This window comes from Oreochromis niloticus, linkage group LG16, assembly GCF_001858045.2.
Source record: "Oreochromis niloticus isolate F11D_XX linkage group LG16, O_niloticus_UMD_NMBU, whole genome shotgun sequence".
NCBI lineage: Eukaryota > Metazoa > Chordata > Actinopteri > Cichliformes > Cichlidae > Oreochromis > Oreochromis niloticus.
In genome coordinates, this window is record NC_031987.2 from 28,522,275 (window position 1) to 28,594,363 (window position 72,089).

The 72,089-nt window shown below is 40.8% G+C and overlaps 5 protein-coding genes across 5 annotated transcripts; 1 reads left to right on the top strand and 4 right to left on the bottom strand.

The window, feature by feature from the left end:
- Positions 1–5,948: 5,948 nt before the first annotated feature.
- On the bottom strand, positions 5,949–6,857 carry LOC100707735 (olfactory receptor 11A1-like). The gene has a single exon (XM_003449493.2). The coding sequence runs from the start codon at positions 6,855–6,857 to the stop codon at positions 5,949–5,951; it is 909 nt and encodes a 302-aa protein (XP_003449541.2).
- A 12,698-nt stretch (positions 6,858–19,555) lies between these two features.
- LOC100692273 (olfactory receptor 6N2-like) lies at positions 19,556–20,655 on the bottom strand. Its single transcript, XM_003449520.3, has one exon. It carries the CDS (start codon positions 20,492–20,494, stop codon positions 19,556–19,558), a length of 939 nt encoding a protein of 312 aa, XP_003449568.2. The 5' UTR covers positions 20,495–20,655.
- A 6,428-nt stretch (positions 20,656–27,083) lies between these two features.
- LOC112844162 (putative olfactory receptor 13C6) lies at positions 27,084–28,034 on the bottom strand. Its single transcript, XM_025903927.1, is given in 2 exon segments — positions 27,084–27,135; positions 27,475–28,034. Coding segments are annotated over 2 exon segments (612 nt in total).
- A 14,442-nt stretch (positions 28,035–42,476) lies between these two features.
- LOC100692813 (olfactory receptor 6N2-like) lies at positions 42,477–43,394 on the bottom strand. Its single transcript, XM_003449522.4, has one exon. It carries the CDS (start codon positions 43,392–43,394, stop codon positions 42,477–42,479), a length of 918 nt encoding a protein of 305 aa, XP_003449570.3.
- An 11,156-nt stretch (positions 43,395–54,550) lies between these two features.
- On the top strand, positions 54,551–57,739 carry LOC100693888 (olfactory receptor 13C5-like). Its single transcript, XM_003449526.2, has 2 exons — positions 54,551–55,457; positions 57,450–57,739. The coding sequence occupies exons 1-2, from the start codon at positions 54,551–54,553 to the stop codon at positions 57,737–57,739; spliced, it is 1,197 nt and encodes a 398-aa protein (XP_003449574.2).
- Positions 57,740–72,089: the final 14,350 nt, after the last annotated feature.

Below are 72,089 nucleotides of genomic sequence, written 5' to 3' on the forward strand. Positions count from 1 at the left end.
CAGAAATCTGTGTGTGGATTTCTGTTGTATAGATCCAGGAAGAATATTACTTTACATTTACGTTTTTTTTCATTGTGTCGTGTTTGGACTGTTGCCTGACACTTAAAATGGAAATGTTATACATGGCAACAGCTTTATTGTGAAATCAGCATCACCGCACTGCTGTTGATATTAGCACAAACAACAGAAAGAGAGCCACGTACCTGCTTACACCAAATGTATATATAAGTAATTTAACCATTCAACAATGATTCAGGGGAATTTATCTATTTAGGAATTTATGTGTGATGATTTCAATAGCAGCAAATATGAAATATAAATTATAAATAGAATAAGGTAGAAATATAAATCTACTTCTGAAAGGCGCCTACTCATCTGAGCTATCTTGGATGTGGCTGAAGGACTGGCACATACAGAGTTTCAATGTAACATATCCAGTGATTTGTTCAAGAACATGGTTTCAAAATTTACTTTGAAAGTAAAGTTTTATTTATTAGTACTCCTGCAAAATTAACCCCCCCCCCATAAATAATTAGACTAGATAGTTTTGGTGTGTATGTTAAGATTTTTTCTATTGATTCAATTTACTCTAACAGTATAAATACAAGATCAACTTAGAATGTTTATGTTTTCATCAACATGATAAACACACTATTAATATTAATAACCATAAACTAAATAACACAATTTCCATCTCTTAAAAAACACAACAGTGATATGTTTATGTATGTAACTTTACATATTCTTGGTTGTTTTGTTTATACAGATAAAACGTAAAAACATTATAGTTGGGATGATTTCATGTTTTCATATGAAAAAGTGTTTGATATAAGTGCAGCAAACACATTACAGAAGAATTTAATGTACTATGCATTTACTTTGAATACAAGGATCGAGTGTGGCCTGAGAAAGCACCTTTTTAGGTGTTTTGAAATTTCTTTCATTTTGAGCCCTAGAGTATAAAACATAAAAAACTGAAAGAGACAGGCTGAATATGTTGTGACTTGTTTTTCAGATAAAAAGTCAATCAGAAGTTTTGGGTAAACAGTTGTGCTGTAAAGAACAGAGTTAAGTAGCAAAGCTGCAATGAAAATGTACATAGGCTCATGGAGGTTTTTATGAATCCAGATTATGTACACAATAGTAGAATTAGTGGAGATTATTAGACGATATAATGCAAACATAATAAAAAAGTAAACATATCTGTACTTGTTGATGTCTACATACCAGTCCAGAGTTAGAAAGGTAAAATTTAACTCCCCATCCATTATTCAACATCCACAATGACGGCGAAACAACTAGTAGATCAGTGTTCCAACATTCGAGAAAGAAGGAACATGAGAAGCTGGAGAAATACCAAGGGCTCAGAGAAGAGCTCGAGAGGATGTGGAGGGTGAAGGTAACGGTGGTCCCCGTGGTAATCGGAGCACTAGGTGCGGTGACTCCCAAGATAGGCGAGTGGCTCCAGCAGATCCCGGGAACAACATCGGAGATCTCTGTCCAGACGAGCACAGTCCTGGGAACAGCTAAGATACTGCGCAGGACCCTCAAGCTCCCAGGCCTCTGGTAGAGGGGTGTGCTGGGTGTTTAAATATATATATATATATGTATATATATATATATATACATATGTATTTATATATATATATATATGTATATATATAAATACATATGTGTATATATATATATATACATATGTATTTATATATATATTCATATATATATATATAGCTTTTTTCTTTTCTACTTTTGCACCTTTGAAACTACACAGTGACAATGAAAACTTCTAAGTTCATTAGAGCCTCTTATTTTGTCTTTTGTTTTGGTTTCCAGGAATGCGTGGAATTACCAAAATTGGAGAGGGGATAGCCTAAAATGTGAAACAGGAAAAGACTGCCATGTAATCTATTTATTTCAAGAAAGTAACTGTCTCCTAATTATCACCTATTTAAATGGTAAGTGTAACGGAAAACAGTTACTCATATTTTGTATTTTAAATACATAACGCCGGTACACGTATTCTGTTACTCCCCAAAACTGTTTATGTTTATGTCATTTTTCATGTTGGCAACAGGTTTATTGTAAATTCAACATCACCGAACTGCTGTTGATATTAGCACATAAAACAACAGAGAGCCTGTATCTGCTTACACCAAATGCATATTGGTTTTTCCATTGTTTTAGAAATAGTAATTCACCGATTCAACAACTATTTAGGGGAATTTATCTATTTATAATTGTATGTGTGATGATTTCAATAGCAGCTAATATGAAACATAAATGTACTTCTGAAGGGCACCTACTCATCTGAGCTACCTTGGATCTGACTGAAGAACTGGTACATACACAGTTTCCATGTTAGAACGCAGTTTCAAAATTTGCTTCCAAAGTAAAGTATTATTTATTAGTCCTAAATATACTAATGAAAAACCTCATAAATAATTAGAATAAATAGTTTTGGTGTGTATGTTATGAATTTTTCGATTAATTCAATTGACTCTAACAATAAAAATACAAGATGCTATCAACACATATCACTATTAATATATATATCCAGAAACTTAATAAATGCCAGTGCCATCTCTTCAAAAACACAACAGTGATATGTTTTAAATGTTACATTTTCTTGCATTTCTTTTTCATACATAAAATATATAAAATATATAAACATGATAGTTTGGATGATTTCATGTGGTCATATGAAAAGTGTTTTAAGTAACTGCAGCCAAAAAATGACAGCAATGTTGTACTAGGCATTTACTTTTAATACAAGGATTGATTGTGGCCAGTGAAAGCACCTCTTCAGGTGTTTTGAAATTTTTTCATTTTGAGTCCATAGATGAATGGATTAAAAATAGGGTGATACAGAACTACTTGTAATGTCATTCATCCTTCATCCATTATTGTGTTCAAAAACTAAACTTTTAATAAAAAATAACAAATTGCATAACAAGACTACATGAAAAAAAAAACTAAACAAAACAAAATTACACCAACATAAAGCCTGTGTTGTGTGTCCTGTTCATAAAGATATCTGAACTTTAATTATATGTTTATCATTCATGAACCACATATACATAATGAATCATGTGAGTCTGTGGAAGGTTTTTATCAGATTGCTTCATTCTCCAGGGTGGAGCAGATCTAAAAAAGCATTGCTCAGCCTCTTCTGGTTGACTGTACAAGGAGTGTCCAATTGATGTGTCCAGCCAGTGAGTTCACTGTGGGCATTTATGATGATCTGCTATACCTTGTGTTTTATTTCAGTGCTGTACTGACCACACATACCTTGGAAATGCATCAGCTACTTTTATGTTTTTTGTCACAGCGAAGAGTTCCAAACTCAACACTTTTGCTTGTACTGGCTGCATCTGACTCTGGTCCATAAATGTCCAATGTGTGTTGCTTTCACACAGGTAAACCCATATTTTGTCAAGTTAATGGTCATTCAGTCTACAAAGAGATGTTCAATAAAAGAATGATTGTGCAAGTACATTGTCCACATAAACGACAAGCCTGGGCGATCGTGGCTCAAGAGTTGGGAGTTCGCCTTGTAATCGGAAGGTTACCGGTTCAAGCCCCGGCTCGGACAGTCTCGGTCGTTGTGTCCTTGGGCAAGACACTTCACCCGTTACCTACTGGTGGTGGTCAGAGGGCCCGGTGGCGCCAGTGTCCGGCAGCCTCGCCTCTGTCAGTGCGCCCCAGGGTGGCTGTGGCTACAACGTAGCTTGCCGTCACCAGTGTATGAATGTGTGTGTGAATGGGTGAATGACTGGATATGTAAAGCGCTTTGGGGTCCTTAGGGACCATAAAGGCGCTATATAAATACAGGCCATTTACCATTTAAACAGCAAGACATTCCAGATCACTAACTACAATCTTCAAAATCTTTTACAAAGTTTCAAATTCACCGTGGAGGACTATTCTCATGCCTGCCTAAGGTACTGATCAATGCAATTAGTCCACTATTAGTCTTGTACATTGCCAAGCATTCCAGTATCCAGTATGTTTGGGAAATTGAGCCATAGGCTTTCTTGTAGTCTGTCTCTGGTTTTCTGGAGTTTCTCTTCACCCTAGCAGAATGAGCTGTGAACCATTATTTTAGTGGTTTCAAGAGCCTCAGTTATGAACATCTTGTTGTATCTCTTTTTGATCCCGGACCTGTCTCTCATGACATGCTTTCTGCACCTGAGTTAAATGGTGAACATCCCTATAGGATTCCCTGATTTTGGCTTAGAGCCTTCTTCTCCATGGGGGACTTACTCTACTTGCATGCTTGACCTAAGTGCTTCTAGGATTACTGTGGAAGTGATGAATATGAGCTCATTGGTTTCAGTGATGCTGGCAATAGAGACGATGCATAGAGCACTGTTCACATTTGCAAATGTGGGAAAATAGCATCTTGGTTGATCGGTATCTTGAGTCTAGGCCAGGAGTCTGCAACCTTTTACACCCAAAGAGCCATTTGGACCCGGTTTCGACGCAAAAGAAAACAGTGGAAGCCGCAAATACTTTTTGACATCTAAAATGAAGATAACACTGTATATATTGTTTTTTATCTTTATGCTTTGTGTGAACAACTAAGGTGTGCTGCTTATGAAATCCATGAAGTGCTACAGAGAAAATTGGAGCCACACTCCTGCAGCATCTGCAGTAGCTCACACACAGTGTGTCCAAAACCAACCTCAGCTTGGCTAAAACCCAACAATGACAGACCCTCATCCCACTCTGCATTAGACTCGACACTATATTTTTAAAGCACAGATTTCAAAGTCTGGTGGAATCTCTTCACCACATCCTGACCTTCTGGGTGATAAGCACTGGACACTCTTTGCTTAATACCCAGCTCTGTAAGTGTAACTGTGTGAAGCGGCACATGCAAAATACTCTATTTTATTCCCCACACCAACAAATCTGAGCCACAGGAAATCTGGTCAGAAAAGGCACAGTGACAGGAACTTGGTCCACCACAGTGCCAGTCGGTGAGATAATACCTTCAGAAAATGAAAGGCTTGAATACCTAAAAAAAAAAAAAGCACTCTTATGAGTCAGGACAGCAGCTTTTGCGAGAGACTCAACCTCAAACCATAACACACTCAAGTTGTTTCTGCTGGCCTTTCTGTAAAAGTCATCACATGCCACTGCTATACACTATCACGGCCACTTGGTAGTGTATCTCAGTCAGTAGTCGTGCACTTTCTCAATGTTGAGAAAGAAATCAAGTTAAAAGGAAATGAGGCCGTACTGCTTGATAAATGGTTATTCAAATGTACTGTCTCTGGCCTGCAGATATCATTTTTGAAGCATTTAGATGAGGATATATATATATATCTCTTGAGCTATTTAGTCTTCATCTTGTATTTAGTCTTCATTCACAACACACATGCAAAAACAAACGTACGTGTAAACACTGTCATTGTTTCAAACATGCTTTGGCTTCTGTTGACTGTCAGTCAAAAATAATACATGTTCATCTAAAATAACTGTTGATCCTAACTGACTGAAGTTTCGGGTGGGAGTTTTTAATGCCAAACTTTTAACTTGTATAACTTGTAGAATGAAAATATGTTCCTCATTTTCTAAAAATAAATCTGGAAAGCCTTTTTTTTCACAAGAAAGGACAGCTGAAAACTCCAAATGTTTTACTAATTTACTTTGAATTACACATAACAATTGACACTATATACGTTAACTGATCAAGAAAATTTTCTTGAATATTTAACATAGTACCTGCCAGCATGAATATAATTTATGTTATTGGAATTAGTATTTTTTTTATTCTGGAGTTTATGTAAGTATATAAAAAAATAAGAACAATAATTGTAAACCAGACTAAATTCACTATTTAAACTATGGCATATTTATATTACAATGAACATGCACCCAGAAAAATGTTATCAGCTATTCACAGGTTTACATTCTACAAATTAAATTTATGACACTGGTGGTCAAAACAACCTTTTTAGATGTTTAGAAATTTCCTTCATTTTAAGCCCATATATGAATGGATTAAATAAAGGTTGATACAAAGTTATTTGTAATGTCATTATTAACCGTGCAATTTTTGGAAAATCTGTTTCCATTCGAGCCATGATTACATCATAGACACCTAAACAGGAAAAAGTAATTAAAACTAACATGTGGGGTAAACAGGTCTCTGCAGCTTTTTTCTTAATTTCTTTACAACTGCGATAAGTGACTATGAATATTTTTGTGTATGTGAAAACTATAAAAAGTATAGGAAATACTACGAGATCTAAATAACTAACTATACCAAATACAGTAACTAACCTTGATCTTACACACTGAAGAGTGTAAATTGTATTGTTACAAAATATTGATTTTAAATGAAAGGAACACAGTTTACTTTTAGCCATTCCTATTGCTTGGACTGCAATATTAGAAGCAGGTACAAGCCAAGCTATGACCAGGAAAATACTCACAGTGCTTTTTCTCATGATGGTTGGATATTGTAGAGGTTTACATATAGCCACATATCTGTCATAGGCCATGGCTGCCAAGAGAAAGAACTCAGAACAACCCAGAGAATAAATTATGTAAAACTGAAAGAGACATGCTGAATATGATATGATTTGTTTTTCAGATAAAAAGTCAATCAGGAGTTTTGGGTAAATAGTTGTGCTGTAAATAACAACGTTCAGTAGCAATGCTGCAATAAAAATGTACATAGGTTCATGGAGATTTTTATGAGTCAAAATGAGGTATATAATAATAAAGTTACTGGAAATTATTAGAATATATACTGTGAACATAATAAAAAAATAAACATATCTGTATTTGTTCATTTCTACATGTCCATCAAAAGTTACATAGGTAACATTTAACTCCTCATCCATCGATGTTTTAAAAAAACTACAAAATGTTTCATTAAACAAATTGCACAAGGTGAACAGATGGAAAATATTGGAAAATGCACCATCATGCAAATCATACACAGTAAGCAGTTACAGTCTGTGGAAGGTTTTTATCAGGTGGATTAAGCCTCCAAGGAGCTGAATACTGGAGGTTCATCTTACCTTTTTCACTCTCTTTTGCTTAGCACTGCAGGATTTCAACATAAAATCTTTTCTGAGGTAATAAATCTTACACAATGGGCTGGATGAACTGGATTAACTTGAGAAATGTGGAATGTAGGGTGGATGCAAAGAGGTGCAGGTAACTTAAGTGCTGAAGAGTTAATCACAGAGTTGATTTCATAAGATCTGATGTAGGAGCAAGCTTGCGAGAGAAGGACTTTACAGGAATTTCTTTATCCATACCTTCTGATCCGGGGTGTCGACTGGAACGAGAGAGCAATAAAGGTCTGCATATTTCTTATTCTGTTCAGTGGCCTTGAGCAAGGCCTCATCGCCAATCAAGATTGATGGGTGATATCCTACAGAAACCTGAGCTTATCTCAGGCTTATCCCTGTTCTGACTTCTCCAGTCTGCATGTCAAATATCCTTGGGCAAGATACTAAACCCGAGTTGTTGTCTGATGCATACATTGGAGTATGAATATTTGTGAATGTTAGCTAGTAAGCACTTGCGTAGCAAAACAATTTCTACAAGAATCAAAAGTTCTTGTATAGATGGGTGTGAATGAGCCAAGTTGTATAAAGCGCTTTCGGTGAGTAGAAAAGTGCTATATAAGAATCAGTCCATTTACACACCCTGAAGTCAGAAGCATATACCTCGATGATGGACTGCAGTTTAGTGTCAGGTGCTCCTTAAACTTGGTAAAGGCTGCCAAGGGTGCTTCTGCAGACCAGACAAAGGGGACTCCACTGGAAGTGAGTGGTGTAAAGGGTGCAGTTACCTGGCTATAGTTGTGAATGAACCTATGGTAGAAATTAAGGAGGCCAAGGATGTACGGCAACAACTGTCGAGTAGACTGGAAGTAGGTAGGCCACTGGGTCATAGCCCGCATCTTCGCTGGATCAGTCTTCACCTGCTACTTTTGATTTTACCTCTACATTTCACCTTTAAAAACTATTTACCTTGCCTTGTTTGGTATCATTCTTTTCAGTAGTGATGTGCGATACTACTGATTTCCTTTCCGATCAGATACCAAGTAAAATTCAAGGTGGTATCGACGATACTCATCTGATACCGATACTCTGTACAGAAACTTAATGTTTCATTGTATTTCATAATACAATATATAATTATCAATTATTATTATTATTATTAACAATTATTATTATGTAATTGTAATAATATAACTTCATAATGATTACAGGACATCAGACTACTTGTTCTTATTGCTTAATAATGCAGAATTATCATATAGAAATAAAAAACCGAAGTTGTGCACTATTTGAGCATGTTGCCTGCCTGCAACACTAAAGGTCTCCGTGAGAGACATCTCTCTCCCCCTAGCAGCACCTGTCCCTTTCCTCCTCTTCAGTTCGCCTCAACATAAGCTCATCATATTCTGTGATATGATTTACTCTGAGGTGTTTGACAAGGTTAGTGGAGCTGCCACAAAACCTCACTGTCTTGCCACATGTATCGCAAACTGCGTCTTGGCTGTTTGTGGAGGTAAAATACATCCACACATGACTCCATTTACACTCAGCCATTGTTGTGAGTGCGCACGCCAGGGGCTGCGACACATTTATACAGCCGTATTTCGCATATGACTATGAAAGGCGTAAGACGAAGTAGTTTCTTCCAAATGATATAGTTTCTTTCCACTGTGTTCCTGTTAATGAAAAACTACAAATTTACCCCAAAGTACTAAAATATCGATATTTTAATATGAGAATTGATTCTAGAACATAAATTACTGGTATCGGAAGAATCGATATTTCAATATCGATCCGCACACCACTACTTTTCAGCACAACCTCACATGTTTGAATTTACTTATATTCTTTCATTTTGACATACTGTATTAACACAACATCAAAAGTCAGACAAATCATTTCATTAATCATTTTCATAACTTGAAATGCAAATATAAATTGTAAATGTTAAAAACCTATGCACAAGTTGTGCAGCTATTTACCTAAAAATACAGCCAAGGCGTTTTTTTTTTTTTTTTTAAATAACGTCTTGATGCATTCTCAATCATCCGGGAAAGTAAATCTCCAAAAGTTGAATCTGTTCATCTGGACGTAGCGTTTTGTGGGAGAAACGTTTCGTCACTCATCCAAGTGACTTCTTCAGTCTCAGCTGACTGCAGGTTTCCCCAAACCTTATAAACAGTACATTTGCATAATGACTGAAACCAGCCCACTGAGGGAACAATGGGCTGTGAGGTCAGTTCCTTAATCATAATTATGCAAATTCTCATGACCATTGATCAACAATCACTGACCAAAACCCACTGATCAAAGAACACTGATCAATGGCCATGAGTACCATTCACAGAGATTTGGGGAATGGCTGCAATCACAGCATTGCAAGATGGCGAAAGATGTACCCTTAGGCCCCCTCCTCAATTCAGAGATGGTCTTTCCCTTTTCACTTAAATGGCCTCCTTGACTCCGCGCTCAAACCAGCGTTCTTCCCTGTCCAGGATATGTACATCCTCATCATTGGAAGAGTGTCCACTGGCCTGTAGCTGTAAATAGACTGCAGAGTCCTGGCCTGATGAGGTAGCTCTTCTGTGTTGTGCCATCCGCTTCGCTAGAGGTTGTTTGGTTTCCCCGATGTATAAATCCTGGCAATCCTCCTGGCACTTAACAGCGTACACTATGTTACTCTGTTTGTGTCGGGGGACCCGATCCTTGGGGTGGACCAGTTTTTGGCGCAGCGTATTTTTGGGGTTTGAAAGATACGGATCCGACGGAGGAGCGGATCCGACGGAGACTGACTATGCTTTTAGATGAGAATACTCTTAAAAAGGTGTTTGACTTCACTGAGAAGGCTCGTCTAGCACAGCACAAGAAGTCTAAGACCAGGCAACAAAGGAAGTTTGACTTACTTTTTGTACGTCGGAAACCACCACAAAATACGGAGAGTGTCCTCAGTGGCCAGAAGAGACAAGGATGCGACATGGAGGATGTGGACAAGTGGGTGAAGAATTTGTCTGACAGACAGCTCACCCAAACAGAGAAAAACATCCTTGGTAAAGGGTTGAATTTTGCCGTCACACCGAGACAAATCCCTCTAGTGGAGCTGATCACAGCCACAGAAACAGCAATTCGTAACAACAATATTTCAGAAGTGGAAGCAGAGCAACTACGGACAAAAGTTTCGGCCTGTCTCAGCAATGCAAAGCCCCCAGCATCCAACATCACCATGGAGGAGAGGAAGGCACTCACATCACTTAGTGATGACAACAACATTATCATCCTTCCGGCAGACAAGGGTAGGTGCACAGTATTGCTTAACCAGAAAGACTATCATGAGAAGATTTTGTCACTACTCAGTGATGAAAATACTTATGAGCCCCTGAAACGAGACCCAGGAAGTGGCTACAGGAAGAGGGTGATAGACTGTCTGAAGCAGTTAGAACAAGACAAGGCTATCGACCGGACCTCATACCACAGGCTGTACCCAGGGGAGTCTACACCAAGTCTGTATGGTTTACCGAAAATACATAAGCAGGGTGCACCTTTAAGACCAATTGTCTGCATGATCAACTCGGTCACCTATAACATCTCCAAGTTTCTGGCTTCGATCCTCAACCCGCTGGTGGGCAGCTCTGAACACCACATCCAGAACACCCTGGATTTTGTTGAGAAGGTGAGAGATGTCATTATGGAGGCAGATGAAACCATGGTCTTGTACGACGTTACGTCTCTTCACTTGCATCCCAGTCACGGAAGCGTTGGAGGTAGTCCGTAAGAGATTACAGGATGACACCAACCTCAGCAACAGGACCACTCTCAGCATCGACCAAGTGTGTTTGCTTTTGGAACTGTGTCTTCATTCCACCTACTTCACATACAAGGGTCAGTTCTACAGGCAGAAACATGGGTGTGCCATGGGCTCCCCAGTTTCATCCATCGTGGCCAATTTGTACATGGAAGAAGTGGAAAAGAGGGTGTTGCTATCCTACCCTGGAACACCACCAAGCCATTGGTTCAGATATGTGGATGACACCTGGGTGAAAATCAAATCTCAGGACGTACTACATTTCACGGATCACATTAACTCGGTGGACCAACACATCAAATTCACCAGGGAGGATATGAAAAGTGGCAGGTTAGCCTTCTTAGACTGTGAGATTTCCATCAGTAATGGGGGACATCTAAAAGCTGACGTGTACCGTAAACCTACGCATACGGATCAGTATCTAAGGTTTGACTCTCATCATCCACTGGAGCACAAACTGGGTGTCATCAGGACGCTACAACACAGAGCGAACACCATCCCCACTGACACAGCGGCCAGGGAGGCAGAAGAACAGCACATCAAGAAGGCCCTGAGTAAATGTGGTTATCCCAGCTGGACTTTTGTCAAAGCTGGGAAGGCACCTAAAGAAAGCTCCAGCCGATCCAGGAGAGAAGGACAACCGCCGCCCAGGCGAAAACCTGTAGTGATCCCATATGTGTCAGGAGTATCGGAACAGTTGAGACGCATTTTTTCTAAACACCGGGTCTCTGTGGCTTTTAAACCCCAAAATACGCTGCGCCAAAAACTGGTCCACCCCAAGGATCGGGTCCCCCGACACAAACAGAGTAACATAGTGTAGGCTGTTAAGTGCCAGGAGGATTGCCAGGATTTATACATCGGGGAAACCAAACAACCTCTAGCGAAGCGGATGGCACAACACAGAAGAGCAACCTCATCAGGCCAGGACTCTGCAGTCTATTTACACCTACAGGCCAGTGGACACTCTTTCAATGATGAGGATGTACACATCCTGGACAGGGAGGAACGCTGGTTTGAGCGCGGAGTCAAGGAGGCCATTTACGTGAAAAGGGAAAGACCATCTCTGAATCGAGGAGGGGGCCTAAGGGTACATCTTTCGCCATCTTACAATGCTGTGATTGCAGCCATTCCCCAACTCTCTGTGAATGGTACTCATGGCCATTGATCAGTGTTCTTTGATCAGTGGGTTTTGGTCAGTGATTGTTGATCAATGGTCATGGGAATTTGCATAATTATGATTAAGGAACTGACCTCACAGCCCATTGTTCCCTCAGTGGGCTGGTTTCAGTCATTATGCAAATGTACTGTTTATAAGGTTTGGGGAAACCTGCAGTCAGCTGAGACTGAAGAAGTCACTTGGATGAGTGACGAAACGTTTCTCCCACAAAACGCTACGTCCAGATGAACAGATTCAACTTTTGGAGGTTTTTTAAATAACCATTTCAAACTATTTACAGAACAATCAGTCGTTCTGATGTTCTTCCCCTCTTCCCCTCTTCCTAAACAACCAAATGCCACATGTTGTCATATCATTTTTTGTTTGGTTGACATGGTAAATTTTTCCACCAATGGGAAAGGGAGGTGTTTTTCTTTTTTTGCTTGCAAGCGGAGAGTGTTTTAAGGTGCTTTCAGTTTTTAACATTTCTCCCTGCATTAAACATAGCGATAGTATTAAGGAAAAAAACATTGCGTATATTTTTTATCACAACTCTGGTTTTATGTGGCCTAACAACACAATTTAAAAACTGCTATATTGTTGACATAGCATTGTGTTGCTATGTCATCTTAAATTGGTTATGTGACTGGTTTACCATGGCTACTTTATTTTTCCTCAGCCAACCGGGGAATGGGGGAGGGGGGCACTGGGCAGGAGGTTTAGAGTGTAATAAGTGTGAATGGAACCAGAGCCCTCAGAGCTGAGGGGTAGTGCTGATTGTACACAGTTGGCTAAACAAAACAGACTCCAGCTATTTATTTTATTGCCAGACCATATGGAGGTTATGTTTTTCCAGGCAGGGATAACCTAAGATGAGGGGTTTGTCAGGAGAGAAGAAGGTGAAGAAGGAGATGGATTCCCAGTGGTTACCAGAGGAGACCACACAAATGGGCTCAGCGTACCCTGTAACAGAAACCCTCAACATCGTCCTGACTTACAGGAGAATGTTTTGAAAGCGGGAAAAACAGCGTCACATAATACTGTGCCGGAAACCATGAAGTTTGTATCGGGAAATAACTGGGTGGTGGCTTTAGATGAGTCAGAGTGGGATTGGGCCATAGCTGGTGGATCCTATGCAGAGGCAAACACTGAAACCTTTATTGAATACAGTGACCTCAGGGATAGGGGTAGGGCTGTGAAAGGGAGTCTTGCAGGTGCAGTGATCACTGTAAGAGAGGGAGAGGAGAGTTATACAATACAATTACAATACAATTTTATTTATATAGCACATTTAAAAAACCACAGGTATGCCAAAGTGCTTCACAGAATGAGTTAAGAGCAATAATAAATACAAATATAAAGCACAAAATACAAATAAAATATACTAACAGGCGAGTGACATAACTAACCAATAATACACCAGGCATAGTAGGCACAACCCTAAAGGCTGAAGGTTAAAACATTATAAACATTAACAAAGTGATAAAGATAAGTTCCAGTACACTAAAAATGTGGGCTCTAGGAGGTGGGGAAAGCAAGGCTAAACAAATAAGTTTTTAATCGAGATTTAAAAGAGTGAATTGAATCAGACGCCCGAATAGCTAGGGGGAGGTTATTCCAGAGGTAGGGTGCGACAGCGGCGAATGCGCGGTCACCTCTGGTCTTGAGCCGAGATCTAGGTTGCACCAGGAGCATTTGGCCTGCTGATCTAAGCGCTCTCCCAGGGATATAAAAGCTGAGGAGATCCGTAAGATAGCTGGGCGCGGTGTTATTTATGATTTTAAAAGTGAGCAATAAGATTTTAAAATCAATACGAAATTTAATAGGGAGCCAGTGGAGGTCGGAAAGAACTGGAGTAATAGACTCAAACCTGCCAGTTCCAGTTAAGAGACGCGCAGCCGCATTTTGAACGAGCTGCAGTTTGTGAACAAGGGCAGAATGGAGACCAGTATAAAGGGAATTACAATAATCTAACCTTGGTGTAACAACGGCATGGATAAGTTTCTCCAGGTCCTTACGTGGTATGTAGGGCTTGGCCTTAGAGATTAGGCGTAGTTGATTGAAACTCGATTTAACTACGGAGGACACATGTTTGTCCAACTTGAAGGAACTGTCAAAGACAACACCCAGAAAGGGAAAGGGAGTCAGAAAGGGAGTCAGCAAAGGGCCCAAAAATACCAGTTAGTTCAGCCCGAGAGAAGGGAGTATCAAAGATTACAATTTCAGTCTTCTTATCATTTAGAATGAGAGAATTGCTCAGTAGCCAGTTTTTAACTTCATTCATACAATCAAAGAAGTGTTGCAACGACGACGTGACATCCTCAGCTAGTTCAAAATAGATTTGAATGTCATCCGCATAAAAGTGAAAAGAAAAATTGTATTCATCAAAGATTCGGCCCAAGGGTAACAAGTATAAAGAGAACAGCATGGGACCCAGCACAGACCCCTGGGGGACACCAGAGGTAACAGGGGCAATGGAGGAGGCATAGGTACCCATGTTGACAGAAAAGGACCTATCTGAGAGATAGGATTTAAACCAGCTAAGGGCACTGCCTGTGATGCCCACCAGATGCTCAAGCCTCATTAAAAGGACATTATGGTCCACCAAATCAAAAGCAGAGGACAAATCAAGCAAAATTAACACCACAGGGCGCCCTGAATCAGTAATGCAGGTTCCGTGCTATGGTGTGGCTTAAACCCCGACTATCTGCATCCAAATAAGTTTGAAGTTGGGAATGAACAATCTTCTCTAGGATTTTAGACAGAAACGGGAGTTTGGAAATAGGTCTAAAGTTAGCGAGGTCATTCTGATCAAGGGAGCTCTTTTTGAGTATAGGTTGCACTACAGCGTGTTTAAAAGCAGCCGGAACACAACCCGATAACAATGACAGGTTAATTAATGATAAAATACAGGGCCCGATAATGTTAAACCCATCTTTAATAATGCGAGATGGAAGGATGTCATGAGCAGCGTTTGAGTTTTTTAGGTGATCAATTATACCCTTAAGAGTAGGGAGCGAAACTGGATCAAACTGATTGAGGTTAGTAGAGCATCTTAATGCTGGGGCCTGACTCATCACAGGGGGGTGTGAGACTCTTAGAGATAAGATTCTGCCTGTAAAATGAGTTAAAAAAATTTCACAAAGGGCTAAGGAAGCCAATCTAGGCGTTTCAGGACAAGGATTGATCAATGAGTTAAAAGTCTTAAATAAAATTTTTTCCACCGCCTTTCAGCCTGGCGGCAAATGCGTTGTAAAGCGCGTAAAGAGTCATTTAGCCACGGCTGAGAGCAGCTTCTAGGCCTTTTTACTTTCATAGGAGCCACAACGTCCAGTAAAGAGGAGCAGGTAGAGAGAAAGGAGTTAGCAAAATCATCAACTGAAGAGGGTGTAGAACGATCAATGTCAGGGAGAACAGATTTAGAGAAAGCAGCTGAAAATTCAGCCACAGTCCCAGGATTGATAATGCGCACAAGACATTGAGGACCCTCAAAGCTCTGGTCCAATTTGCATAGCTCAGCATCAAAGATGACTGGGAAATGATCGGAGATTCCAATGTTGCTGATGTCCCTTTTTTTTTTTTTTTTTTTTTTTTTTTTAAACCTGTCCCGTTTGGTTCTTTTGCCATCAGAATTATTGTCTAAAGGCGAAGAAAGATGCCCAACGGATTTACTTTACCAAATGGACCATCCCAGCCTTGCCGTAATGGTCCATTTGATTCACCTTTTATTGTTTATTTTATTTTGACTTGCTGAATACGGGACAGACTTGACTGGTGGAAAGAAAGGGGAGAAAGAAAGAGGGAAAGAAAAACAGCTGAGAAGAGGGACGGGGGAGAAGGGCAAAAACCAAAAACCAACAGAATAAGCAGACAAAAAATACATATATCGATCACCTGGATCACCTGTTGAGAAAGAAAAAAAGAAAGCAAGCAGAAGAAAACGAGAGTAATAAACAACATCACAATGATATATGGGAATATGACAGTAAATACTAAATATTAAACATTATTGTGCAGCACGTAGGATCGACAGCGCACAGTGTGCTTTGAGGTAGGAGCCAAAAAGGGTGTAGTTTGTGTGTGTGATCACCCGTGTGTGCACCTGTGAGCATGAACGCGCTTGTTTTTAAAAGGTTCCTTCATGTAATGATCTGCTAGAGGGTGTGGGGGGCCACTGCCCCGTCCTCCAGGGCATGAAGCAGGTATGGAGGAGTTGCTGATGTCCCTGATACAAATGTCCAGTCCATAAGAAAAAATCAAATCAAGGGTATGACCTTTAAGGTGGGTAGGTGCATTAACCCACTGGATAAGATTAAAAGAGTCAACTAAGGCTAGAAAATCCTTGGCAAACACATCATCTTTGCAACAAATGTGAATGTTAAAATCGCCAGTGATAAGAACACGATCATAATTTAGGTAAAGAGATGCTAAAAAGTCACCAAAGTCGTTAATGAAAGTCTTATTATATTTCAGGGGACGGTAAATCACAACACAGAGAGTCAAGGGGGTACCAGCAAGTTCCAGCAGCTGGGCTTCAAAGCTAGGGAATATAGGTGAGGGCAGGTGCCGTACTCGGAATTTATTCCTAAAGACCACTGCCAGTCCTGTTTAGTTTTCAGTCTTCATTTATGTTGGAAGTGATAGCAGAGCTGTATGTTTTAATTTTTTTCAGAAATATCTCAGAACATGGTATATCATGTTTAGGTGGAAACTAGCGTGCTAACTTTCTGCCAGCTTCTAACTCCGTTAAATTGACTAAATTGTTAAACTGTTTTCATAAACTGTTTTAATGAATGCATGGATGTTAAACTTAATCATTACACCTGGTAAAGCAGCAACACTGATCATTTTATTAAAGATGAAAGAATTTAGACAGTTTTTACCTCTCAGTGATGCCGCAGTGTTTGTTTGACTTTGAGACCTGAAACAGACGGAGTTTCGGACCCAGATTGCACCTTGAGGCTGCTGACTATGGTAGCCGTAATGCTCTGACAATCCATCAAGCGGTGCGGCTTCGTAGCTTACCAAAATCATACTGAAAAGTTTTTTTGGCAGATGTTTGAGCTCCGGGAATATGGGGTGTGTGGCCCATTGCTATGGGCCATTCAGTCCTTATACAACCATTGCAAGAGTTTCGGCCGCATAGCCAGCAATAAGTCGGACTCGCTCTTGGTGGGTGATGGGCTCCGCCAGGGCTGCCCTTTGTCACTGATTCTGTTCATAATTTTTATGGACAGAATTTCTATGCTCAGCCAAGTGGCGGAAGGCTTTCACTTGGGTGGTCCCAGGATCTCATCTCTGCTTTTTGCAGATGATGTGTTTCTGTTGGCTTCATCGAGTGATGGCCTCCAGCTCGCCTTGGAACGGTTTGCAGCCGAGCGTGAAGCGGTGGGAATGAGAATCAGCACCTCCAAATCTGAGGCCATGGTCATCAGCCGGAAAAGAGTGGAATGCCCACTCTGGGTCAGGGACGAGTTCCTGCCCGAAGTGGAGGAGTTTAAGTATCCCAGGGTCTTGTTCACGAGTGATGGAAGAAGGGAGCGGGAGATCGACAGACGGATTGCTGCAGCGGCCGCAGTGATGTGGCCACTGTGGTGAAGCGAGAGCTGAGTGTAAAAGCGAAGCTCTCAATTTACCGGTCGATCTATGTCCCTACCCTCACCTATGGTCACGAGCTGTGGGTAGTGACCGAAAGAACGAGATCGCGGATACAAGCGGCAGAAATGGAATTCCTCCAAAGGGTGGCTGGCCTCTCCCTTAGAGATCGGGTAAGAAGTTCGGCCGTTCAGGAGGGGCTCAGAGTAGAGCCGCTGCTCCTCCACATTGAAAGGAGCCAGTTCAGGTGGTTCGGGCATTGGACAAGGATGTCTCCTGGGCACCTCCTAGGTGAGGTTTTCCAGGCATGTCCCACCAGGAGGAGGCCACGGGGCAGACCCAGGACATGCTGGAGAGATTATATCTCTTGGCTGGCCTGGGAACGCCTTGGTGTTCCCCTGGACCTGCTGGAGGAGGTGGCTGGGGAGAGGGAGGTCTGGGCTTCTCTGCTTGGGCTGCTGCCCCCACAACCGGCCCCGGATAAGCGGAAGAAAATGGATAGATGGATGAAAAAAAGTTAGGAAAAATGAGGAGGGGAGAAATTTGTCAGCAGAAAGTTTAATTGCTGTCATGTTATACTCTGATTAAAAAGTGTTCCTTTATTTATTTTATTTTGTCTAACAGTGTAGTCCAGATTATAGTGTAATACACATACACTTTCACAGGTAAACATCATTACCTAAAGTTTGCTTTAATGGTTGAGTATCATGAAATTAGATGAAAGCAGGTGTGTGTTTCTCACAGTTCAGACCATATTGCTTCATAAAACAGTAATTCAAATGTTATCTCTCTAGTTTGTAAGATATTCAGATGAGAATTTATACAATAAGGTTTATCTAACAGACCTCAAGAACAGTTACATATTCATCGATTTAGTATTCACCTCTCGTACACATATTTGAAAAAAAGAAAAAGGGATATTTATATGAAATGCAATCAAGTTACTCTCTTCTTTTTACACTCCACTGCATTACTAGTCTACTACTGGTGTAATGTTATCACTGTCACAGCATCAAGGTTCTAGTTTCAAACAGGCCTCAGGCAGGTTTGTTTGATTTCTTCAAAACAATAAAACAGTTTATTTTGTTATTTGTAAATTGTGTCATAACCCACTGAACATTTGTCCCTACTCATTATACAATTTCTAAAAATAAAAGCTCAACGAGGAAAGATTTAATTTTGTTTTCACAAAAGTACAGCTTGAAACTTTATACATTTTGCATGTTTATTTTGAAAGAAAAGTAAGAATTACCACTGTATAAAATTAACGGATGAAGAAAACTCTCTTGGAGATTGAACATAGTACACAGCAAAAACTCCAGTGTTAAATATAACACTGTTGAGTGTTAAATGAACACTTTTGACAGTGTTATATTTTTAAAAGTAACCTCGTCAGTTTTGAAGATTTACAACGACTAACACAGAGCAGTGCTGATTTTCTAACACTGGAATATTTCTAACATTTTGAGTTATTTTCCAGTGTTAGAAAATCAGCACTGCTCTGTGTTAGTCGTTGTAAATCTTCAAAACTGACGAGGTTACTTTTAAAAATATAACACTGTCAAAAGTGTTCATTTAACACTCAACAGTGTTATATTTAACACTCAGAGGTGTGGACTCATATAAACACTCTCCAGTGTTAATTTAACACTGGAGTTTTTGCTGTGTACCTGTCAGCATTAGTTTAATTCATGTTGCTGGAATTGGTACATTTTTTACTATTGAGTTGTTGTGCTGTGCAGCAGTCTAAAAACCAGTATTTTAACTGTAACTATCGCATTTAAACTATAACATTTATGTTACAATAATCTTACAATATTTATGTTACAATAGACATGCACCCTGAGCAATCATAAACAGTAAAAACATTTTAAATTCACTGATTAAGTTACTCAAAAAAGGTGTAAAATATGTGGACCAAATCAATTTCATGACTTTATAATATTTAATAAAGATATTTTCAGAAATGAGCAATTAATTGATGCAGCAAATAATTTTTGTTGGACAAAACAACCTTTTTAGATGTTTAGAAATTTCCTTCATTTTAAGCCCATATATTAATGGATTAAATAAAGGTTGATACAAAATCAGCTGTAATGACACTATGAAGCGTGCAGTTTTAGGGAAATCTGATTCCACTCGAGCTATGGTTACATCATAGACACCGAAACAGGAAAAGCTCACTAAAACCAGTATGTGGGGTAAACAGGTCTCTGCAGCTTTTTTCTTAATTTCTTTACAACTGTGATAAGAGACTATAAATATTTTTGTGTATGTGAAAACTATAAAAAGAAGAGGAAGTATCACAAAATCAAAAAAACAAACTATACCAAATACAGTAACTAACTTTGATCTTACACACTGAAGAGTGTAAATTGTATTGTTACAAAATATTGATTTTAAATGAAAGGAACACAGTTTACTTTTAGCCATTCCTATTGCTTGCACTGAAATACTAGTGGCAGGTACAAGCCAAGCTATGACCAGAAAAATACTCACAGTGCTTTTTCTCATGATGGTTGGATATTGTAGAGGTTTACATATAGCCACATATCTGTCATAGGCCATGGCTGCCAAGAGAAAGAACTCTGAAGAACCCAGAGAATAAATTGTGAAAAACTGAAAGAGACATGCTGAATATGATATGATTTGTTTTTCAGATAAAAAGTCAATCAGGAATTTTGGGTAAATTGTTGTAGTGTAAAGAACACAGTTCAGTAGCAAAGCTGCAGTAAAAATGTACATAGGTTCGTGGAGATTTTTATGAATACAAATGAGGTATAAAATTATACAGTTACTGCAAATTATTACAATATATACTGTGAAAATAATAAAAAAATAAACATATCTGTATTTGTTAATTTCCACATATCCATCAAAAGCTATATAGGTAACATTTAACTCATCATCCATTGATGTCTTGAAAAAGCAGACATGGTCTGACTAATCACATAACCAGAATAAATAAAAAGACTCCAAATGCAATATAATGTAACCTGGCATGCATGCTGTTGTAACTGAGAGTCAGTTTAATGTGTAACACACTCTATGAATATGTGGATCAGCAAAACCTACACAGTGACCAGTCACTGTCTGTGGAAGGTTTTTATCAGGTAGCTTAAGCCTCCAAGGAGCTGAATCTCTTTTGCATGACACTGCAGCCCATTATATAGTCTAATATTAGTTGCCACATTTCACAACAACTAACCTCAACACTCTCTGAACAGTGATTAAATATTTGTGCAGGCATCACTTATGTTCATAAAGCAACCCAGCTGGGCCAGATATACATTATTCTTATCCTGGAATTGTTTGTTATTTACTAAATTATATTAATTACATTAATATATTATATTAATAGTATATGATATATTATATTAATATACCCTCCCTCCTCTATTCATGATTGGCTAAAAGGTGAACACCAATATCACAATTGCTAATGCACTGGTCACAAAAAATTAATAAAAAAAAAAATCAAGGAACATTTTAAAAGATCATCAGCTCTCAACGTGAAAAGAAAAAAATCATGCTGGATATCTATACTGATATGGACTGGATATTTTAGGAATGAAAATATGAATGTGCCAGGCTAAACAATTTTGCTTAATTTTCACAGCGACTCAAAATGGTACTCGATAGTTTGTATGCCCCCATGTCCTTATAAGCAGCTTGAAAAAATCAGGGCATACTCCTAATGAGACATTGCCAGATCTGGTTCAGGACATAACTAAACTCCTGGATACTTTGAAGTGCAAACTGGCAGAGTCTGATGAACTCAAACACAATGTCTCAGACAGTTTAAAATGAAGAATTTTTTGGCTTATCTCAGTGGGTGACCAGATGCCATATGACCGGCGAGCGCCCAACCAGGGTTTGAGTCTGACCCGTGGCCTTTCCCTTCTCTCTCCCTCCCTTCTCTCCTGTCTATCTTTACTGTATCTGTCCAATAAAGGCTAAAGGCAAAAAATAACCATTAAAAAAATAGCATTTCTTCCGCTCAAGAAATGCTAAACAAGAAATGTACATGAGATATAGCATCTTTCACAATATTACCTGCCCCTTTAAAATGATGCATGTTTAGGTTAATATCTTGCATTACTAAGGATCAGCACATGAGACACTGATTATTTGGGACAGGAACACCAGAGAAGTGTGATCAGTATCTTAACTGCGGTGCGGGTGGAAACAACATATTCACTAGCTGGGCCCACGTCCTCATTTTTGGTTTGACAGTGTTTTAGTAGGTAAAGGTGAATGCTTGGACATGAACTGAGCGGCTTGGGGAAGTCCTCGACGAGGACTGGCGACGGCTTCCGGGCCTGGCAGATCCCCGTGTACTAAATAGGAGTGAAGAAGTTAAAGAATTGAGAACAAGGAGGGAGGCAGGTTGGGGCACATAAACAAGAATGAACAGCTTGCAGAACTGGGGGAACCTATATAAATGACAACCGGCGACGGCTCCCAGGCCTGGCAGATCCCCAAAGAAGGCATCCCCTAGAAGCAGTAATAACTGTGCGATACAAAAGTCGAAGACATAAGCGGAATAATTTGATTTTCTATTCGACTTATTTATACAGCACCGAGCTACAGTGACAGATGCCTCGAGACCCTACAATGATGTCTAGAGGAAAACCCAACAATCGTATGACCCCCTATGACAGGGGTGGGCAATTCCAGGCCCCGAGGGCCGGTGTCCCTGCAGGTTTTAGATCTCACCTTGGGTCAACACACCTGAATCACATGATTAGTTCGTTACCAGGCCTCTGGAGAACATCAGGACGTGTTGAGGAGATAATTTAGCCATTTAAATCAGCTGTGTTGGTTCAAGGACACATGGAAAACCTGCAGGGACACCAGCCCTCAGTGCCCACCCCTGCCCTATGAGCAAGCACTTTGGTGACAGTGGGAAGGGAAAACTCCCTTTTAACAGGAAGAAACCTCCGGCAGAACCAGGCTCAGGGAGGGGCAGTGTCAGGAAATCAATATCCTTAGTATTCTTATTTTCCTATTATATTGTTTTATGTACTTTAATAATGAAGGCTTGCAGAGCAAGGCCACCTTTGACTCACAAATAAGTGCTCAGCCACACTGAAAAACAGGAAGTTTTAGTGCACAGAAAGACACAGAAAAGAGGAATTTTCCATATAAGCAGTGTTTGAAACTGTGTGACGTGTAAAGTACCAAAATAACACCTATATGAGACACAGCTTATGATTCTAATGTTAGAGCTCTTGCAACTGGCGTTTGAGCTGTGCAGGGGTCTCTCTCTTCTGGAAGATGATTGAATAAAAAGAAATATCAATGTTTTAACACACTATGAGTCGGTTTTCTCTGTTCTGTCATGGGGAAAAAAGGATCGGGGTTCAGTAGCAGCCATCTGCCGTAACCGGTTGGGGAGAGAGAAGGAGAACGGGACAAAGACGAGCGCAGGGAGAGCGAACGTCGCTCCGTGGTGTGAGGTGGATAAGCTCGGACAGTTAGGAAGGAATGGCGGGAGAAGAGATCAAAAGAAATTGCGAACAATGGAAATCTTAATAGATGAGTGAGGGGAACCCTCGATCGGGTAGTGACGTGGCTTGACTTTGAGCTGAAGCTCTGACAGAGAAGAATGCTGGATTATAGATTTGAGGTAGGGCTTGGCGGTTCGAAAGCTTGTGAGCTTGTCTTTGAGTAGAAGATTGAGAGGGTGTGTTTAGCTGGTTACTTACTTCAGATAGGTAGTGATAATGACTGAGCTGATTTCTGAATGAACTAGTGATGTGTCGGTCGCGAACGAAATGGCTCTTAGAGCCGGATCTTTGAAGTGAACGACGTGAGCCGGCTCCTTATTGGGAAACGTGGGTTTTTTTTCTTTTTCTCACCCTCTCTCTTGCACTTTTTTTCCACTTCACGTATGGGCTCAAAATGTGGTCATAAATATTTTGTACTTGTAAATCAGGATTTGTATGTGTAAAAAGAATTTGTGTGTGTGTAAAAAAGATTTGTATGTGTAAAAAATCAAAGGAGTTTGCAAAGAAAAAGCGTCTGGACTTCTTTAAGTTGCTTGAAGACGTTTCACCTCTCATCCGAGAAGCTTCTTCAGTTCTAAGGTCAAATGGCCGAGAGTCCCAGATTTAAACTCAGTGGGAGTATCCCCCCCAAGGAGGGACAAAGGACCCCCTGGTGATCCTCTAATCACATGCGCCCAGGTGTGAAAGCGGGTGTGGGACCTAATCAGCCAGGGTTTCGGGTGAGCCCATTGTGAAACCTGGCCCCACCTTGTCATGTGAATTCCTGAGGTCAGATGGCCCAGGATGTGAGTGGGCGTTAAGGCGTCTGGGGAGGGAACTCACAACTGGATTATAGATGGCAGACAGTTGGTGTCGTAAACCACCGCCTCTGTTCAAAGATGGTCGCTCACAGTGGACATAGATGGCCTCTTTCACTCCTCTTTCAAACCATCTGTCCTCTCTGTCCAATATGTGAACATTGGCATCCTCGAAAGAGTGACCTTTATCCTTAAGATGCAGATGGACTGCTGAGTCTTGTCCTGTGGAGGTGGCTCTTCTATGTTGTGCCATGCGCTTGTGAAGTGGCTGTTTGGTCTCGCCAATGTAGAGGTCTGGGCATTCCTCGCTGCACTGTACAGCATACACCACGTTGTTAAGTCTGTGTTTTGGAGTTTTGTCTTTCGGGTGAACCAGTTTGTGTCTGAGTGTGTTGCTGGGTCTGAAGTACACTGGGATGTCGTGCTTGGAGAAAACTCTCCTGAGTTTCTCTGATACACCGGCTACATAGGGGATAACAACGTTGTTGCGTCTGTCTTTCTTATCCTCCCTCGCTGGTGTCTGATCTTCTTTTCTGTGCCTCTTTGCTGACTTTATGAAGGCCCAGTTCGGATAACCGCATGTTTTCAGTGCTTCCTTTACGTGTGTGTGTTCCTTCTTTTTCCTTCAGGCTTAGAGGGACCATGTTCTGCCCGATGGTGTAGGGTCCTAATTACTCCAAGTTTGTGTTCCAGAGGGTGATGGGAGTCAAAGAGGAGGTACTGGTCCGTGTGTGTGGGCTTCCGGTAAACTTCAATGTTGAGGTTGCCATTCTCTTCAAGGTGCACAGCGCAGTCCAGGAAAGGCAAGCAGTTGTCCTTTGTGTCTTCCCTGGTGAACTTGATGTTTTTATCCACGGCGTTAATGTGCGCAGTGAAGGATTCCACTTCTTGTGTCTTGATTTTGACCCAGGTGTCATCTACATATCTGTACCAGTGGCTGGGTACTCTCCCTTTAAAAGAGCCAAGAGCCTTTCTTTCCACTTCCTCCATGTAAAGGTTGGCTACAATAGGTGACACGGGGGAGCCCATGGCACAGCCATGTTTTTGTCTGTAGAAGCCTTCGTTGTATTTGAAGTATGTTGTGGTAAGGCAGAGGTCTAACAGTGTGCAGATCTGATCGGGTGTGAAGTTGGCTGCTACTGAACCCTGCTACTGAACCCCGATCAGATCTGTTAAATCCAGAATTGAATTCAAAATCCTGCTCCTCACATACAAGGTCTTAAATAATCAGGCCCCATCTTATCTTAATGACCTTGTAGTACCATATCACCCCATTAGAGCACTTCGTTCTCGCTCTGCAGGCTTACTTGTTGTTCCTAGAGTATTTAAAAGTAGAATGGGAGGCAGAGCCTTCAGTTTTCAGGCCCCTCTTCTGCGGAACCAGCTTCCAGTTTGGATTCGGGAGACAGACACTATCTCTACTTTCAAGATTAGGCTTAAAACTTTCCTTTTTGCTAAAGCATATAGTTAGGGCTGGACCAGGTGACCCTGAATCCTCCCTTAGTTATGCTGCAATAGATGTAGGCTGCCGGGGATTCCCATGATGCATTGAGTTTTTCCTTTCCAGTCACCTTTCTCACTCACTATGTGTTAATAGACCTCTCTGCATCGAATCATATCTGTTATTAATCTCTGTCTCTCTTCCACAGCATGTCTTTATCCTGTTTTTCTTCTTTCACCCCAACCGGTCGCAGCAGATGGCCCCGCTCCTCCCTGAGCCTGGTTCTGCCGGAGGTTTCTTCCTGTTAAAAGGGAGTTTTTCCTTCCCACTGTCGCCAAAGTGCTTGCTCATAGGGGGTCATATGATTGTTGGGTTTTTCTCTGTATTTATTATTGTGCTATCTACTGTACAATATAAAGTGCCTTGAGGCGACTTTTGTTGTGATTTGGCGCTATATAAATAAAATTGAATTGAATTGAATTGAATTGAATTGAATTGAAACCTGGCAACTTGGTGCCAAGGTTTGCTGCAGAGTTTAGCAGATGAGAGGTTGGGAACCTGGCAACTCGGTGCCAAGGTTTGCTGCAGAATTTTGCGAAGGAGGGATTGGTGGCTGAGAACCTGGCAAATTGGTGCCGACGTTTGCTGCGGAGTTTAGCAGATGAGAGGTTGGGAACCTGGCAACTCGGTGCCGAAGCATACTGCATATCGCCACCAAGGGATGGATAACTGGCAACTCGGTGCCTTTTTTGTGTGTGTGTGTTGTCTTTGCTGAGAAACTTTGAGTTCGGTGGTAGGAAGCTTGCTGCTTTTGCAAATGGCAGATAGGGAAGAACTGGGCATCCCAGTGCCAACTTGCTTAAGCATTTAGCGAAAAGAGGGATGGAAACATCACGACGATGGAGAACAGTAGAGAGTATGGAGCTAGCAACAGATTTCCAGCTTGCATTAAATGGTGTTAGTAGGAAGGAGCACAGAGCTGAGCTTCCCCCTGGTACTTGGCGCTGGCGGATGGGTAGAGGTACGAAGTACGCTGTATGTAGCTTTTGCTGTTGGAGCTGCGATTTGTTTGGAAGCGTGGGTTCGGCGCTGACGTCCGTTGGCTTTTCGGCTAACTCGCCCGGCCTGTGGCCTGTTTCGGAGCAACATGAGAGGAGCTGTGAGTTCTGCTGGCGGGCGACCTCGCTGGTTTTCGCTGAAGTGGCGGGCGGCTGGAGTTACTTCATGACTGGATTTAGCGGAGTTAAGACGAAAGGATGGCTGGACGTAGCAGACCGTATGTCGGGTGGCGAGAAAACTGCTAGGAGTTTGTCAGCATTCGGTTTTTTGGAAGCGCCGCCGTGATGTTCGGTGTGTTCCTGGGATTGCCGGAGGAAAAGCGATTGATGCAGAGCTTGAGTAGTTGTTCGTCTGACGCGCTGACGGATGAGAGGGCGATTGTAGCGAATGGAAGGGTGAGTAAAATTACGTTACTCCTGAGAGATAAGCTGTGTTTAAAGGTATTCGCCGAGAATGGACCCTGTTTGCACGTAAACGAGAATGAACAGCTTGCAGAACTAGGGGAACCTATATAGATGACAACCGGAAGAAGCGTGTTTGGAGGCGTGGTCCCACTCCTGAAATTCCGATACATAATCTCCAACACATGGAAATGTTGCAGTGCTAAAAGTAACGCTAAGGTTTCTTTCTCAATTGCGCTGTAAATCATTTGATATTTATTGAGTTTCTTTGAAAAGTAGCACACTGGGTTTTCAACACTCATCCTCTTGCAGGAGTATAGCACGTCCTGCACTGGCATCGACTCTATTTTATAAGAACACACAAAATCAGAGCTAGATAGCACTGGGGCACTGCACAGAAGTGCTTTGCATGAATGAAATGCGTCCTGACATTCAAAGGTCCACACAAAAGGGCTGGCAGGACTTGACAAATCGGCCAAAGCAACAACCACAGTTGTGAAGGTCTTGCAGAAACCACAGTAGTAGCCACACATACCCAGATATTTTAGGCACACCATTTTAGGCATCCTGCGCCAAAGATATGGCGCAGGATGCCTAAAATGGTGTGAACCTTGGCCAAAAAATTGCAAAATAACTAACTAACTATACAAAATAACTAACTATACCAAATACAGTAACTAACCTTGATCTTACACACTGAAGAGTGTAAATTGTATTGTTACAAAATATTGATTTTAAATGAAAGGAACACAGTTTACTTTTAGCCATTCCTATTGCTTGAACTGCAATATTAGAAGCAGGTACAAGCCAAGCTATGACCAAGGAAATACTCACAGTGCTTTTTCTCATGATGGTTGGATATTGTAGAGGTTTACATATAGCCGGATATCTGTCATAGGCCATGGCTGCCAAGAGAAAGAACTCAGAACAACCTAGAGAATAAATTATGAAAAACTGAAAGAGACATGCTGAATATGATATGATTTGTTTTTCAGATAAAAAGTCAATCAGGAGTTTGGGGTAAATAGTTGTGCTGTAAATAACAACGTTCAGTAGCAATGCTGCAATAAAAATGTACATAGGTTCGTGGAGATTTTTATGAATCAAAATGAGGTATATAATAATAGAGTTACTGCAAGTTATTAGAATATATAATGTGAACATAATACAAAAATAAACATATTTTTATTTGTTAATTTCCACATGCCCATCAAAAGTTATATAGGTAACATTTAATTCCATTCATCCATTGATGTTTTAAAAAACTACAAAATGTTTCATTAAACAAATTGCACAAGGTGTATAAATGGAAAATACTGAAAATTGCACCATCATGCAAACAGTGAGCAGTTACAGTCTGTGGAAGGTTTTTATCAGACAAATCAAGCCGAGCTGAACACTGGAGGTTCATCTCACCTTTTTCACTCTCTTTTGCTTAGCACTGCAGAACACAAAATCTTTTTAGCTGAGGTATTAAATCTTACACAATGGACTGGATTGAACTGGATTAACTTGAGAAATTCGGAATTTAGGATGAATGCAAAGAGTGGCAGGTAACTTAAGTGCTGAAGCGCTAATCACAGAGTTGATTTCATAAGATCTGATGTAGGAGCAAGCTTGCGAGAGAAGGACTTTACAGGAATTTCTTTATCCATACCTTCTGATCCGGGGTGTCGACTGGAACGAGGGAGCGATGATGGTCTGCATATTTCTTATTCTGTTCAGTGGCCTCGAGCAAGGCCTCATCGCCAATCGAGGTTGATGGGTGATATCCTCAAACAGAGATAAACCTGAACTTATCTCAGGCTTATCTCTGTTCTGGCTTCTCCAGTCTGCATGCCAAATATCCTTGGGCAAGATACTAACTATGGGCAGAACTTTGTGCCATCAGAAACTGGATTTAAATAAGTTAAATTCAAATTGCAGTTTAGTGTCAGGTGCTCCTTAAGCTTGGTAAAGGCTACTGATACTTCTGCGGACCAGACAAAGGGGACTCTACTGGAAGTGGGTGGTGTAAAGGGTGCAGTTACCTGGCTATAGTTGTAAATGAACCTATGGTAGAAACTAAGGAAGCCAAGGATGTACTGCAACAGTTGTCGACTAGGCTGGGAGTGGGCCACTGGGTCACATTCACTGGATCAGGCTTCACTTTTTTTTTTTTTGCCTGTCCCATTTGGTTCTTTAGCCGTCAGAATTGTTGTCTGAAGACCATCAAGGATACCCAATGGATTTATTTTGCCAAATGGATCATCATGGCATTGCCGTATTGGTCCATTTGATCAACCTTTGTTGTCATTATTTATTTTATTTTATTTTCAGTTGTTACAGACGGGACAGACATGACTGGGGGATAGGAAAGCGAGAAAGAAAGAGAGGAAGAAAAAGAAAAACAGAAGGGAAGAGGGACAGTGAGAAAGGGCACTTACAAAGAGAAAGAAAAAAAAATCTCCTGGATCACCTGTTGAGAGAAAAAGAATAGAAAACAAGCAAAAAGAACAAAGCAACATACTAAATTCAATTCAATTCAATTCAATTCAATTCAATCTTTATTGGCAGACTTCATGTCCATAAAAACAAGACAGAAACACCCCCCCCCAACACAAGGTATAAACCATTAAATATATATATATATATATATGTAGATAAATAAGTATATAAAGCATTTGTAAAAATATAAAACCATAATATACAAAAAACACAATTACTTAAAATAAATCAATAAATACACAAACACTTTAACCAGTGCTTTCTCAGACTGGATGAGTAACGGGAACCACTCACTGTCGGATCTGTAAGTGCTAAAATTATACTGTTACTCGAACCATCCAGTCGTTCTCTAAAATTGTACATTAACTTTCTTAAAAGTGCTTTAAAAGTCCAAACACCCACAGCTACAAACATCTGACTGGCACTACCACTTCTAGGTATCCTGCAAAGGATTCTCATCGCATCATTATATGCAACATGCAGCTTCTGCATGCTACATTGTTTGTAGGATGACCACAAGGGGGCAGTATATAGCGGTGTGCAATACGCTTTAAACAAAGCCACTTTAACTGGAAGTGAACAAAAGCTGAATTTGCGTGCAATAGTATTTGCCTGCACATAGAGCTTACATCGTTGTCTGTATATGTCATCATCATCATTCATTTGCTCAGTAATAAAGTGACCGAGGTATTTCACCTTTTTATGAACTTCAAGACTTTTTTGGGCCAGTTTAAACAAAGGGAAATTTAGCTGTTTATCCTGCTTGGTTCTACATATCAAAACAGCACTTTTAGCAGCATTGTACTCTATGTCATATTGCACACCATATTCAGTACAGACATTAAGAAGATCCTGTAACCCAGCACTGCTTGGACTAAAAACAACCAGGTCATCTGCATACATAAGATGATTTATCAATGTTTTACCTAATATACACCCAGTGTTACAGGCTCTCAGCTGTATGGACAAATCATCAACATATAGATTAAATAAAATTGGAGACAAAATCCCACCCTGTCTGACACCATTGCTGACACCAAAGGGGGCAGAAATACTACTTCCCCATTTAACCTGCATGCTCTGATGAGCGTACCAGTAAGAGAGAATCCTCACGATGTATTGAGGAACTCCCCGTCTCTTCAATTTATCAAAAAGTTTTCTGTGGTTCACTCGATCAAAAGCCTTAGAGGCATCAATGAAACACATGAGGACAGATGAATTTTTAGCCCTATACAAACTGACTATTTCCTTGAGTGCATATATGCACATGTCAGTGCCGTGCTTTGGTTTGAAGCCAAACTGATTATCCAGAGAAGAGATGAACACACTAACTCTGTCAAACAAGATTCTTTCTAACACCTTAGATAAAATACTGCTAGTGCAATTGGCCTGTAATTATCCAAACAGCTCACTTTTGAAGCTTTGTCTTTCATAACTGGTACCAATAAAATACACAGCATTGAGTCTGGTAATATGCCATGAATCATAAACCCAGTGAAACAGAGTGCTAAAAGAGGAGCTAGCCTTAAACTAGCATGTTTTAAATGTTCTGCAGTGATGTGATCCAAACCAGAGGATTTATTATCAGACAACTTATGAATGGCTTCATATACTTCATGTGTCCTTACACTTATTGTGTCATTACTCATGTCAAAATTGTCCTCATATGGATAAACACAACACAACACCATCGCATTAATCTAGCTAAGTGTAAACAACAGTAAATACTAAATATTGAATGTTGTTGTGCAGCACGCAGGACAGACAGCGCACAATGTGCTTTGAAGTAGCAGCCAAGAAAGGTGTAGTTTATGTCTACGAACAGTGAACACCCGTGTGCACACTTGTGTGGATCAGCTCGCTTGTATTCAAAAGGTTTCCCCATGTAACGGTCTGCTAGAGGGTGTAGAGGGCCATAACCCCGTCCCCCAGGGCATGAAGCAGGCATGGAGGAGATCCAGGCTCCAGACATCCAGAGGCCCCAGAGTGCGAGAGCCCAAGGAGGATCAGGCTTCACTTGCCGTCCTTGCCAGAATGTAGCCCGAAAAAGTCACAGAGGAAGAATGTAATTCGCATTTTTCAGCCTTTAAACCCAACCTGTTCTCCAGAAGCTGTTGCAGGACACTGCAGACATGGATGACATGCTATTCAGGGAACTTGAAAAAAATCAATATGTCATCCAGGTAAGCAAAACATTAATAAAAATATTAATAAAGTCTCTTAATACATCATTAATTAGAGCCTTCAAGAGCATTAGGGTGTCGGAACAGTATGACCTAATACCTGAAGGGACCTAGGGGCAGTGTTGGGCAAGTTACTTTGAAAAAGTAACTAGTTATAGTTACTAGTTACTTCTTGAATAAAGTAATTGAGTTAGTAACTGAGGTATAATTGGCCGTTTCTGACTACTTTAGATTTTACCTCTACATTTCACCTTTAAAAACTATTTACCTTGCCTTATTTGGTATCATTCTTTACAACCTCACATGTTTGAATTTACTTTATTTATTTATTTTAACATACTGTATTAAGACAAAATCAAAGATCAGACAAAAAAAAAAAAATCCAGAGTAGAAAAAATAAAGAAATTATATTTTTTACTGTAACAAACAGAAACATTAACAAATCATTTTCATAACCTGAAATGCAAATATAAATTGTAAATTTTTAAAACCCATGCACAAGTTTTGCAAACCACAAAGTTATTTGTAGCTATGTACTTAAAAATGCAAAAAAAGGCATTAAAAAAAACCAAAACAATTTCAAACTGTTTACAGAACAATCAGACATTCTGCATCAAATAAGATGCCACACAAATTATTTGTTTCACTCCAAAAAATAATTTCTGTTCAGTATAAGATAAAGGCGCCATCACTAGCCTAATACCTGCAGACGGTGTATCACTCCTGTTTTTCACCTGGAGACTGTATTTACACTGCAGTCTGCCTTTGGTGGCTTTTTGGCAGCAAGTGCGACAGTCAGCAGTCGCCTCATTGTTCTGACATACAAAAAAAATAAACAAAACTATTTACTACACTACACACTAACTATACAACACACTAACTACACACTCCAAACAAGCTAAATGTCACAAATCTCTCACATCTCCATCTCTCATCACTTCCCCCTCTTCCTAAACAACCAAATGCCACATGTTGCCATACCATTTTTTGATTGGTTGACATGGTAAATTTTTCCACCAATAGGAATGGGTGAGGGTTTTTTTTTGTGTGTTTTTGCTTGCAAGCGGAGAGTGGTTTAAAGTGCTTTCCTTAGAAAATGCTGTTTTAACCTTTTGTTCCTGCATTAAACATAGCGATAGTATTCAGGAAAAAAACATTGCGTATATTTTTTTAATCATAACTTTTACGTGGCCTATCAACACAGTTTAAAAACTGGTATGTAGTTGACATAGCATCGTGTTGCTATGTGATCTTAAATTGGTTATGCGATTGGTTTACCATGGCTACTTCTTCCTCAGCCTACTCCAGCCAATTAGTGCGGGGGAGAGTGACTCAAACCGGAGCCCTTAGAGCTGGGGGGTAGTGCAGATTGTACACAGTTGGCTAAACAAAACAGACTCCAGCTGTTTATTTTATTGCCAGACCATATGGAGGTTATGTTTTTCCAGACAGGAATAACCTAAGATGAGGGGTTTGTCAGGAGAGAAGAAGGTGAAGAAGGAGATGGATTCCCAGTGGCTACCAGAGGAGACTAAACAAATGGGCTCACTGCGTAATATTGGCGAACACCTGTTTGTCCAGTGGTAGGAATGGAAGGTTCCATGGAGTCAGAGGCCTACCTGGTTGAGTAATTTGTAATCAATGAGGTCTGTTCAGCCCGGGATCAAGGAGAGCAGAAAGTGCAAAAGAAACAAACCCAAGCACGGAAATTCTCTCTCTCCTCTGGAGTCAAGCGCAAATGCCCGATTTGTATGTGCTGTAGCTCCGAAGAAGAACAGGAGGACACTGAAACTGAAACAATAGCTGGAGATGAGATAGTTGGGGCAGACGGGCTGAAAGAATCCTCTCAATGTCTAAGAACTCTTTTCTGCCTCCCTGTCTCCCAGGCAGTTGTTGATTGTGACGGAAGAGAGATTAGCTCCTCAAATATAAAGCCTGGAGAAATACTGTGTAAAGTATAATCTGGCCAGCCTGCCTTGGTGGCATTGGTGTGAAACTTAACTAAAAACTCACCTACTCAGCAGTTTCCCTGGTGGAGATTAAGCAATTGTTTGGCTGAACTGAATCTCAGACACAGGATGAGCAAATGCCCTTCAGGAAAACATCATATGGAGAGGTAGAAATGAACGAAACCTTAACAAGCCTCGGCCCATGCCAGTGCTCTTTCCCTTAATAAATGGCTTACATGGAACAGCTTAGTGGCATCACTGGGGAAAGACAGAAACCCCCAACATCGTCCTGACTTACAGGCGAATGTTTCAGGTGTGTGAAAAACAGCGTCACATAATACTGTGCCGGAAACCATGAAGTTCGGATTGGGAAATAACTGGGTGGTGGCTTTACGTGAGTCAGAGTGGGATTGGGCCATAGCTGGTGGATCCTACGCAGAGGCAAGGGGTTACACTAGAATACATCTCTTGAACTAAAGCAAGTAGTTCCTCCTGCTTATCAATGATAGTTTGCCATTTCTTATCTAGGACCTGGAGAGCCTGTTTAAAAATTATGGTGCGTGTTGGGTCCGCTTGGTTAATTCCTTGCCAGATTATATTGTCAAGGCTGTGCAGCCAAGTGTGGAGGTTGGACCCAAAAACAGACACAATAGACTGAAAATTCCAAACAGTGAAACGTTTATTGAATACAGTGACCTCGGGGATAGGGGCAGGGACACAGACACAGGGAGACAAAGGTTAGCACAGGAAAGATTAGGAAGATTACATAATCAACATGGAAAAAAGTTTTAATTAGAGTCTTATTTTTATTGTCATGTTTCTGCATAGACAACATTGCCTTGAGTTTCCACCCAGGAACTATGTCTTGTTATATGCCTTGTCAACACAACGGTATGTTGCTATTTTTTTTTTTTCCTGTCCCTTTCAGCACTGAAGCAATCAGAATTGTTGTCTGAAGGCCAAGAAAGATGCCCAATGGATTTATTTTTCCAAGTGGATCATTATGTCTTTGCCAAACTGGCCAACTTGATATTTATTTAACTTTAACTTTATTTTAACTTTTAAGTTATTACAACTATCTGATAGAGGGTGTGGGGAACCATAGCCCCCAACCCCAGGAGGGTGTGCTCCCACAATAGGGGGATCACACTCCTTAGCCTCCCCAGGAAACTCATCCCGGTCGCGGACCAGCTCTTTATCCTCTTGAGATGATGTTGTTTTGTTTGTTCATCAGGTAATGGCCTCCAGCTTGCACTGGAGTGGTTTGCAGCTGAGCGTGAAGCAGTCTGCAGTCTGCTAGCAATGGTTGCTGCTGGGTATGGGGGAGGGTTAGGGTTAGCACATGTGATGACTTTGACTTCAGAAGGTAAAACTTGTTCAAAATCTGTACTTGAATCACATCTTGTTTATTTAAAATCCACTATACTAGTTTACACCACAGTCAGGTACGCTTTGAAGGCTACTCTCTAAAGCTCCTGTTTCTGATAATTAATACCAAACTTTTAATACAAGGCAAGTTCAATTGCTCTCTTAGGCCAAAAGACAAAATGACTTGTTGGCCACTTTATCCTTTTGACAGTTACGTCTGTGATAGTTACAACTTAGTGACACATTGTGGAGGCCATTGAAATAATAAATTATCTCCGTCTCTCTCTTCTCTCTGGTGTGAAGACCCAAAGGTATACTGGATGTTTGTTGTGATATACTACATTAGATCAGGTTCACAGATCCTGCTAATGACAGTGATAAATGGGAGAACATCCCAAAAGTCCTTCTCATAGTAGCTACTGTGAGATAATTAGCTGTTTAGAGACTGGCTGTAGTCAGGCCACTCCTCTGAGGCTTGGCCTGCTGTTTTACACAGTGCAGGTGTGATGCAAGCTCACTAATGATACTCATTACAGTAGCCTTATATCACCTATGGACTGTCAACTTAATTTCTGTCACCTAATCCTGAAGTAAAATTGCATAATACAGTTGGAACTTACTTTTTTCATTCTTCTAAGACCACACACACACACACACACACACACACACACACACACACACAAAAACACAAGCGCACACAATATAACCTTAAATAAGGATATATAACCTTTACAACCTTTGTTTGGCTTCCAAAACAGCCCTACAGGAATAAATCTAAAAAATTATCAATTCATCAGTGGAGAAAAATTTAAAAAATGAAACTAGTTGTAGACCAATTACATAAAATGAGCACTGATCGAAAGAGCGTTATTTAATATTGGAAAATGATTTGGTGATGAGTAATGACGAGTCCTGCTCCTCATTTATGAGTGATAACCTTAGTGTGTGAAATTTAAATTTACTGCATTGAGGTAAAGCAGGACAACCACAGAGATGAGTTGACTGTCAGAGGCCATTACAAAATAATTTATAACCTTCACTAAAGCTGTTTCTGTTTTGTGATGAGCTCTGAAACATGACTGAAACTGTTCAAATAAACCATTCCTCTGACGATGAACAGTTAGCTATTTTACAACTATTTTTTACAATTACTACAATTTTTGAGATAACAGTAAGGTTGCCTATTCGTCTATTATTAGCTAAAACATCTAAGTGAAGAGATGGTCTTCTAAGTACTACTCCCAGCTTAGTGGCCTGTGATACACAACCGATTAATAGTGTAATACTGGAATATATCTAACATTCATTTAGAAAATTATTTTTATTATAGTTATTTTTAGACTGTTTTTTCCTGTATTTGATTATGTGAATTTAGAAATTCAGTATAATATATTTACTGGCTATATTATAAAAAGTACTTAATTCAAATTTTTACTTTCATGTGAGGTAATTAAAACAAAATCCTTTAAACTACTCTGAAGAGTTACAAGAGTGACCATTATATCTGCATAAAAAACTGCTCATTTTGCAATAGTCACACCACATAATGAAATTCTGAATCACATAAACCTACATATAAATCAAATGGAAACTATATACTTAACTCAGACCTACAGGTTTTTGGTGATGTGAAGTTGTTAAGCCATATGTTTTCAATATGTATTCTGAACCCTATTTCATTTACAGAGGGCCACAATACAGATACAAAAACCTGAGCATGTTAATTCTCTCACTTCCTTATGTACTGGTCCTCATGTCAAACTACTTCTTCCATATTTTCAGTTATCTGCATATCTTCATGCATAGTCTCATGCATGCATAAAATTTTAAACAGGCAGAATGTTTAAAAGTAGTACATATAAAATATTATTATTCATAGATACCTAAACTTGGTGTGTGTTCATCTTTAGAAAGTGAACTGTTCAAGTCAGACCAAATATATGATGAAAATGAAACTTCAAGCTCCATATATCTCATTCAGCTCTCCACAAAGACCTGTTACCATGTTCAACCTCTGGAGACGTAAGCCGACAGTGGTTAGCCCTTACTTACATGGGTACATTTTCCGGCTCCTCCTCTTTTACTACATACATACATGCGTATTAATTAAAAAAAAATTTAAAAGAAGAAAAAATTAGTTGACCGGCAGAAATGATAATAAAATAACAGTAAATATAGTGCTATATTTAAATATGTAATTCTTTTCAGGCTAAGACAATTTAATATAGATCGACATCATGCACTCTGCAATGCAATGTGGGGAGACAAAATAGTTAATGCACTTCAAGATCATTTACGGTGGCCCTGAGAGGCCAAATGGACTGCAACTTAAGAAAACACCAGCAATAAGAAAAACGCAAAAGCACACAAAACACAACAAAAATAGGAAAAAACAGATTTCCAAAAGCACAAGGGAAGTGTTTCTGGGGAGACAATAGCCCGACGGACCAGTTGCAGGAACCAAAATATGCTAAGAATTGTGCTGAGAGACACTTAAAAGACACTATCGGTTTTGTGAGGAAAGAAAAGATGAGAGGTAAGTGTGTTAGCCTAACTATTAGCCTAAAAATCCGTCATCAGTGTGATATGAATCATGATCAAAAACACACCTAAATTTACTTTAGAGCAGAGGTTCCCAAAGTGTGGGGCACGCCCCCAGAGCCATTGCAGGGGGGGCGCGGTATGAAAAGGGGGGAAAAACAACAAAACGCTTGGACACTGCTAGCACAGGGCTCCCACACAAACGCAGAGCAGGAGATGAAGCATCACTAAATACGTTTCCAAACCAACTTCATTCTAAGCCAAAGACTAGAAAATATGGTGAAGCATATCTTCCCTTTGGTTTCACCTGCACAAGTGCCGAGGTAGGTCTCCCCTGCATAATTGGTTTTCCCTTCGTCCGGGAGCAGCGCTGGGCTCTCCAAATCACGGGCAAACAGTATCCCACATTCTTGATTTTTAGTTCACAAATCCCAAGTACTGTTGGGATACAAATAATATCAGGCTGATCCTGCCACGATTTGTTCCCCCTGTTCAAATCACGGACAAACAGTGTCCCACAGTTGTTTAGGTTTTTAAACCCATTTTGTACAGAGAGACATTTTTTTGAAAAAATGTATTGACAGCAATGTTGAATATTATTACACAGGAAAAACAACTACACGTAAAATAATCACACTGTGACACCTCTGCCTTTCTAAATGGAGGGACAGTAACTGCGTGTGAGCGTGTAAAACCTGCAGATAGTCAGATTAACAGTATTTTGTCTCTGTCTGCCATTCTGCAATTCATCTCATGTAAACAATAACGTGGCGCACAGCGTGACGTGAGAAAAGGCACATACCTTTGACGTTGCGTGACAAACTCTGTATTCCTCGTCAGCACGTAAACGCAAAAAAAGGAGTTTTAAAAAATCTCAGTTTTCGGTGATTCGAAATGCCGTTTATGTGTTGACGACACAGCTGCGTTTTCAAAAATACCCGTGTAGGTGCGGACGTAGCATAAAAGAGTTAGTAGTTTATTTTATTACTACCTGTAATTTATTGCAGTTTACTTGTATTTGCTTAATTTTTTACTAAATGTTTCAGGTGTGAAATAAACCGCAATGGAGCAAAATATGGGTGTGTGTGGTTGGAGGATGTGTTTGTGGGGGGGGTTTAGGTGGTGGGGGGGGGGGGGGTGCGAACATTTTTCTTGTAAAACAAAGGGGCGCCTGGCAAAAAAAGTTTGGGAACCACTGCTTTAGAGAATATCATTATTTGACAAATTGATAGAACAGTGAGGGTTCTTTTTAGAACACACCAATTTTTCCAATTATTTATTCCAATTTAAGTCTTTCAAGTCCAATAAATAGCTTGAAATGGTACAAAGGTAAGTGATGAACTCCAAGAGGTTAAAAAAAAGGCAGGGTTTCCCCAAACCCTGTGCTGCAGAAAGTAGTGTGTTGCACAAAAAAGGTGAGAAATAGGCAATCAACAGTGGAAGAGAGACAGACCAGCATAACACTTAAAAATGTAGGTCTTTCCTACAAAGAAATTGCAAAGAAAGTCAAGGTGTCAGTAAGTACAGTTTCCTTCACCATCAAAAGGCACTCAGAAACTGGGGCAAACTCTGACAGGAAGAGGTCTGGCAGACCCAAAACCACAACTGAATCAGAGGACAAGTTCCTTAGAGTTAACAGCTTGCATGATAAGTGGTTCAATGGACAACAGCTTCAAGCACAGCTTAGTAGTAAGCTGTAATAGTAAGCATGTCTCCATTTCAACTGTGAAGAGAGGACTTTGAGCTGCAGGTTTGACAGGACTAGCTGCAGCCAGAAAGCCATTGCTAAGACATCAGAATAAGACAAAAGGGCTTGCCTGGGCCATGAAACACCGCAATCAGACTACTGAAGACTGGAAGAATATATTATGGACTAATTTGAAATACAATACATCACGTAGGATCTTTTTCTTCTCTGGGCTACTCCTTTTTGGGGCTGCCAGTGTCAATTATCTGTCTCCACCTCACTTCATTTCAAGCAAGATCCTCTGTCACTCCAACCCTCCACATATCTTCCTTCACTATATCCAAGACCCTTCTCTGTGAACTTCCTTTTTGTGTTCTGGCTGCTAGCTCCATATTCAACATCCTTTTTCCATCCTTTTATATCCGCTATCCCTCCTCTTCACATGTGCAAATCATCTCAATCTTGCCTCTCTAGCTTTGCCTCCCAACTGCTTAACTTGACCTGTCCTTCTGAGATACTCATTTCTAATTTTTTTGCTGCTGGTCATTCCCAGTGGAAATCTTAGCATCTTCAACTCTACCATCTTCACCTTCTGTCTTTTTTATCAGTGCCACCGTCCCCAAAACTTACATCAAATCTGCACTCTCTTTTCACCTGTCTTGAGTAGTGCCCATTGCTTTGAATGGTTGACCCCTGTATTTAACTCATCTATCCTTGTGATCTCTACTTCTTACATGTTCACCTTTCTCTCTCTTATTTACACACATGGATTCTGACTTTTTTTTACTGACTTTCATTCCTCTTCTTACCGGTCTATACCTCCATCTCTCCAGACTGTCTTCCAATTATTCTCACTACACATCACAATGTCATTTGCGAACATTGTATCCTGCCTAGCCCCATTTACCAACTTATCTATCCTTGTTAACAAGAAAGTGTCTCAGAGGTGATCCCTGGTGCAACATCAACCTTGCCTTGACCATTGTCTTGATGTTTTCCAAAAATTGTTTTCAAAACCTTAAACCTTTAATTAAATTAAATAGCAAAACGTTCCTTTAGCGCTTTTTGAGCGCTTTCTTTTTAGCACGACTCCTGTGGGTGGTGGCCTGTAAGCTCATCACCTGCAGGAGGTGCCGTCTCCTGTAGTCCCACTACGTGCAGTAGGTGCCGTAGGGGTCAGGTGCAACGTGTGCTGGGCAGCGGCCAGGGGCAGAGACCCTCAACTTTCACTCTGAGGTTGGTGACATTGAGTCTAAACAGACAATGTTCAGCACCTCCATTGCTGAAGCTGCTGTACTGAGCTGCGACCACAAGGTGGTTGGTGCCTGTCGTGGTGGTAGCCCCTGAACCAGATGGTAGGCACCAGAGGTGAAGGGAACCATGAGGCTGAAGAAGGAGTCCTCTTGGGCTTGGTTAGCCTGTGGGACTTCAGAGGCAGCTGATAGGTACTGACAGGCCAAGCGGAACGTGGCTTGGGCAGTGGCTGAAGCAAAACTCGGGTGCGAGAGAGTTCGAAGAGGCCATGGAAACAGACTTTCAGACTGCCTTGAAGAGATTCTGGCTAACCAACAGCAGCTCAGGAGGCGAAAACGGTGCTCTACCTGCACTTTATATAGTGGGGGCGGAGGTGCTGACTTCAACTGAGGATATTGTTGGGCGGTGAAAGGAATACTTCGAAGACCTCCTTAATCCCACTGAGAGTCAGTTCGTTAGGCAAACCTCAAATGCAGGAGAAACAATGTGGTTTTTGTCCCGGTCCCGCAACATTGGACAAGCTTACCCTCTCGAGGATACATAAGGGTGAATAGGAATGTGCCCAACCAGACTATATCTGTTTTTGGATTTGGAAAAGGCATTTTGGTGTACTGTTGGAGGTGCTTAGGGAGTATGGGGTATCTGGCCCAGTGCTACAGGCCATTTGATCCTTATACACCTGTAGCAAGAGGTTGGTCCCCATAGATGGCAATAACTTGCATTCGTTTCTGGTGGGTGTTGCACTTCGCCAGGGCTGCCCTTTACCCTTTTTCTGTTCATAATTTTAATGGACAGTATTTCTAGGCATAGCCAAGTGGCTCCCACTTGGGTGGTCTCAGAATCTCAATTCTGCTTTTTGCAGATGATGTGGTTCTGTTTGCTTCATCAGGTGATGGCCTCCAGCTCACACTGGAATGGTTGGCAGCCGAGTGTGAACTGGTGGGAATCAGCACTTCCAAATCTGAGGCCATGGCCTTAGCCAGAAAAGGTTGGAGTGCCCACTCCGTGCCAGGGACATGTTCCTGCTTTAAGTGGGGGAGTTTAGGAATCTTGGGAGGGGTGCAGAGTAGAGTCGCTGCTCCTTCACTTCGAAAGGAGCCAACTGAGGTGGTTCAGGCATCTGTCAAGGATGCCTCCTAGACGCCTGCTGGGTGAGGTGTTCCAGGCATGTCCCACTGGGAGGAGGCCCTGGGGCAGACATGCTGGAGAGATTATATTTCTTGGCTGTCCAGGGAACACCTTACTGTTCCCCCGGACAAGCTGGGGGGTGGCTGGGGACAGGGAGGTCTGGGCTTCTCTTCTTAGTCTGCTGCCCCCATCACTCTGCCCTGGATAAGTGGAAGAAAATGGATGGATGGATGGACGGATGGATGGATGGTGGATTGCTTTTCCAGCCATTTTATTTGCTCAAATTCTATCTTTTTTTTAGGATGGGCTAATATATTGTAAAATAAATAGTAATCTCATGTTAAGCATTTTACATGTTTGTTACTGTATGATGTCTTGTGAATAAATAATTGGTGGTAAATAAATAATCTGCAAATTATTGGATTCTTTTTTATATCCCAACTTTTTTGGAATTGGGATTGTACTTTTTCAAATGTTTTATAGACATTCTAGATAGACGACAATAAATTGCACTGGCCCATGATTTGTGACAAGGGAGGAAGATGTAGTTATTATAAAGCTATTGCAGCTATTGCAGTTTTATAAAGTGTTACCACCCATTCCTTTAGTGGAAAATCTTTATTACATAGCATAGTATATAAGAATCACCAATGTAATGTAAAAAAAAAAAAATCCAAGATAAAATATGAAAGTCTGACAAAATTAATCTGATAGGTAAGAGGATAGGTAATCAAATAAACTATCTTGTAATTGGTGAACCTTTCATAAAAGAAGGCCATTTATATTTGTATTTAAATACTTCACCAAAAGCTGTTAATGTAAATTAACCATAGGTCTTAAACCCTATTCACATGAGCATTTTACTGAGCATAACAACAGACTTCAATGCACTTTAATAATAATATAATGTTCAATTTATTTACAAATACAGATGAACATGGCATGTTTTATTTTTTCCTGTACTTTTCTGAATAATAGTTTGAATGACTTCATTATGTTAAATGAAAAGCATTTTCAATGATGGCAGGAAAATTATTACAAAACAAATTGTTGCACCTTAGCATTCAGAGTTAATACATGAAATGATTTAATCATGATAGAAAAATCTTTTTAGCTGTTTAGAAATGTCCTTCATTTTGAGCCCATAAATGAATGGATTAAGCAACGGATGATAGAGCACTATTTGTAATGTCATTATTAATCGCGCAGTTTTGGGAAAATCTGATTCTACTCGAGCTATGCTTACATCGTAGATACTTAAATAGGAGAAGCTAAATAAAACTATCAAATGGGGTAAACACGTCTCCGCAGCTTTCTTCCTCACTTCTTTACAACTTTGATAAGTGAGGATAAAAATGTTTGAGTATGTAAAAACTATGAAGAACATAGGTAATATTACAAGATCTATTAAAGCAACTACTCCAAATACAGTAATTAATCTTGACTTTACACACTGAAGAGTGTAAACTGCATTATTACAAAATATTCCTTTTAAGTTAAAGTTGCACAATGTTGCTTCAGCACTCCCAGCTGTTAAGACTACAATATGACAAGCAGGTACAAGCCATGCTACAGCCAAGAAAATACTCACAGTGGTTTTACCCATGATAGTTTGATATTGTAGAGGTTTACAAATAGCCACATATCTGTCATAGGCCATGGCTGCCAAGAGAAAGAACTCTGAACTGCCTAAAGTGTAAAATGTAAAAAACTGAAAGAGACAGGCTGAATATGTTATGACTTGTTTTTCAGATAAAAAGTCAATCAGCAGTTTTGGATAAACAGTTGTGCTGTAAAGAACACAGTTCAATAGCAAAGCTGCAATGAAAATGTACATAGGCTCATGAAGGTTTATATGAATCCAGATTATGTACACAATAGTAGAATTACTGCAGATTATTAAACTATATAATATAAAGAAAATGAAAAAATAAACATATCTGTACTTGTTAACTTCAACATACCCATCTAAAGTTAAATATGTAGCATTTAATACCTCATCCATTAATGCTTTGAAAAAAATTATAAAACCAGCAGTGTTAATGAAGAATAACAAATAACAAAACAAAACTGCACTAATATGCAACCTGTGTTGTCTTTCCTTCATTCATTTGCAGGTATTTGAACTTGAAATATATCTTGGAGTACATTCATCAGTCAAATGCGCACAGTGAATCATCTTACTCTGTGAAAGGTTTTATCAGGTTAGCTCGTCCTCCAGGGAGCTGAACTATAAAGGTAACGTGATTGTTCAGCCTCACAAGTGGCTGAATAATGAGGCTTTAGTTGATACTACAAATTCCTCATTTATTTAGCTGCCATAACTTGTGTTTTATTTCAACACCAAAATTTTAGTACCCTAGAAAGATTCTATTGTGTATTGAATGAATCTGGTTGGATGAGGTCTTGCTGGGATCATGGCTAGAAGGAAGCTCTTAGACCTGAAATTGTTATATTGTGGCAAGTGAAACATTAAACAATGTTGTAATTGTTAGGGCACCTGGGTCGTTGACCCCAGTGTTTTGGGTTTTGGATTTTTGAACCTTGTTTATTATTGTGGTGATCTGTTTTTTTAGCCTTTATTTGGTATTGGTGAGTCTTTTTGTGCTTCTTAGTTTCATAATTTGTATTTCTAGTCTCAGGTGCTTGTTCATTTAGCCTGTTCCCTTTCACGTCCTGTTTGTCTTAGTCTTTCCTCTGTGTCCTGCCCTGAATCTCCTGTGTTATGTGTGCCTCCCTGTTTTGCCCCTTTTCTTTTAGTTGCCAGTTTCCCAAGTGATGTCTGTGTGTGTGTGTATGTGTGTGTTGTCCATCGCTCTCTTGCCCTCTCTGTCCCTTGTTTCCTCGTCCTCTCTGTCTTTTTCCTCTGTTCCCTGGGTTTTGACAGTCTGTCTCAGTTTCTCGTGCATTCTGTTTTTACCTCTCTAGTCTTCTGTCTTGAATGCATAATGTTCAGTTTTTTTTCTTCCCCCTGTCTCGTCTGTTAGATCTTTGTCAGCTGTGTTCGCCAGGTGATTCCTCTTTGCCTGATTCCCTCCTGCATAAATTGTCTGTGTCGCCCTCCGTCCAGTTTCGTGATCTCCCTCATCCACTGGCTGTACTACTTTGCTACATCCAAAGTTTGTACTGTTTGCTGTACAAACCACTATTTTCCTCACTGCAGGTCTTAATGCTCAATTCAGATTTTTTTGATCAAATCCGATTTTGTTTGTCTGGTTGTTCACACTACAAATAAATGTGACAGCAAACGTGCTCTAGTGTGAATGGTTTACGACCCTCAAAGCGGCCCGTATGTGCAAAGGAAGACGTCACACACAACGCGCTCTGTTTACCGAAGTAAAAAAGGCAGCTACAGAGCTAGCAGATGTTGTTGCAGCAGTCTATCAATTTCTGCACAGTTGTAACCAACAGAATTTTGACAAATTAATTAGAGAAAGAAGGACACTGAGAAAAAAGAGAGCCTGTGCTTTAACAATGGCCTTGTTTGGAGCAGTGGCTGCTACCTCCATGCAGAGGTATATATGGACATGGAGTCAGAACCAGGAGTGGTGGGATTCAAGTTTAGCTTGAATAGACTTATCTCCCCATATGCTGATCAAGTCCAAAACCTCATCTTCTGTTCTCTGACTCGCTCCGTCTCCAGTTTCTGCTGCCATGCTTTCTCGTTTGTCTTCTCCAGCGCTGATAATTGTGTGGATGCCCTAAAGGGCTTCCACACTATTGAGTTCCTGTTTCTCTTTATTCTTTATTGTGTGGATGCCCTAAAAGGGCTTCCACACTATTGAGTTCCTGTTTTAAACTTTATTCTTCAAGTTGCTGCCCCGTTTTTCGGCACTGAACTACTCCCTCAGTTTTCAGCCGCTTTTCTCCGTTCAAACTCTAAACTGTTCTGCTATTTCTGCTAATTCCGGCTATATCTTTTGGTGTTTATTACTATTATACTTTTTAAAATATTACACTTTTTTCCTTTAATTTGTCCCATTGAAATGAATGGGAAACTTCCACAATTCTGCTAAAACTTACTTGTCTTTGAAATTTAACTACGTCCTCATGCTTTCACCTAGAAACTCCATTCAAACTTTAAAATGTTCTCAGATTATTGGGCTATTCCGGTCTGATTCAGCTTTTTCAGATCTTCTACCGTTTTAATCTTATCTCTCTTTAAGTTTTCAGTTGCAAAATTGTGATTTTTCAGAAAATACATGCGTTGCTATGGTTGCTATGCAATTAAGTCAGAGTGAGTGCTGGTCCGTTCTGAATTTTCTCTTCATGTCTAAACAACTTCTTGCTACTCACACAATTTCCACTCAACCCCCACAAATTATACATCAAAACGTAGGTATTTTTGCTGGCTTTCAGAAAATGTCACTATCTTTATTGTGAGGTTTACCGTTTTTTTAGCAATTTGCCTCGGAGTGACACAAGGTCTGACAAGTCCCCATTCAAAGTCTGTGGGGAGGTTTTGAAATTCAGAGCTGAAATTCTGTAACGGGAGGCATTTTCAAATTGCCATATCTCTTTAACAAAGCAAAGTTGAGACATGAGGCTTGTGCCAATATATCTTCAGACACTGCTGACACTCACAGTGGAAGCACTTTTTACAATTATCTTACCGTTGAGCAATGAATTACGTTTGTTTGAGGGGTGGAAATCTGTCCTTCTCTCAGTCTTCAAACTCTGGAAATGAAGCCGTTTCTTCTCTCGTCATATCTCCGCGACGGAGGTAGAACGAGCTATGAAAATCACAGTCAAAATACACCAAAGTCCGCTGATTCACCCAGTACAAGAATTATGCTGCTAGCCCTCCTAGTTTTTGAGTTACACGACGTTTTGTAACTCCAAAAAACGTCGTTTTTCGCCTCTCACTGCGATCTATTTTCTGACTGCCCAAGTATCTGTCTTTCAGACCGCTGCCCCCTTTCCAGGTGGCACAATCAGTAATGACACGGCTCTGCAGCTCAAAGGTCGTGGATTCAATCCCACCTTGGTCCATGTTTTTTTTTATTTCACTACAAATTTATACACTATCACAGACCTGTAATTTATATTGCTAATTTATTACAATTCTGCAAAGTTTTATGATTTTAGCAGCTTTTCTAATATGGACCTCAGATTCTTGTTAACGCTCCATGGCAGAAACAAGTACACAGCCTGATGAAGCAGACAGAGGCAGTACCTCTGATTGGTGAATTTGAGCAGAACCAGGTTGTTCTTTCATTTTATTTCTTTATTTATTTCACACATGGTTCAACAGTGTTTCTTTTTCTACATACAGAACCTTCTGCCGCTTTTCAGCAGAAATTCTGCTCATTCACCTCTTCTCTTGTGTTGGAGTGCCCTCTTGTGGCGCCTTTTGGGTAGTGCCTTAGTAAACGTGAACACTGCAAAGAAGTGGTATCAGACTGGTTTGTAGTGGAGGAATTTGTTGCCAGTTTCTTTCATCTTTAATCCGTATTCATGTTGTAATGTAGTAACTTTTGTGGCACAAATACCAAAATATGGCAGAAACACTATGTTTTGGCACAAATACTTTGATTTGGTATACTTTAGCTTCTTCACCCCTTTTCAGCAAAATTTTCATTTCTTTCACCCCTTTTCAGCACAAATTCCATTTTTTGGGGCTGTTTTCAGAAAAAAAAAACACTTTTCAGCAGAAACTCTGCTGATTCATCTCTTTTCAGCGCAAGTTTCTGCTCCTTTGCCTCTTTTCTGCAGAAATTCTGCTGATTTACCTCTTTTCTGCAAAATTTTCAACCTTTTCACCTCTTCTCAGCACAATTCTCAGCAGCTTCTGCTCATTTTAGCAGAATTGTCGGTCTCTCCTCCTCTTCTTGAGAGAATGAGTTTAGCTCAGTGGGATGAGTAGCTGCCTTGAGACCAGAAGGGCCAGGTTCAAATCCTGCTCAGGGCAAAACCTGTTTTCTGTTTTCTCTTTTGTTCTGCCTCTTTTCTGCAGAAATTCTGCTGATTTACCTCTTTTCTGCAAAATTTTCAGCCTTTTCACCTCTTCTCAGCACAATTCTCAGCAGCTTCCGCTCATTTTAGCTGAATTGTCGGTCTCTCCTCCACTGTTTTGAGAGAATGAGTTTAGCTCAGTGAGATGAGTAGCTGCCTTGAGACCAGGAGGGCCAGGTTCGAATCCTGCTCAGGGTGACATGTTTTTTTTCACCACCATACAACTTTTTGCAACTTTTCAGCTTTTTCAGCTTTTCAGCAGACAGCTTCAGCGTTAAGGCATCCACACAGCATTTTCGCAGGAAATGCAAATTTTTCTAGTTCCACTATATTATTCTAGTTGCTTCCGTACACTTTTTGGCACTTAACTACTCCCTCAGTTCTTATCCGATTTTCGCCATTCAAACTTTAAAAAATTCTGCTCTTTCTGCTAATGCCGGCTATGACTTTTGGTGCTCATAACTTCTATACTTTTTGAGATATTGAATTTTTTTTGCAATATTTTTTGCCCATTTCTGCCATATTATCAGTGGCCTCACTGATTTTCCTTGCCGGGTTGACCTGTGTTTTGTGATTTTTATTATCCACAATAATTAGTTAACACAGTAAAATATACCTCTGAACTTTTCTTATATGTTGATATTGTTTTTTTGTTGTTGTTGTTTTTAGAAACCTGGAATGTAAATGTGCCTGTCTTCAAAATATGTCGTTTTCTGTTGTTTACATGTTCTGTAGGCTTGTTAGAAAGATTCTCTTATGAAGTGAGACAGACAGAGTAGTGAGTTGCAACAAATTTACTTTACTTGTAAGGAAGCAAGAGCATACACGGTAAACATCTATGCAACTGCCCACAGTGGCAATCCTGCAATTTTCATTTATAAACTTCTTCCAGTGTTATACTGTGAACAGATATGTGTCATGGTCCAGCGATTGGCCTTTTCCACACTGTCTCAGCACTCCCACCTCTGGGCGGAGACCTCATCAAGCACAGCTCTCATCTTCACCTGTCTACAATCAACCAGCAGTATTTAGGACAAGCATCTACAACTATTCTTTGCCAGACGGTCTGCAAACCTGTGTTAGTACTACACGGCCTTTCCTTCTTATGCTTACCTCAGTTCCCCGGGGAAATCTTCCTCTTACCTGCCAAGCAAGACATCGCTTACTCAGGTCATTCTTATTCCCTCTAGCCTCTGTTTCCTTCACTTAACCACGCTGTTCCTCTGTTTCAGACCCTTCACGTTCACGACCCCTGTGCCACGTACACTCTTTTAATGTCATTGTTTATTCCTGTGTTTTTCAATGAAGGTTTGTGTTAAATCTGGTTGTTGCTGTCTGTGATTGTAACTGCGTTTGGGTCCACATATTACGTACTGGCCTCTCTTTGACATGTTGTCAATGAGGGTCCTTCCCTGACAATATGTATGTGACACAGTGAAACAGTTACTTGGTGTACTTGTACTAAACCAAAGAGGTTGACCATCATAGGATTAAATCACTTACATCACTTACTCAGGTCATTCTATTCTCTCTTGCCTCTGTTTCTCTCTGCTGCTCTTCTCCCTCTACACTAATGATTACCTCTCAGAAGACTGTTGTGCTAATTTAGTGCATTAAATAAAAGAAGTCACGCTACTGGAGTTGTATTTTGAATAGTTTATTCTTGCAAGGAGGAATTCAGTCAGCACAAGGCAATGATTGTGTTGTTCTGAGAAATTTATTTTCATGTAAAACACTTGAACATTTCAAAACATGCGGTGACGCGCATGGAGATTGTTGCTTTCGGTTTAGAGTGTTATTGAGCTTTATAACTATTGTTTGCAAATGTTGCTAAATGCCTGTGACTGAGATGCTGGTTTTGCTCACTACAATTGTATAAATAGAGTTTGAATTCATTACTGTGGATGTATAGTAAATGACCACTATATATCTTTCAGTAGTAGTTCAGTAGTAGTTTAAATGTGTGAATGCTGTGAGTAGTGGGTTTTGAGTGATTGGGTGTGATTTGTACAAAAATAATAAAAAAATAAGTAATAATAACACTACAAAGGTTCATAGTAGAGTGAGTGAACAAGTGGAAGTTTGAGAGAAAAGGCAGTGTGTGTGATGATTCCTGATGTCTGAAAGAGCCCTATTTTAGAAGTGTGAGCGTGACATAAAGGTGTATTGGTTTTAGATCAAGATTTAGTAGACTTAAAGAGGGAGTAAAACAAAAGAGTTCGATTAGTCTGCAGAAACAGGAAATATGTGTGCCTGTGGTGTGTAAAGATAGCTCACAGAGAGAAACAGACGAGTTAAACTCTAAGAAGATGAAGCGAATGAATGTTTTAAGAAAAGTAATGAAAATGATATTGATTGTATGTGTCAATACAGGTGGATTTGGATTTCTCTCAACCTGGAACCTTGAGTACAGCGTCAAAAGCATAGATTAATTGGGAAAGTGTGAGTGCGAGAATACAGGGTATAATTGGGTTGAAATTGAAGGCTGAACTCATGATTGTTTAGAGATGTCCGCCATGTCATAAACAAAAGAAGGTAAAAATAATGACAGAAATAATTGACAACTATATTAATGAATAGACAACACATACACAAATTGTTATATGTGAAATTATTTTTGGAAAGAGTCAGAAGTGAGATAGTTTGAATTTAGAACTCAGTGATAAGATGCATGAATTAAACCTTATTGTAACAAACACTTGCAATGAAGAAAGCAGCTTACACTCAATTAATATGAACGCAAAGCCTTGATGCCATAGGCAATTTGTTTGTTTTTTGTTTGTTTGTTTTGTTGGTTTGAAAAACAAATTTGTGATCATACTTGTGGATCACAGTGACACATAATGATTAGGCATATGATTTGTTGATGCCTAGTATTAGAGCTGTGAGCTATGAACTGCAAGCAATGCAAAGTTTGTCCCAACTTAGAAGTTTGACACATGCCAGACAACTCTCCTATGTAGGCATTTTGCTTTCACAGTCACACATCAGAATTGAGAAGTGTGGACAGTTAAACCCAGCACTTCTCCCTACTTTGCAAGATGGTGACGCACACTGCTGTATAAAGAAGCTAGATGAGGAAACAAAACCACGCGCTGACCTTTACAGCACCCCACAGGCTGGTTCCGTTAACATCTTTGTAGACGGTTCAGCGTCCAAAAATAGCCTTGGGCGGAACTGTGTAGGTTATGCGGTAACCACAGTAGACACAATTTTAGAGGCAAAAGCACTAACTTCCTCACATTCTGCACACAGCGCAGAACTTACAGCTGTTATACGTGCCTGTCAACTGCATGAAGGACAAGACATAAACATATACACTGACAGCCAGTATGTCTTTGCAGCTGTACATCATTTTGCAAAAATTTGGCAGAATAGAGGGATGGTTACTTCTACTGGCAACCCAGTGCAACATGGAATGCAATGTTTGTGCAACCATTTCATTCCAACATATGGCATCCCCACTCTGATAAGATCAGACAATGGGACATATTTTGTTAATGAAGTAATCAGTAAGGTCTCTGAAGCACTAGGATTCAGCATCAAACACCACCGTGCTTACCACCCACAAAGTGCCGGACTAGTGGAAAGAACTAACTACACAATAAAACAGAGACTGAGAGAATGCATGGAAGAAACAGGGAGACCATGGCCTGAGTGTATAGGCCTGGTAGAAATGTGGATGAGACTGACACAAAGTTCTCAGAAACTCACACCTTTTGAAATCATTCACGGTAGACCATTTCCACTACCAGTCACAAGTGAGCCCATAGATAAGTCAATAAGAGAAACTACACTAGCCGAATGGATGACTAAATTACTTGAAAATAAAGAGATTGTTCTAAACAACCAACTGCCGAGTGATATCTCTCCAGTGTCTTGCAGGTTGAAACCAGGTGATTGGATCCTGATCAAAGTACTCCAAAGAAAAAATTGGAGCTCACCAAGGTGGGAAGGTCCTTGTCAAGTGCTACTCACCACACCAACTGCCTGCAAAATAGCAGAAAGACCATCCTGGATTCATCAAAGCCACTGCAAAAAAGTGAGTGACAACCTAGACGTTTAGATGCCGACACCCCTAACTCCTGGTGATCTATTGGTGGAGGGAGGGCTGATCGGGTACACCCCGCCCTCTACTTCTTGCCGGTGGTCTACTCATCAGAGGTCACAGGTGTGTCTGGTCATCGGTCATCATGAAGACGCTCAAAAACAATGGGAATTTGAGCCACAGCCTATGCTACCGCCAAGAGAACGGATCCACGCCAATGGGAAACACCACCAACTGCAAAGCAGTACAGACACACCACTCCTGGAGGACCAGTGAAGAGCAGCAACATCTCGAATGGCACCTATTGGGTGCAAGGAATGGCCTGGCTCTGTGGCCAACGAGCCTATTTTATCCTTCCTGGGAATTGGACAGGTCAGTGCGCTCCCATTTTCATATCTGACCACACTTTCAAGATAACCATGGATGCCACGTCAACAACAAGGAAAAGACGAAGCACCCCAGACCTCAAGCAGCATGATTCTGTGTGGGGTTCCGATGTCCCAGAGGAATTTAAACTTTGGACTGAAAGACAAAAGGTTGCTCACGCACTCTTCCCATGGGTGGGGGTAGGAAAACACGCTTTAAGAATAGAGACTCTAAACTACCGTTTTGGACTTTTTCTGAATGCTTCATGTAAAATCAACAACGAACAGGATCAAGAAATTGACGCTCTGCGCATTGCAGTAATGCAACACAGGGTAGCATTGGACATGATTCTCGCCGAGAAAGGAGGACTATGTGTCCTCTTTAACAACACATGTTGCACATACATTCCAGATAATGTGCACTCATCCAACATGACTGATGCTCTGAAAATACTCAGACAACTTCGGGACGCACAACAATGAGACTATGCCACAAACACAGGAGACTGGCTTACGTGGCTTTTAAGCGGCTCTTGGAAGTCCCTGCTGATTAAAGGACTTGTTTTTGTTGGTGTTCTACTACTGTTATTATGTCTTTTCACTTCATGTGTCATACCTTGTTTGAAGAGCATGTTATCAAAAAATGGTAACTGCTTCAATTCATGCTTACATCACCCTATCACAGAATGAAGAAGATGATAATGAGATAGACACTTGGATATAACATACTCACAAAACCCACTATTTTATGATGTCTTGGCTAAAAATGTTTACAAGTGGCCATAGACTGATACAATGTTAGTGAGTTGCTATGTACATATATAGAAGAAAAGATCAAACAACAGGAGGGAATGTCAAAGGATTTTATTAGGATTTTTTATTATGTTTATGCTTAAAAGTACATTTCCTTATCTAGATGTGTTTGCTCTTTTAGTATTCAGCTTAAATAGAGAAGTTACGCTCTGTGCAAAGCTCAACAGGAAGCCTGCACGCAGCACAGTTCTATTTTATCTCTTCCTGTACGTCTCTGAGAAGAATATGCTATAAATAAAGGCTGACAACTATTGCAGGGTGTGAGTCTCCGTTGAGTCTTACCCGTGTGCACGTTAACTTGCAAACCTGTCTGAGTGTCATTTATTCTGACCTGAGTTGCACTACAGGAAAACTCCTGACAGGATGGCATTACCTTGGCCTCCAGTAATGCTGTGAGGAACCTTGGAGTCATTTTTGACCAGGACATGTCCTTCAATGCACATATTAAACAAATATGTAAGACTGCTTTCTTCCATTTGTGCAACATCTCTAAAGCTTAGCTTGCCATCACCAGTGTGTGAATGTGTGTGTGAATGGGTGAATGACTGGATATGTAAAGCGCTTTGGGGTCCTTAGGGACTAGAAAGCGCTATATAAATACAGGCCATTTACCATTTTAAAATTAGAAATATCCTGTCTCAGAGTGATGCTGAAAAACTAGTTCATGCATTTATTACTTCCAGGCTGGACTACTGTAATTCATTATTATCAGGATGTCCTAAAAACTCGCTGAAAAGCCTTCAGTTAATCCAAAATGCTGCAGCAAGAGTCCTGACAGGGACTAGAAAGAGAGAGCATATTTCTCCTCTATTAGCGTCCCTTCACTGGCTTCCTGTTAAATCCAGAATTGAATTCAAAATCCTGCTCCTCACATACAAGGTCTTAAATAATCAGGCCCCATCTTATCTTAATGACCTTGTAGTACCATATCACCCTATTAGAGCACTTCGTTCTCGATCTGCAGGCCTACTTGTTATTCCTAGAGTATTTAAAAGTAGAATGGGAGGCAGAGCCTTCAGTTTTCAGGCCCCTCTTCTGTGGAACCAGCTTCCAGTTTGGATTCGGGAGACAGACACTATCTCTACTTTCAAGATTAGGCTTAAAACTTTCCTTTTTGCTAAAGCATATAGTTAGGGCTGGACCAGGTGACCCTGAATCCTCCCTTAGTTATGCTGCAATAGACGTAGGCTGCCGGGGATTCCCATGATGCATTGAGTTTTTCCTTTCCAGTCACCTTTCTCACTCACTATGTGTTAATAGACCTCTCTGCATCGAATCATATCTGTTATTAATCTCTGTCTCTCTTCCACAGCATGTCTTTATCCTGTTTTCCTTCTTTCACCCCAACCGGTCGCAGCAGATGGCCGCCCCTCCCTGAGCCTGGTTCTGCCGGAGGTTTCTTCCTGTTAAAAGGGAGTTTTTCCTTCCCACTGTCGCCAAAGTGCTTGCTCATAGGGGTCATATGATTGTTGGGTTTTTCTCTGTATTTATTATTGTGGTATCTACTGTACAATACTAAAGCGCCTTGAGGCGACTTTTGTTGTGATTTGGCGCTATATAAATAAAATTGAATTGAACTGAATTGAATTGAAACATCTGGTCTTGTATTACTTTTAATTTTATACTTATAAGGAGAGATAGTGTTGCCGTCCTGAATGTTCACATTGAATAGAAAGGAAGGATTAACTGTAGATTCCCAAAGCATCAATTACAGAAGGCAGAACTATGGTGTTTCAGAACTCTCCCTCCCTTGAGGATGAAGCAAAATAATAAAAACCTTCCACAGACTCGTATGAATAACTATGTGAATCTTGGTAATGAATGCTCTCCAAGATATATTTTAAGTTCAGAGACCTTTATGAAAAGCAGAAAAACACCTGTTGCATGTTGGCATAATTCTTTCTATTTTTCTTAAGTTTTCTATTCATAGTTGTTATGCAATTTATTTTATGAGCAAATGTTTTGTCTTTGAAAACAATAATGGATAAAGAGTTAAATGTTACCTTTCTAACTCTGGACTGGTACACGGAAATTAACAACTACAGATATATTTTATTTTTTATTATGTTTACATTATATATTCTAATAATCTGCACTAATTCTACTATTGTGTATTTAATCTTTACTCATAAAAACCTCCATGAGCCTATGTACATTTTCATTGCTGCTTTGCTACTTAACTCTGTTCTTTACAGCACAACTATTTACCCAAAACTTCTGATTGACTTTTTATCTGAAAAACAAGTCACAACATATTCAGCCTGTCTCTTTCAGTTTTTTATGTTTTACACTCTAGGTGGTTCAGAGTTACCTCTGTTGGCTGCCATGGCCTATGACAGATATGTGGCTATTTGTAAACCTCTACAATATCATATTATCATGAGAAAAACTACTGTGAGTATTTTCCTGGTTGTGGCTTGGCTTGTACCTGCTTGTCATATTGCTGTCCTAGTAATAGCGAGTGCTGAAGCTAAACTTTGTGACTCTAATATAAAAGGAATATTTTGTAATAATGCAGTTTACACTCTTCAGTGTCAAAGATCAAGATTAATTACTGTCTTTGGTGTGGTTACTTTACTAGATATTGTAATACTTCCTATGCTCTTCATAGTTTTCACATACACAACAATATTTATTGTTTCTCATCAAAGTTGTAAAGAAATTAGGAAGAAAGCTGCAGAGACGTGTTTACCCCATCTCTTAGTTTTAATTAGTGACTGTTTGTTTTTTATGTATGATGTAAGCATAGCTCGGGTGGAACTAGATTTTCCAAAAACTGTACGCATAATAATGACATTACAAATAGTGCTCTATCACCCTTTGTTTAATCCAGTTGTATATGGGCTCAAAATGAAGGAAATTTCTAAACACTTAAAAGGCCTGCTTTGTCAGGCCTTTTAAGTGTAGCATCCAATTTTTGTATTAAAACTGGATGCTAAGTACAGTCATTTGTTCTATAAGGAGTTTTACACCATCATTGTATCTGTGGAAAGAAATATAAAATGAAAAAAAAAAATCACTTTCATTAATTTATTTACCAAACTGTCACCATGTTTTGAAGAGATGACATTTGTATTATTTATTTTGCGGCTAAATATTACTTGTAATATTAACATTCATAGTATTGATGATATATAATATAAACATGCAATAACTGTTCCTACAGGTACCTTAATTCCAAAAGAGGAATTAGTCTTTTCATTTTGGTATAATAACCTCTGTTACTTTTGATTACTGTTCTCATAGCTCTCTTTTGCACCTGTCGATTTACATTTGTATTGATCTGACTTTTTACTTTTCCACTTCTTAAGCTCAGTAAGAGAATGAGAATTACAGTTTCAGACCTGAAGAGTTCTAATAACATGAAAACTAAGATCTTTAGATAGAGGAATTAATGAAAAAGTTATACAAATGCACTTTTCTTAATATAGACACCAACTGTGCTTTAGGTACAGCTAACTGAAAAAAATCATCTGTATAATCCACATCAATGTTGTCAAGTTTCTTTAATTTATTAATTCAAGAAATAAATATATAATGGATGAATAATGATAAAGTACAGAAATGTAGAAATTTTAATTTAGCTTTACATTAGATGTATTCTGTTAGTTCTTCTATCATTTATTTGTATTTAGTTAAAGCTCCATGTACCTGGGTTGTTTTCATTGTTACTTTGACTATTTATCCTGTCTCTTTCACTGGTTCATTTATTACTCTCTATGTGCCATGATATCTGAGTGGCGTGTATATAAACATAGCATAAAACGTAAGGAAATGTGTGTTTTGTCGGTTTTGCTTTTTGGCAATGAATCTTGTACTGCTGGAAAGCCTGTTTATTTATCCTTACATAATGTCACATTTGGAAGGAAAAACACATTTGTTGTTAAACAGCAGAGTTGAGTGTGTGTGTTGTGTTCAGGGATAGACTGGTGATCTGGCATACTGGGCATTAGCCCAGCAGACCGACCGGTATAATTATTTTTCTTTGTCGATACAATTATTCAGGTCGGCCTGAAGGGCCGCCGCTCAGCAACCCATTCTTCATTTTCATTACTGACACTGGATTCCTCAATCAAATCTCAGTCAGCCCTGTTTTCCTTGTGTGCTCATGCACCTTGTAGAACAGAGTTTAGTGTGGAATAAGTGTTTGATAAAAATGAACAAACAAAAGTGAAACAGTTGAGGTGAAAAAGTAGAGAGGAAAGAAATTCTGTCATTGAAACTACAAATAGATGCAGCAAAATGTGTCAAATTTACTTACATGGTAGTTAGTGCTGTGCAAAACTGAAAATTATGGTATCGATCCAATACCCATTAAACTAAGGATAGTACTTCCTATTCTAATACTTTTAACGTGAGCTTATGCAGGGCAGATCAGTGTGTCATGACTTATGAGCTGATTATCATCAATTTGCCAAATTCGGAACACATTTTAATGACCACCAAATGACAGTTTTGTGATTTTTATTATCCACAATAGTTAGTTAACACACTAAAATATACCTGTGGTGTGAATGAGACACGGCGAGTCCACGGCTCGAGGTTTTGAGCCATTTTATTTATCACAGCTGCAGCTCACCAGCTACCAGCCGGACATACATCACACCACAACCAAAAACACAACCCTAATTCCCCATGTTTAACTCGGTGGGTGTGATTGCAGATGCCGCGCAGGTGTGTCCACCCTCCCCGCATGGCACCGCAAACCATGCCCCAAGACATACCCCATCTCAATCGGGCGATGGCGATAGGTGGTGGTGGTTTGGTGTGCGATTGAAGCCGGGGAGGCACCTGCAGCGGCGGCGCAGCTGGTCCGAAGGTTGACCATGTTGAACGCAAACACGGGCCTGCAGGCATGTTCGTGAGCCCCTGCTCACAGGCGGCTCAGCCGGCATCCGAACAGGAACAGCTGGCACCTTGACCTCGGGCTCAGGTCAAGCAGGCTCCCCTGGCACGGGGACCTCCACCGCTCCCAGCTGCAATGGACCCCCATTCACCTCCTCCATCTGCGACTGGAGCGACTCCTCCACCGTTCCTGGCTGGAGCAGCCCTTCACGCAGCGGCTCGTCCTCCTCCAGCAGGACACTATCTGGACGAGCTCCGCCCTTTTCTGGCTCGGACGTGGACCCGCCATGCCGCCTCCCTGGTTTTGGCACCAGTGTGGTGTGAACGACACATGGCAAGTCCACAGAACAAGGTCTTTATTAGTTCGGCTGCTTCAATTCAATAGAAATAAATTTTATTTATATAGCACCAAATCAATACAACTGTCGCCTCAAGGTGCTTTATATTGTACACTAGATTGTACAATAATAGATACAGAGAAAAATCCAACAATCATATGACCCCTATGAGCAAGCACTTTGGCGACTGTGGGAATGAAAAACTCCCTTTTAACAGGAAGAAACCTCCAGCAGAACCAGGCTCAGGGAGGGGCGGCCATCTGCTGCGACCGGTTGGGGTGAGAGAAGGAAAACAGGATAAAAACATGCTGTGGAAGAGAGACAGAGGTTAATAACAGATATGATTCGATGCAGAGAGGTCTATTAACACATAGTGAGTGAGAAAGGTGACTGGAAAGGAAAAACTCAATGCATCATGGGAATCCCCGGCAGCCTACGTCTATTGCAGCATAACTAAGGGAGGATTCAGGGTCACCTGGTCCAGCCCTAACTATATGCTTTAGCAAAAAGGAAAGTTTTAAGCCTAATCTTGAAAGTAGAGATAGTGTCTGTCTCCCGAATCCAAACTGGAAGCTGGTTCCACAAAAGAGGGGCCTGAAAACTGAAGGCTCTGCCTCCCATTCTACTTTTAAATACTCCAGGAACAACAAGTAGGCCTGCAGAGCGAGAGCGAAGTGCTCTAATAGGGTGATATGGTACTAGAAGGTCATTAAGATAAGATGGGGCCTGATTATTTAAGACCTTGTATGTGAGGAGCAGGATTTTGAATTCAATTCTGGATTTAACAGGAAGCCAGTGAAGGGACGCTAATACAGGAGAAACATGCTCTCTCTTTCTAGTCCCTGTCAGTACTCTTGCTGCAGCATTTTGGATTAACTGAAGGCTTTTCAGCGAGTTTTTAGGACATCCTGATAATAATGAATTACAGTAGTCCAGCCTGGAAGTAATAAATGCATGAACTAGTTTTTCAGCATCACTCTGAGACAGGATATTTCTAATTTTAGAGATGTTGTGCAAATGGAAGAAAGCAGTCTTACATATTTGTTTAATATGTGCCGATTATTAGAAATATTTTGATCATATTTATGTCACGGTTCTGGGTCAGTTTGGACCCAGTATTTTGAGTTTGTTATATTTTGGTTTACTTTTGCATTATGGATTGTTCCTTATGTTTCTCTGGCACTTTGTGTTTCAGTTATCTTGGTGTTTTGGATTTTCTCATTTTGTGGTGATGGTGGTGATAATGATTATTGTTATTGAGTTCCATGTTTCTGTTTATTGGTATTTAGGATTTGTGTTCTCATGTTTTGTGTGGGTTTAGTTCCATGTGTCATTTTCTGTCTGTCTCTCAGTGTCAGGTCTGCGTCTTGGTGTAGTGTTCTCATTTCCTGTTTTATTGTGAAGGTCCGCGTCTCATGTGAGTGTGTTCAGTTTTACCCCTGTCTCGTCTTGTTGATTATTCCCAGCTGTGTTCCCCACCTGTGTGTAATCTCCTTCTGTTTCTCTGTGTGTATTTAAGTCGCGTCTTCTGTGTTTGTAGTTGCTGGTCCGTCTGTGTATCCACGATGTCTCATCCGTGTGTTTCCCTGCTGCCAACCGTCATCTGTTTTCTGCTCGCTGTTATTCGTGTTCAGGTTTGTGTTCTGGTTCAAGCTCAGTAGTTTAGTTATCCCAGTATAGTTTAGTTCTCCGTTTACCATTTTGTCCATCTCTTTTGTTGTGTTTAATAAACCACCCTCACACCTTCACAAGTGCCTGCGTTTGGATCCTCCTTTAATTCCCACACGGCTCATTTCACTCGCCGTGACAATTTAAGATTGAAGCATTAATTAATGGCAGGACTTCTTTGAGCAGTTTTGTAGAAATGGGGTCTAAAAGACACGTTGATGGTTTGGAGGAAGTAATTATTGAAGTTAACTCAGAAATATCAATTGGAGAAAAACAGTCTAAATGAATATCAATGGTACTGAAAGTAGCTGTAGATAATTGTCATGGTGACGCTGTATGTGGGTTTTTAATGTATCATTTTGTATTCATTGGTGTTCTAGTTTCAGTTTGGCTCATCTAATTAATTTCTAGGTTGCTGTTTAGTTCTTTGTTTCTTCAATTCTTTTTGTCATCTCCCTCTGTACTCAGTCTCCCTGGTTCGTGCGCCTACCTGTCATGTGTCATGTCTGTGTGACTCTTGTTGTCAAGTTCGTTTCATGTCTATGTCTCTGTGTTTCCTGTTTTATTTTGAAAGAGTCTGGTGTTCTTTGTACACTGCATTTAGTTTTACTCTCCCCTGTGTTATCATCAGTGTTGGGTAAGTTACTTTAAATTATTAACATAGTTACATTACTAGTTACTTCTATCAAAAGTAACTCAGTTACTTAAAGTTACTCATTACTTTCAAAGTAACTAGTTACTAGGGAAAGTAACTTTGGTTTTACTCAGAATTCTCTTGTTAATGTGTTGCTTCCCTAACTGGATCCCCAGCAGGATTGACAGTCTTCCAGCTTACTTACATGTTAGCACTATCCTGCCACAAGTGCACTGTGCCACCTACCAACAGAAAGGAAAAAATAATTGTCATGTATTGATATTTGACTATGTCTTAAGGTGATGACCTTTGAACCGGACGTTGTTGTCCGAGGGCGGCCCCGTTAGGTGGCTAGTTGTCAGATCGACAGTGTTCAATAAAGCCAGATAAAGACCGTGCTTTATGTCCTGATTTAATTCAGAGTGCTCTGCCTACTTTAGTAAGAAGGTGGGCACACAACAATGGCGACGAGGATGACACAAACAAGGATTTGTTTTTGTGAGAAGTAGACCCAGCGGCGGCACGGTGTTAGGGAAAACTTGTGGGCTAACATGGAAAAGTCAGGTATTCAACCGTTCGCCTGCTACACTGATCCAGCTACGCTCAGACCGAGATGGACGCGGTTGTTAACATCCTTCGAGTTGTTTGCTGATGGGAAAGGTCTTATTTTGACGGATAATGCTACAGACGCGATCAGACAGCGGAGACGCGCTCTTCTACTGCGCTTGGCCAGACAGGATGTGCAGGACGTCTTCTCCACTCTACCACAGACGGGAGAGGCGACGGATTACACTGCTGCGGTGACTGCGCTCAACACTTATTTTGTTCCTCAAGTGAATGACACTGGCACGAGGCTTCCTGCCATTCAGGACATTTATCACCAGCGATGCCTCCGTAAAGCACACAGCATCATCAAGGACCACAGCCACCCAGCACATCAGCTGTTCTCCTTGTTACCATCTGGCAGACGTTACAGGAGTCTGTCTGCTCGGACTACAAGACTTAAAAACAGTTTCTACCATCAAGCCATACGACACCTCAACCACAACACTTAAACACACACAACACAGGACTCAGAAGCTACCCTGCAGCTTCACAAGTACTCTGATTAATCTGCACCGGTCACTTCACTTTATTGTTATTGTAATTTATATTTAAAAAGTGCAATACTGTAAATTTCTGCTGCTCATTCCTGTGCAATATCCCATCTGCCCTCCCGTCATATTTCTTTTCAAGATTTTCTTATTTAATCACTAGTGTACATATATTTATATTTATAGATGCATATATATTTAGTCATCTTTTCTCTTTTACCATGTCTCTCTAATATTTTGTTCTTTACTATTTTTCTATTTGTTATTTTATTTTATTATATTATATTTTATTATATTTTTTCCTACTGTATCATGCTGCTGAGAGACCGCTGCTCGTCAAACACATTTCATTGCGATGTTGACCCTGTGCTAACTTGCATATGACAAATAAAACTGAAAACTGAAACTGAATGCAGCATACGCACGCCAAACTTTTCACAAATTGTCCCAAACACCAGGTGAGACTGTGCAACAATTTTGTACACGTTTAAGGTGAGCTGCAAAAGACTGTGACTTTCAAATTGACAATGATAACCAGATACGGGACGCTATCCTGAGTAAATGCACTTCTGAATATGTACGGAGAAAGTTGCTCGAGGAAGGTCCAGGCTTAACTCTAACTCGCACGTTGGAGGTGGCTTCACACTGCGAACGCGTGGAGGAGCAAATGGCGGCGATGAGCGTCGCCGGGGAAAAGAAAGGCGAGGACACGGTCAGCCGGATTTTTACAGCGAAGAAAGAGAAGAACAACAGACCAAAAGGAAAAATGAAAGATGATAATAAAACAGACAGACAGTGTTACAGGTGTGGTTATACTGACCACATGGGCAAAGATCCCAAATGCCCAGCACGAGGACAAACATGTCACAAGTGTAATGGTAAGGACCACTTTTCAAAAATGTGTCATACAAAAAGACAAAAGAAACAAAATGTGAATGCTGTTGAACAAGATGATTATGCATTTACTGTAAATGATAATGTACCTGAGAAACTTACATTTTCTGTTGGGGGAATAGAGTTGAAAATGTTAGTTGACTCTGGAGCTACAAGTAATGTGATGGGAGAAAACATATGGGAAAAGCTAAAAGCTAAAAAGATAAAATGTCACTCATATGTACCCAAAGAGCAGAGGAATTTATATGCATATTCCTCAGCACAGGCACTCACGGTTAAAGGTGCATTCAGATGTGAAATCAAGATTGGTGACAGGACTGAAGACGCTGAATTTATTGTGATTAGAGGTAATGGTGAACCACTCCTGGGGAAAAAGACACCCATAAAGTTAGGAGTGTTGAAAATAGGTGAAAATGTGGCGGCTGTCACAGATTTAAAGCACACTCTTAAAGAAAAGTATCCAAAAGTGTTCAAAGGAGTAGAAAAGCTAAACACCAAACAGATCAGCCTGTACATTGATCCAAATGTGAAACCAGTAGCACAGCCGCTGAGGCGCATACCTTATCATTTGAGGGATGCAGTGGAGAAAAAGATCAATGAACTAATCGACATTGACATCATAGAACGTGTAGAAGGACCTACCCCTTGGGTAAATCCTGTAGTGGTGCTCCCAAAGAAATGTGACAAAGATTTCAGAATGTGCCTAGACATGAGAAAAGCAAATGAGGCAATAATCAGGGAAAGACCCCATACCCACTGTGGATGAAGTCTTGCAAGGACTAAATGGCTCTGCAATCTTCAGCAAACTCAATCTCAAGTGGAGATAGCATCAGCTAGAGCTTACCCCGGAGTCAAGAGAGATAACTACATTTGCAGTGCGTAACGGAGTATACTGATACAAAAGGCTGATATTTGGAGTCTCGTCAGCTAGTGAGCAATATCAGCATGAGATCGCCAATGCACTAGCTGGCATTGAAGGAGTTGAGAACATTTCAGATGATGTAATCATACATGCACCAGAACAGGAAACCCATGATAAGCGCCTGCATACTGTGATGAAGAGACTCTCTGACTGTGGCCTGACACTAAACTCAGAGAAGTATCATTTCAACATGGACAGACTTGTGTTCATGGGAATACTGCTGACTCAGAAAGGCATCGGCCCAAGTGAAGAAAGAGTGAGAGCTGTGGTGGAAGCCTGAGAACCGAAGAATGCTACTGAGGTGAGAAGCTTTCTCGGACTGGTAGGTTTCAGTAGCAGGTTCATACCACAGTTTGCTACACTCTCTGAACCGCTTAGATGTTTAACTCGAAAAGAAACTATGTTTACATTCGGGCCAGAACAAAAGCAAGTGTTTGAAAGACTAAAGACTGAGTTAGCCAGAGCAGGTACCCTAGCATATTCTGACAAAGAAGCCCCAACCAGAGTCATAGCAGATGCAAGCCCTGTAGGCTTAGGCGCAGTGCTAATACAAATACAGAACGGTGACGAGGTACCAGTGTGCTACGTGAGTCGGAGTTTAACAGACCGTGAGCGAAGATATTCTCAAACAGAAAGAGAAGCCCTAGCACTGGTATGGGCATGTGAGAGACTACATCCATATGTGTATGGCAGGAAGTTTGACCTCATCACAGACCACAAGCCATTAGAGGTCATATACAGCCAGAGATCTAAACCTTGTGCACGCATAGAAAGATGGGTTCTCAGACTGCAACCACATGACTTTAAAGAAGTGCACATTGCGGAAAAACAAAACATTGCGGATTCACTGTCAAGACTGCTCTCTGACACCACGTCAAAAGAGGTACACAAGCATGAATCTGAAGAATATGTGAGATTTGTCGCAGTTAATGCTACTCCAAAAGCACTCACAACAAGAGAGGTTGAAGAAGCCTCTGCTACAGACTCAGAATTAACGGAAGTGTGAAAAGCTATTGAAAATGGACACTTTGAAAAATGCGAAGCATATGCACCCATTGCAAATGAGCTGTGTGTCATCGGCTACATAGTTTTGCGGGGAACTCGCATTGTATTGCTAGAAAACCTCAGAGCTCAAGCACTGTCACTAGCTCATGAAGGACATTTAGGAATTGTTGGAACCAAACAGCATCTCAGAACAAAAGTTTGGTGGCCAGGGATGGACAAAGCTGCAGAAAAATTTTGTAAAGCTTGTCACGGATGTCAAATAGTAGCCAGACCAGATCCACCTGAACCACAGAGAAACACACTTTTACCGGATGGACCATGGCGAGATGTGGCGGTAGACTTACTGGGACCGCTACCTTCGAACCACTCAATACTTGTGCTGGTAGATTACTACAGTCGGTACTATGAGTATGATGTAATGTCATCTACAACTGCTGAAAAAGTCATTGACTCTATTGACTGTATATTTAGCAGACATGGGCTACCAGTTACCATCAAATCTGATAATGGCCCACAGTTCAAATCTGAGTTGTTCAGAGAATATTGTGAAACTAATGGAATCAAACATATAAGAACTATACCAAAATGGGCTCAAGCAAATGGGGAAGTGGTCGTCAAAATGCATCATTAATGAAAAGAATCAGGATCGCACAAGCCAAAGGACTTGACTGGGAGCGAGAGCTAAGAAAATATGTGACAGTGTATCGCAGCATTGAACATCCAACCACGGGCAAAAGTCCAGCAGAACTCCTGTTCAACCGCAAAATGAGAGGAAAGTTACCGAACATCAGTGAGGCGAAAACAACAGAGTTGGACGTGCGTGACAGAGACGCTGAACAGAAAGGAAAATCAAAGATTTCTGCTGATGAACGACGGGGAGCTGAGTATGCAAAAGTTGACACGGGAGACACAGTGCTGGTTCAACAAGACCAAGTGGACAAGTTTACAACACCATTCAATGCAACACCACACAAAGTTGTAAGCAGAACTGGAAACCAAGTCATTATTGAATCACCAACAGGAGCTCGCTATCACCGGAATACAACACATGTGAAGAAATACGAGACAAACGAGACCAGAAAAGGACACTACGAACAAAACACTATACCTGAAAGGGACGAAGGTGAAACACCCACAAAGACTGACACCTTCACTCCAACACCACAAGAGGGCTCCCAGGGGCCAGAGAGATCAAGTAGATCACAGAGGGCTAAAAAGATACCTGAGAGGTTTCGTGATTTTGTGGTGAAATAAACTATAATATGTTAAGGTAACGGGCAAGTTTCAAGTTGCAAGTTCAAATGCGTATGTCGACATGTATATATTAAAAAGAAAAAAAGGGTACGTGTGGTGAGACAGTTGGAAAATATAATTGTTAGAAAGTAAGACAAGAAAGAATGTTCAATGTTGAAGAAAAAAAAAGACATCAAAGCCAGATAAAGACCGTGCTTTATGTCCTGATTTAATTCAGAGTGCTCTGCCTAATTTAGTAAGAAGGTGGGCACACAACAATAATGTGCATATTTCCACAAGAGAAATCCCACGCCTGGACCGTCGTCAACTGCCGCCATGATTCTCGCCTACGTCACAGCGTCACGTACACTTTTTACATCCAACACGAAAACTGCTGTTGTGGTGCTTTCAATTGTACTTGGAACTCGCAAATTCTGCCTTCCGAGTAGGAAGATGAGCTGCATACAGAGCTGGAGTGGGACAAAAAATCATCCCAGACATTTTGACTAGAGACCGGCCCACCATTATAGGAAAAACCATAAAGCCTTTGAATGAAAACAAACGCTGTTATGACAGTGATGTACACTGTCTTGTTGGTATATATGTATCAATCTGTCAATCGTTTGTTGTAAGATTCAGATAATTATTTGTTAAAAGCTAGATATTTTAAATTAGAATAAGAAAGAAAAGTATTTCTTTGTGCCCCCCTTTCCCTGTTAATTCCCTACCTGGCCCCCCTGGCAAAACTTTGCTAGACCTGCCCCTGCACAGTTACCAGCTGTCAGCTACATAAAAAAAAGGATCCTGGTGTTATTTGTCTCTCAGAAACAGTTCATAACTTCCCTTCAGCTCATTCATGTCACCTAAAAGGTAAACCTGTTTCTCCATCACCTGTTCAGCTCTGATGATTCAGTAAGGACATCTCCTGGTTTCATCTTGATATGTCCCTCTCACCAGATATACAAACCATCATGACCAGCAGCTTTACAGCTGTGGCTCCAGCAAACATCAGCTGATACTAGAAATCAATGTTAAATAAAGTCTAACAACAGCTTATCAAGCTTAAACGTGCTGCTGTTGTTTAGCACGACATCTGCTGGTTTCCTCTTTCTGGCGCAAAGTGGGCGATAAACAAACAAGAGAGAAAAGCCGATCAGCTGATCATTGATCAGTTTCTTTACTGAAGTAGAAACAGGAGAGGGAGGGGAGAGAATGAGAGAAGAGGCAGCTGTGCAGCGTAAAGACGCAGAATAACTCCAGCTTTGTGTCTTTCTTTTCTTTGTAGCTGAAGTATGGGACAAACTGCGATCCTTTTCATCTCAATACGAACTGCGTAATATTTTCTCTGAATACGAGACGATTCCATTTTTTACAGGACAGTTGGCAACTCTAATAACTAGCCTTATGAACAAAATAAAGTCAACATCAGTAAAATCATAGCACCCCCCCAGCAGTATATAAAGTCCATCATGCTAGCTAGTACGCAGTACGAGTTATTGTAACTGACTGTAAAAAGTCAGCACAACAAAAATAAATTACACCTAAACTTGGTTTATATCTGACCCAGATAGACTGCAGGTCATAACTTCTTACCTTACTTACTTACTTCAGTTCACCTGAGACTCGGCCGCCTCGGGTCTGTCCTCCTCCTGCCTCCCCTTTTCCTTCATCCACCTGCTGGCCTCCACTTCTTGCTAATGTTACTCAATCTGTGGAAGCTCCGTGATGCCACCACCAAACAGCTGAGTTATTTTTTACACGTCTGCCAGCATCTGGCCAATCCACCACCTTTCGTTGTTTATACTGTTACGGAAAAAAACAAAATCACCATCGGCCCACCGAGTCCAGCTATGGCTGCATAAGTGTTTAGTAGTAATTTGTTTTTGTAGAGGGCTAGCAAAACAACCGTTTTCAAGGGCATTGCCATATTGGAATCCCAACTTCTCTGACGAAGCTAACCAGAACGCCGTTTACTTGAGTTTCCGAGGTAGGTCGAACGCAACACACAAAGTAACGAATAACGACCCTATCTAAATCCCAGTAACGATTAACGCGTTCCTAATTTTTTGGCATAATAACTAGTTACCGTTATTGTTACCACAATAATAACGTAGTTACTGTAATGTGTTACTTAATAACACATTAGTCCCTACACTGGTTGTCATTATGTTTCATTCTAGTCAGCTGTGTCCTCATGTGTCTCCAATTCCCCTGATCACCTCATGAGTGTATTTAGTCCTCAGTCTTGCTGTGTTCAATGTCACATCATCTGTGTTATCTCCCCTACCCCTTGTCACGGTTTCCCAGTCAAGTCATAGTAAGTCATAGTTTGTATGTTGTTTAGTCATAGTATAAAATCACAGTAAGTCATAGTTTCCCAGTCTATGTTCAGGTTTTCCGTCAGTTACTTTGTTTTTTTCCGTGAGTTTTCAGCCCTGAATAAAGGCTCACCTTTTGTTAAGTCCAGTTTAGTCTCCTCGCCTCTGTCTGCTCTTGGGTCCTCTACTCACTCCACACGGTTTGCCCCAGCAGTCCGTGACAGATAATATTACATCTGTGGGATGATTATTGGTAATTTTTTCGCTAATGATTAAAATTTTATTTGTAAAGAAATTCATGAAGTCATTACTAGTTAACGTTAAAGGGATGGTTGGCTCAACAGTACTCTGACTTTTTGTGAGCCTGGCTACAGTGCTGAAGAGAAACCTGGGGTTGTTCTTATTTTCTTCAATCAGTGACGAATAGTAAGATGTTCTGGCTTTGCGGAGGGCTTTCTTATAAAGCAACAAACTATTTCTCCAGGCTAAATGATGATCTACTAAATTTGTGACACGCCATTTCCTTTCCAGCTTACAAGTTATCTGCTTTAGGCTACGTGTTTGAGAATTATACCACGGAGTCAGGTACTTCTGATTTGAGGCCTTAGTTTTCACAGGAGCTACAGTATCCAGAGTCGTACGTAGTGAGGAGGTAACATTATTAACAAACCTCTATTGGAGTAGCGATCAGGTAGCTGCTCTGCTCTGTGTTGGTACAGGGCATTGAAGATGATAACAGTGGGTGGATTATATTCTTAAACTTAGTTACAGCGCTTTCAGAAAGACATCTACTGTGATAAAATCTACTCCCCACTGCTGTGTAATCAATTATTTGATGACAAATTGATTGATTATATTATTATTATTTCAAATGTTATCAGAAAATGATCAGACAGCAGAGGGTTTTCAGGAAACAGTGTTAAATGTTCAGTTTTCTATGCCATATGATAAAAAAAGATCTAGAGTGTGACTAAAGTGGTGGGTGGGTTCTTTTACATTTTAGAGAGGCAAATTGAGTCTAATAACAGATTAAATGTGATGTTGAGGCTGTCATTTTTAGCATCTACATGGATGTTAAAATCACCCACAATAATTATTTTATCTGAGCTGAGCACTAAATCAGATAAAAAGTCTGAGAAATCAGACAGAAACTCTGTGTAAGTTCCAGGTGGACGATAGATGATAACAAATAAGACTTGTTTCTGAGGTTTACAGCTGGGGTGGACAAGGCTAAGCATCAGGCTTTCAAATGAATTAAAAGTCTGTGTTGGTCTTTCGTTGACTAGTAGGCTGGGGTGAAAAATTGCTGCCACACCGCCCCCTCGGCCTGTGCTTCGAGATTTCTGGTAGTTAGAATGACTCGGGGGGAGGGGGGGGTTGATTCGTTTAAACTAACACAATCATCCTGCTGCAACCAGATTTCTGTAAGGCAAAGTAAATCGATTTTGATATGGTTTCCGAAAGACACTCAGGCGCAGGCCAGGGTATTCCTTTAAGCGAAGAACAGTGCGTTTATTCACAGTGAACACAATCACCAAGTGGCTATATACAACGTGCAGGGGAAAGGGGTCCGGGTCGCCAGGGTCCGTGGGAAACAGGGTTAGGGGAAAAAGTGCTCCACACTTTCTGTACAAAAGCTCCTCCTCCTCCTCCTCAGTCACTCCTCTCAGAATCCGGTTCCAAAAACGATCTAAACACAAAAGGTCAGGTTAGCGGAATAATAACAAAGGGCTTTCAAGATACAGGTTGGCAGATGCACACGTTTGACTGACGCTGATAGCTCAAAGATCCAGCAAAGACTAGCGCACACTCGCCATCTTAAATAGTGCAGTACTCAGCTGGGATCAGCGGCCAGTGCGGTGATGAGAGCAGGTGTGTGGGCCAGCAGCGGGAGCCCGCAGTGAGCGTCGCCGCAGCGAGAGAGAGAGAGAGAGCGAGAGGGGGAGAGAGCAAAAAACCACAAACATATTGCCTAATAGAGGGTCGACCAGCGGGGCACAGGGACCATGACAGATTTGTTGATCAATTATTAAGTCATGTACTAACAGAGACTTGGAGGAGAGAGACCTAATATTTAATAATCCACATTTCACTGTTTTACTCTTTGGGTCAGATACTATATTGTACTTTCTTTGTGATTTTTTTATGTTTAAGTTGTTTATTACTGGTTTTTAGTTTGTTTTTTATCTGTTTGGGAGCTGACACAGTTTCAGTGGAGATGGAGTTTTGGGGGGTAACAGGAGGAGAGAAGCTGCAGAGAGGCATGTAAGACTGCAACTCTGCTTCCTGGTCCCAACTCTGGATAGTCATATTTTGGGGGATTTAATAATTTTGTCCATATTTCTAGAAATGAGAGCTGCTCCATGCAAAGTGGGATGGATGCCATCTCTCCTAACAAGACCAGCTTTCCTCCAGAAGGTTTGCCAATTATCTATGAAGCCCACATCGTTTTTTGGACACCAGTCAGACAGACAGCAATTTAAGGAGAACATGCGGCTAAACATGTCACTCCTGGTCTGATTGGGGAGGGACCAGAGAAAACTACAGAGTCCGACATTGTTTGGCAAAGTTACACACAGATTCAATATTGATTTTAGTGACCTCCGATTGGCCTAACTGGGTGTCATTACTGCCGACGTGAATTATGATTTTACTGATTTTACGTTTACCCTTAGCCAGTAGTTTTAAATTTCCCTCAATGTTGCCTGCTCTGGCCCCTGGAAGACAATTGACTATGGTTGCCGGTGTCTCTAGCTTCACATGTCTGAGAACAGAATTACCAATTACCAGAGTTTGACCCCCGGTGGGTGTGTCGCCAAGTGGGGAAAAACGGTTAGACACATGAACAGGTTGGTGGTGTACCTGGGGCTTCTGTTTAAGACTATGCTTCCTCCTCACCGTCACCCAGCCGCCCTCTTTCCCCAGCTGCTTGGGGTCTGCAGGGAAACAGTTACTGGGGCCTACAATATCTTTTGCTACACCAGCTACAGGGGCCTGGCTAGCTACAGGTGAATGAAGGGTGCGAAGCCGAGTCTCCAATTCAGTAATCCTGCAAATATGCTACATTTGTTACAAGTATCATTACTGCTAAAGGAGGCCGAGGAGTAACTAATCATCTGACACAATGAGCAGGAAAGTGCAGGAGGGACAGGTGAAGAGGCCATGCTGCTAGCGAGTTTGCTACAAGCTAAGATAAGCTAGCGAAACGGTAAAGACAAAGTGAGTGAATACTTTGGCTATGAATTAGGTAGTGAGTACACAGAAAGTGTGCTTCGGATGAAGCACGTGAAGATTATACTATGAAAAGGAATGTATCTAAAAGTTTTTAATTAAACTGCTAAGCAATAAGCTACTCAAAAACACCACTGTGTTTGAGCAGGAACAGGAAGTGATACTCTACCGCAGAGAGAGCGAACACCAAGTGACAGCACCACCAAACACATCACACCAATATCAACTCTCTATTCCCACCTACAAACCCTAATTACCGTCTTTAACTCAGCGGGCGTTATTGCGGATGCCGTGCATGTGCATCTGCCTTTCCTGTATGGCACTGCAGACCACACCCCACTACAATACCTTTCAACTCTTCTTATTGTGACGGAGGTGTGGTCCCTTGCGTAGCTGCAGGGAGGGTGGAGCGGTGAGCTCAGGGGGCAGTACCGGGAGGGAGGTGAGCCACAGGTGGTGGCGATTGTGTGATGAGTGTTTTTTTCCTTCTGTGTGTTTATATAGTGACGGAAGAGTCGAGCGGGGAGTGTGCTGGACTGGGACGAGCAGTCCAGCAGTCAGAAAGGCTTGTTAGCTTATTGTCTGTCATTGTTATCATAAATAAAAACGTTTTTGTGAGAAAAAACGGTGTGTGTGCACATGTGTCTGTCGCATACATCACAAGTGGTGCCGAAACCCAGTGTGGGATGTCTGACCCCCAGGATGCGGCGTCCGCTCAGCCTGTGCAGTTGTTGGCACAGATGCTGGCGGAGTTGGCGATGATGTGCCGGGACCAGGCCGTGGCCCATGGAGCATCTGGTGAATCTCCAGGAACATTCGGAGCACCAGACCAAGGTCCTGGAGCAACTGGTCGAGGCTGCTGCGTCGCCAAAGTCGCCGCCTCTGTCAGTGGTGATGCACAGGATGGGGGACGGTGACGATCCCCAGTCTTTTTGGAGGCGTTCCGTGCAACGGAGGAGGCGTGCCGGTGGCCGCAAGCGGAGTGGGCCCCGCGGCTGGTCCCGCTGCTGTCAGGGGAGGTTCAAACGGCTCAAACTCTCCAGTTTGTGGAGGGCTGCCGTCGGAGACGGCGAGATGGGTCTGGTGTCATAGACCTGCCAAGCTGGAGGTGGCGGTTACGCTGGTGGAGGATCTCCTGGCTGCCAAAGCTGTGGAGCCAGCCGGCTGCCTAGCAAAGGCCCCGGTACCAGCACCGCACCGACGGAGTCCTACTAACCCTTTTCCTTCCGCTTTGCCTCCCAGGGATCGGAGACATCTGGCACTGTCCCTCAGCCACGGAGAGCAGCACAGACGCCGGGCAGGAGTGCTGGAAGTGCGGGTAGCCGGGACACCTGAGG

What these genes read in the sequence shown, in the direction of transcription:
- LOC100707735 (XM_003449493.2), bottom strand. Translation starts at nt 6,857, where the DNA reads ATGGATGAGGAGTTAAATGTTACCTATGTAACTTTTGATGGACATGTA.
- LOC100692273 (XM_003449520.3), bottom strand. Translation starts at nt 20,494, where the DNA reads ATGGATGATGAGTTAAATGTTACCTATATAGCTTTTGATGGATATGTG.
- LOC100693888 (XM_003449526.2), top strand. Translation starts at nt 54,551, where the DNA reads ATGGATAAAGAGTTAAATGTTACCTTTCTAACTCTGGACTGGTACACG. An exon ending in ACACTTAAAAGGCCTGCTTT is followed by an intron (nt 55,458 to 57,449) that starts GTCAGGCCTTTT and finishes CCCTGCTCACAG; the next exon opens with GCGGCTCAGCCGGCATCCGA.
- LOC100692813 (XM_003449522.4), bottom strand. Translation starts at nt 43,394, where the DNA reads ATGGATGAGGTATTAAATGCTACATATTTAACTTTAGATGGGTATGTT.